Below are 72,089 nucleotides of genomic sequence, written 5' to 3' on the forward strand. Positions count from 1 at the left end.
ACCAGTTACACCAGCAAATTTCTAAGTTTCAAAATCACTCTGTAGCCTATCTGAAACTCACCCGAGCCCTCGGGGCTCCAAACCAAATAGGCACACAAGTCTAAAAATATCATAAGGACTTGCTCACGTGATCAAATCGCTAAAATAACACCTAGAACCCCGAATTTAGCACCAAATCGAATGAAATTCTCAAGAACACTTTAAAATTACTATTTTCTCAACCGAAGGTCCGAATCACGTCAAATCAACTCTGTTTCTCACCAAATTTCGCAAACAGGTCTTAAATATTATAATGAACCGATACATGGGCTCCAGAATAAAAATACGGACCCAGTACTAACAATGCCAAACATCAATCAATTCTTAAAAATAATTAATTTTCAGACTTTTAATTTTTATCAAAAATTCATAACTTGAGCTAGGGACCTCCGAATTCGGTTTTGGGCATATGCCCAGGTCCCATAAATCGATACGGACCTACCGGGACTGTCAAAGTACTGATCCAGGCCCGTTTACCAAAAATATTGACCGAAGTCAACTAAAATCAATTTTTAAGGCAAAAATTCTTATTTTCATTAGTTTTCAACATAAAAGTTTTCCGGAAACCTGCCGGACTGCACACGCAAATTGAGGAGGGTAAAAATAAGATTTTTAAGGCTTAAGAGCACAGATTCGAGTTCTAAAGCATATTTGACCTTTTGGGTCATCACACGATTACACTTGATATTATTTTATGGCTTGAGAGGTTATAATTTATTTAATGGCCAAAATTATGGAAGTTATTAAGTGTCAATTGGAGACTTTTACGTTGATTATCAGTTAAAGAATTATTTATTTACTACTTGCTATTGTGTTATTATTATTATTCACGTATTCCATGCATATTTAGAGTTTCTGTATTTTAAATTCGTTGGCCAATAGTAAATGTCGATGTCGACCCCTCGTCACTACTTCTTCGAGTTTAGACTGGATACTTACTGGGTACATGTTGTTTATGTACTCACGCTACACTTCTGCACTAATTGTGCAGGATCTGAGGCAGATGCATCTGGCGTTTATTCAGGCGCACACCTCCATTACCCCGAGGCATAGTGGTGAGCTGCTCTCTGAGGCCATTCTGCAGAACCCGCAGTCTCTCTTTTGTATTTACTTTCTGTCTATCTTATTTCAGATAGTAGCATAAGTGTTTGTATATTCTACTAGTTGCTCGTACACTTGTGACTTGAGTATTTATTTCACCGTATTTACTCCTTCATTAGCTTACGCTTTACTTTACTATAATTTTTTACTTCTCTCCTATTTAATAAATAAGAATCAACCACTTTGAAATTACTAAAAAGGAATAAATACATGACTAGTTCATGGTTGGCTTGACTAGCGACGATGTTGGACAAAAATAGTGTGTATGCAGATCTTCACAAGCTGTTTCCGATAAACTCTCAAAGATTTCAATCAGTGCGTAGGGCCAACAGATCTGGTGCTTCTCTGTATTATATTAACTTCTCCTTTTTAAGGCAGCAACTACCTTATCTTGAGTGTAAAAGGCAGATCTGTGGGCCATTTTATGCTGACGTTGAACACACCACGTACGCATGACAAATGATTTGAAATTTTTGAGTAATGTTTCGTAATTGGACAAACTTTTGCCTTTGGACGACAATACTTTGAAGAATCTAAAGGAACAAGAAGTATTTAAAGATGAACTATATGCACAAAAAAATAATTATATTTTCTGATGCATTTTCATACGCTTCTTACGGCATATATAATTAATTACTTAGTTAATTTAAAAGTATTTTTATTGTTTTGTCATGTGTTTGGATCTGTTTTTCCGAATTATGTGTTATCCAACAAGCTAGTTGGTCAAACTTCTCGAAAAATGAGTTCCTCAAAATTTAAAATTAATATGAAATAAACCAAGATTATGTTCAAAACGAGGATAGAGATACATAAGCGTCCCAGGAAATAGTTATTAATTCATGATTTAATAGATCTTATAATTATTTATTTTTGCTTATGGGGGCTAGGGGGATATGAATCCCCTGTTCTCTTATGTCACTACAGATATAAACATGCGAACATGCATAACCAATATGAGTTGTGATAGGGTAGTAAATATTCCTTTAACCTTAAATTAAAGGTCGAATTTTGTGTGTGAAATCGTCTTTGTTAGAGAGTACTTTATCCCCAAATATAATACCGTTTGGTGCAAATTCAACTTTTAATCGAGCGTCAATACAATAACAAACATCGTGAGGAAACAATATATATATAGAGAGAGAGTTATGCTCCGATACGAATATTGATTGAGTTGAGGTTGCAGTCTAATTATTAGTACAATTTTATTGTGTTTGTTAACATTTTACTGAGGATATTACAACAAACTTGTTTTCTTTGGGAGAGACAACCCCGTCATTTTCAAATTCTCCTTTTCATCATTTGAGAATCTTAGATGATAGATGATAGATGATAGATAGATGCATCATATTTTATTCAATAATGTGTTATCGTCTTCAGTTTCCTCTTTCTGTTCTTTGTTCCTTTCTCGTCTCAATGGATTAAAAAAACAATCAAGAAACGAACAATATAAAAAGCCGAAGTTACACAATTGATAGGATATGCACAGTCAGAGCTCTCTATGACAGCATCCATATATAATAGTTATTCACTATAAAAGTTGAGTTTCTCTCGTAACCTATTATTGTATTATATTATAATATATGTCCTTTATAACAACAATGTATTATGTTTCTCTCGTAAACAAAGAGTGAAGGCCTGTAATGAGAGGCAGAGTTAGAATTTAAAGTTTATAGGTTTGAGAATCTAGTATATTTAAGTTACTGGGTTGTATATTAATAATCTGTACATATTCAATAGATTTCTTAAGACAAATATAAAGTTTATATTAAAGTTACTAGGTTTGGCCAAACACATAACTTGTATTCTAGCTCTGCCCCAGCCTGCAATTGGACATGCTGTTGTTGATAAGTAGCATTGAGAAGCCTAACAATATGCCACTTGGATATATTATAGTGTTACGAGAACATAATGCACTTCAGAGGGAGGATCAATGTAATATCACTACAATATTACCACTTTGTAGTGTCAAGAGACTACTACAATTTTGAAAGAAATAACACTCTTTATTTTAAACATCTCAGTACAATATTACTCACACTCACTATTTATCTCACAGACTACAATTTGTGGATTACTCTCTCTAACTTTTATTGCTTTTCTCTGTTTTTCGCGAGATACTCCCTTTTATTGGGAAAGTTGTCGCCCCAAACATTCAATGAAATTTGGCCTTTGCAATTGCTGACAACTTGTTTCAAGGAAGTCAGGCACCCACAATTGCTTTTACTGATTCGACACATAAATATATTTTTGTTTAGAATCAGTAAAACCATTGGCATAACTTATTCATCACAAAAACAACAAAAGATAATCAATTTATATGTCTATTAATATTACATAACATCATCGTACGTAACCAGCAAAATAATTTAACTTGTAATTGTCCTGAAGCATGGCCCTTTGTCACGACCCCAAATTCCCTCTGAACAATTTAATAAGATAAAATGACTATGGAAATGAATCAAATAGTATGTCACATTTAATGACCCTAAACAATTTTAAATAATATCTCGTGGAATCAAAACAGAATTTCCTTTCAACATTATGAAAATCACAACAATTAATCGAGGCAACTATGGCCATAAATCAATATCAACAAGGGCACTACCGAGGTACCGCCTCGTAGTCCCAAATCATAAATAAATTCACAATATCTCATTTTCTTATATCACCGCGGGAGCCTTCACAATTTATTTAAAGAAAATATTTTTCCCGAAATAGCATCCCGCGTTTTAGCCACCCTTATCACACCGCATGACTTCTAGTAGTCACCCCTACTAGCCACATGTATCAAGCCACCCTTATCTCACCGCATGCGTTTCAATACCCGCACCTTATACCACCGCATGCGTATCAATATCACAATATATCACAATTTGTACCTCAAGTGCCCAATATTTCAATTTTCCAAAAATAAATCAACAACGATATTTTTCAATAATAAAGAGCTCACGGCTCATGCCAAAATAATCCAACAATAATATTTTTTCGCAATAAAGAGCTCACGGCTCCATCACAATGAGTACCAAAATATCTTACGAAAATATTCAGGAATAAATAATTCAGAAAAATAATATTTCAAAATCTTTAATATGTTACTTCAATATCAAATTTAAAAATGTCAAATACTTCATATTAATAATATTTAATTTAAAGAAAATCAACCTTCAAATAATGCACAGTATTAAAGAAACCAAGTTTCAATTAAACAAGTACAACAATAGCAGAAAAAGGTCAAACAAATTTAAAGTATATATCTCAGATCAATGATGAAGAATATAACAAGATAAAATAATTTAATAAATGCGCAATAATGATCTACACAATTTAAAAATATAATCTTTCACATTTAGCCCGCGTACACACTCGTCACCTCGTGTACATGACTTTCAACACATTTCAATAATCATATTAATATCAATTCTAGGGGAAATTTCTCCCACACAAGGTTAGACAAGTCACTTACATGGATTTGCTCCAATTTAACCAAGTAGTATGTTTTTTCCTCGATTTTTCGATTCCGATTGACTCGTATCTAGTCATAATTAATTCGATACAGTCAACAAAAATTATAGAATCAATTCCATAAGAAAATACTATATTTTTTCAATAAAAATTGAAATTAATTGAAAAATGGGCCCACATCTCTGAATCTGGCGAAAGTTATGAAATATGAACGCCAATTCAACTACGAGTCCAACCATACTATTTTTACAAAAATCCGACATTAACTTGACCTCCAAATCTCAAATTCTCATTTTGAAATCCCTAGGCCCAAATCCTTTAATTTCACTTCAAAAACATGTAATATATTCAAAATATTCAATGATAATCCAATATAATTGACTAACAAGATCTCATGTGACTTACCTCAAGTTTCCCCATGAATTCTCTTTGAAAAATCGCCCAAAACAGTTTTGAAAATGTCCAAATGACAAAAATATCGGAACCCCTCTGTTTTTGTAATCTGGTCAGTGCTTTCGCACCTGCGGACAAAATTCTCGCACCTGCGGTGAAATACCGCATCTGCGGAAATTGCTCAGCCCATTTGCCTTCACTTCTGCGAGCTTTGGACCGCATCTGCGCCTTCGCAGGTCCGAAAAATTCCATCGCACCTACGGACTTGCCCGCACCTGCGCCCTTCCTCTCGCTTCTGCGCAAAATGAGCCGCATCTGCGGTTCCAACTGGGCAGCCCTTCGTCTGCTTCTGCGAGCCTCAGCTCGCTTGTGCGAGTCCGCACCTGCGGTCAGTCCCTCCGCATGTGCGATGACACTAGAAGCTGCAAATTTCAGAATTTGCCTAAGTCCAAAAATTGATCCGTTAACAATCTGAAACTCACCCAAGGCCCCCGGGACCTCAACCAAATGTACCAACAAGTCCTAAAATATCATACAAACTTAAGCGAGCCATCAAATCACATCGAACAATACTAAAACACGAATCACACATAGATTCAAGCCTAATAAACTTTGAAATTTTAAATTTCTATAAATGACTCTGGAACCTATCAAATCACGTCTGATATACCTCAAATTTTGCGCACAAGTCATAAATGACATGACAGAGGCACTCAAATTTTCAAAATCGGATTTCGACCCCGATATCAAAAAGTCAACCCCTCGGATAACTTTCAAAAAATTCAAATTTTCGGTATTTCAAGCCTAATTCCACTACGGACTTCCAAATAAAATTCTTATCATGCTCCTAAGTCCAAAATTACCATACGGAGCTGTTGGAATCATCAAAATTCTATTATGGGGTCGTTTGCACATAATTCGACATCTGGTCACTATTTGAACTTAAACTTTTAATTTTTCATCAAAATTTTATATCTCGGGCTAGGGACCTCGGAATTTGATTCCGGGCATATGTCCAAGTCCCAATTCATGATACAGACCTACCGGAACTGTCAAAACACTGATCCGAGTCCGTTTGCTCAAAATGCTGACCAAAGTCAACTCCGTTGAGTTTTAAAGTTATAATTCATATTTTAGTCTATTTTTCACATAAAAATTTTCCAGAAAAATTTTACGGACTGCGCACGCAAGTCGAGGAATGATAAATAGTACTTTTCGAGGTCTTAGAACACAGAATTAATTATTAAATTTAAAGATGACATTTTGGGTCATCATATTATCCACCTCTAAAACAAACGTTCGTCCTCGAACGGAGTTAGAAAAAGTACCTGAGCTGATGAATAAGTGTGGATAACGGCTGCGTATATCAAGCTCGGTCTCCCACGCCACCTCCTTGACCGGATGACCCCTCCACTGAACCTTCACGGAAGGAATGTTCTTTGACCTCAGCTTTCGAACCTGCCTATCTAAAATAGCCACTGGTTCCTCAACATAAGATAGATCCTTGTCCAACTGAACCGAACTGAAGTCTAACACATGAGACGGATCGTCGTGATATTTCCGAAGCATAGAAACATGGAATATCGGATGAACTACAGAGAGACTAGGTGGTAGCGCAAGTCTATAAGCCACCTCTCCAACTCTTTCAAGAATCTCAAAAGGCCCAATATACCTAGGGCTCAACTTTCCCTTCTTCCCGAACCTCATCACACCCTTCATAGGCGAAACCCGAAGCAATACCCTCTCACCAACCATGAATGCAACATCACGAACCTTCCGATCCGCATAACTCTTCTGTCTAGATTGGGCTGTACGAAGTCGATCCTGAATCAACTTAATCTTTTCCAAGGCATCCTAAACTAAGTCTGTACCCAATAGTCTAGCCTCACCCGGTTCGAACCAACCCACTGGAGACCGGCACCGCCTACCATACAAAGCCTCATTCGGAGCCATCTGAATGCTTGACTGGTAACTGTTATTGTAAGTAAACTCCGCAAGTGGTAAGAACTGATCCCAAGCACCCCCAAAATCTATCACACACGCATGAAGCATATCCTTCAGTATCTGAATAGTGCGTTCGGACTGCCCGTCCATCTGAGGGAGAAATGCTATACTCAACTCTACCCGAGTACCCAACTCATGCTGTACTGCCCTCCAAAATCGTGAGGTAAATTGTGTACCCCGGTCAGAGATGATAGATATCGGTACACCGTGAAGTCTGACAATCTCGCGAATATAAACCTGAGCCAGCTGCTCTGAAGAGTAAGTAGTAATCACAGGAATGAAATGAGCTGATTTGGTCAGCCTATCGACAATCACCCAAACTGCATCAAACTTTCGTTGAGTCCGTGGGAGCCCGACAACGAAATCCATAGTGATCCGCTCCCATTTCCATTCTGGAATCTCTAATTCTGAAGTAATCCACCCGGTCGCTGATGCTCATTTTTCACTTGTTGACAATTTAGACACCGAGATACATACCCCACTATGTCTTTCTTCATCCGCCTCCACCAATAGTGCTGTCTCAAGTCCTGATACATCTTTGCAGCACCCAGATGAATGGAGTACCGTGAACTGTGAGCCTCCTGGAGAATCAACTCACGCAAGCCGTCCACATTAGGCACACATAGCCTACCCTGCATCCGTAATACATCGTCATCCCCAATAGTGACTTCCTTGGCATTACCGTGCTGAACTGTATCCTTAAGGACAAGCAGATGGGGGTCATCATACTGAAGTTCCCTAATACGATCATAAAGAGAAGACTGAGAAACCACGCAAGCCAAAACTCGACTCGGCTCGGAAACATCCAGTCTAATAAACTGGTTGGCCAAGGCTCGAACATCCAAGGCTAAGGCCTCTCTGCTACCGGTAAATATGCTAAGCTGCCCAAACTCTCCGCCTTACGACTCAAGGCATCGGCCACCACATTGGCCTTCCCAAGATGATATAGAATAGTGATATCATAATCCTTAAGCAACTCCAACCATCTCCGTTGCCGCAAATTAAGATCCTTTTATTTAAACAGATGTTGTAGACTCCGGTGATCGGTTTAGATCTCATAATTGACACCATACAAATAATGCCGCCAAATTTTTAAGGCATGAACAATAGCTGCTAACTCTAGGTCATGTACATGATAATTCTTTTCATGCACCTTTAACTGTCTGGACGCGTAGGCAATCACCCTACCGTCTTGCATCAACACTGCGCCGAGACCAATACGTGACGCGTCATAATACACAGTATAAGATCCTGTACATGTAGGTAATACCAATACTGGGGCTGTAGTCAAAGCTGTCTTGAGCTTTTGAAAGCTCTCCTCACATTCCTCGGTCCACTTGAACGAAGCACCCTTCTGGATCAATTTGGTCATAGATGCAGCAATAGAAGAGAAACCCTTTACAAATCGGCGATATTACCCTGCCAAACCAAGGAAACTCCATATTTCTGTAACTGAGGACGGTCTGGACCAACTCTTCACTACTTCAATCTTCTTTGGATCTACCTTGATCCATTCTCATGATACTATATGACCCAAAAATCCCACTGAATCAAGCAAGAATTCACACTTTGAAAATTTTGCATATAACTTCCTTTCTCTCAAAATATGAAGCGCAGTCCTCAGGTGTTGTTCATGATCTTCCTAACTCCGAGAATACACCAGAATTTCGTCAATAAACACAATGACGAAGGAATCAAGATAGGGCTAAAATAAACTATTTATTAAGTGCATAAATGTTATTGGGGAGTCGGTAAGCCCAAAAGACATTAAAAGGAACTCGTAATGACCGTACCGAGTCCTAAAAGCAGTCTTTGGGATATCTGGCTCCCGAATCTTTAATTGATGATAGCCTGAATGTAAGTCGATCTTAGAGAATACTCTGGCACCTTGAAGCTGATCAAATAGGTCATCAATACGTGGCAATGGATACTTGTTCTTCACTGCAACCTTGTTCAGCTGGCGGTAATCAATACACATCCGCATAGAACCATCTTTCTTCTTTACAAATAAGGCAGGAGAACCCCAAGGCGATACACTGGGCCGAATAAATCCCTTATCCAGCAATTCATGTAACTATTCTTTTAATTCTTTCAACTCTGCTGGGGCCATACGGTATGGTGGAATAGAAATGGGCTGAGTGCCCAGTAACAAATTAATGCCAAAGTCAACATCCATGTCAGGTGGCATACCCGGAAGTTCGGATGGAAATACATCAGGAAAATCCCTTACTACAGGAACTGACTCTACAGTAGGAGTATCAATACTAACATCTCTCACATAGGCTAGATACGCATCACACCCCTTCTCAACCATTCGTTAAGCTTTAATAAATGAAACAATCCTGATAGGAACATGATCTGAGGTACCTCTCTACTCTAGCCGCGGTAGACCTGGCATAGCCAATGTCACCATCTTGGCGTAACAATCAAGAATAGCGTGATAGGGTGACAACCAATCCATGCCCAAAAAAATATCGAAATCCACCATACTGAGCAATAATAAATCAGCTCTGGTCTCAAAACCACTGATAATAATTAAACACGACCGATACACACGATCCACAATAATATATTCACCCACAGGTGTAGATACATAAACAGAAGAACTCAAGGAATCACATGATACGCCCAAATACGGGGCAAAATAAGATGACACATAAGAATAAGTGGAGCCTAGATCAAATAAGACTGACGCATCTCTATGACAGACCGGAATAATACCTGTGATAATAGAATCGGATGCAACAGTATCTGTCCTAGCAGGAAGGGCATAATATCTGGCCTGGACTCCCCCTCTAGGGCGACCTCTACCTGCCCGACCTCCACCTTTAGCTGAATGTGCATGTGGAGTGGTAACTGGTGCAGTAATCATGGCTTGAGAAGCCTAAGGACCCCATGGAATAGATGGGGCCTGAGAAATCCGTGGAGGTGCACCCCTCCTAAGTATGGGGCAATCCCTCATGATATGACGAGTGCCACCACACTCAAAACAAGCCCTCGGAGGACGTGGCTGCTAGGACTGGCTCGGGCCTGATCGACTAGACTGCCCACTGAAAGCACCCCGTACAGGAGGTACAGAAGACACCGGTGGTGCATAATATGGAACCTATGGTCTGGGAGTAGTCGGAATACCACTGGAAACTGGCAGTGCTGAATGAATAGGATAGCTCACATAACCTCTACCATGACGGGCTGCAACTGGGGCACGAGAATTATTATATGTGCCAGAATCTCGAGGTCTCTTAGCTTCCCTCTCTTCCCTCTCCCGAGTCCGCATACCTTCCAATCTCCTAGAAATTGACACCATTTGTTGGCATGTGATGTCCATCTCCAGCTCTCGGGCCATACTGTATTTGATACTAGGGTGAAGACCATCGATAAATCTGCGAACCCACTCTCGAACAGTAGCAACTAAGGCTGGTACATGCTTAGCTAAATCACTGAATCGGACTGCATACTCTGACACGGTCATAGAACCCTGGCGCAACTGTTCAAACTCTGCGCGCCATGCATCTTTAAGGCTATGAGGAACATACTCCCTTAAGAAAATATCTAAAAATTGAGTCCAAGTAAGTGAAGCTACCTCAGCCAGACTATCCAACTCATATGTCTGCCACCGCTGGTAAGCTGCTCCTCTAAACTGGAATGTCGTGAAAGATACCCCACTGGAATCCATAATACCCACAGTACAAAGGATACAGTGACATTCCTTCAGAAAACCTCGGGCATCCTGTGAAGTTAAACCTCTGAAAGTGGGAGGGTGGTACTTCTTATACCTCTCGAGCCTGAGCTGCTCCGCCTCTGAAACTGTTGTCCTAATCTCATGTCGAACCGGGACAACTGGCAGCACTGGTATAACCTCTGGGGCATGGTCAACTTGGGCCCGTGGTTCTGGAGTATGGGCGGCGGGAGTCTGTGCTCCTCCCCCAGCCTGAGATGTGGCAGGAGTAAGTGGAATTAACCCTTCCTGAGCTAGAGTGCCAAACATGCTCAAAAACAGGGCAAGAGTTTCCTGAAGTGCAAGAGTAGCAATAGGCGTCTCAGGTGCCTGCTCTCCAACTGGAGCTACTGGTGGCTCTAGTGCAACAACTCGTGCAGGTGCTCTAGCTGTACCACATGGTCTTCCTCCGCCTCTGCCCCGACCCCGGCCTCTTGCGGCTCCAACAGGGGGTGCGGGTGTCTGATCATCAGATCCAGTTGTGCGTGTCCTCACTATCTATGAGAGAATAGAAAGACAATTGTTTAGAACTTTGAAATCAACAAAGGCGCACGATAAGGAATCAAGAAATGAATTTTTCGTAACAGTTCCATAGCCTCTCGAAGATAAGTACAGACGTCTCCATACCGATTCGCAAGACTCTACTAAACCTGCTTGTGACTCATAACACCTATGAACCTAGTGCTCTAATACCAACTTGTCACGACCCCAAATTCCCTCTGTAGGAGGTCGTGATGGCACCTAGCCTCTAAGACTAGGTAAGCCTATCAATGCGGGATAATCATAAATATCTGAAATAAATAAACTACAATTTCAAATAATTACAACTCCCAAAACCCGGTAGAAATAAGTTACAAGCTTCTAAAAATTTATTCTCAATGTTTCTATGTATCAAGGTCTAAAGAAAAATAAGGAAGCAACATAAAATAATAGAAGGGGACTTCGGAGTCTGCGGACGCTGGCAGATATACCTCGAAGTCTCCGTGCGCAGGTAACTCACTGACGTCTAGACTGGTAAGATATACCTGGTTCTGCACAAAAAGATGTGCAGAAGCGTAGTATGAGTACACCACAGCGGTATCCAGTAAATGCCAAGCCTAACCTCAGTAGAGTAGTGCTGAAGTCAGGTCAGGCCCTACTGGAGAATAGATAATGACATGAAAAAATGTTTATACAATTTAATAAGTTAAAATGACTATGGAAATGAATCAAATAGTATGTCACATTTAATGACGCTAAAAAAATTCAAATAATATCTCGTAGAATCAAAACAGAATTTCCTTTCAACTTTATGAAAATCACAACAATTAATCGAGGCAACTATGGCCATAAATCAATATCAACAAGGGCACTACCGAGGTACCGCCTCGTAGTCCCAAATCATAAATCAATTCACAATATCTCATTTCTTTATATCACCGCGGGAGCCTTCACAATTTATTTAAAGAAAATATTTTTTCCGAAATAGCATCCCGCGTTTTAGCCACCCTTATCACACCGCATGACTTCTAGTAGTTACCCCTACTAGCCACGCGTATCAAGTCACCCTTATCTCACCGCATGCGTTTCAATACCCGTACCTTATACCACCGCATGCGTATCAATATCACAATATATCATAATTTGCACCTCAAGTGCCCAATATTTCAATTTTCCAAAAATAAATCAACAACGATATTTTTCAATAATAAAGAGCTCACGGCTCCATCACAATGAGTACCAAAAAATCTTACGAAAATATTCAGGAATAAATAATTCAGGAAAATAATATTTCAAAATCTTTAATACATTACTTCAATATCAAATTTAAAAATGTCAAATACTTCATATTAATAATGTTTAATTTAAAGAAAATCAACCTTCAAATAATGCACAGTATAAAAGAAATCAAGTTTCAATTAAACAGGTAAAACAATTAGCAAGAAAAGGTCAAACAAATTTAAAGTATATATCTCACATCAACGATGAAGAATATATAACAAGATAAAATAATTTAATAAATGCGCAACAATGATCTACACAATTTAAAAATATAATCTTTCACATTTAGCCAGTGTACACACTCGTCACCTCATGTACACGACTTTCAACATATTTCAATAATCACTTTAATATCAATTATAGGGGAAATTTTCCCCACACAAGGTTAGACAAGTCACTTACCTCGACTTGCTCCAATTTAACCAAGTAGTATGCTTTTTCCTCGATTTTTTGATTCTGATTGACTCGTATATAGTCATAATTAATTCGATAGAGTCAACAAAAATTATAGAATCAATTCCATAAGAAAATACTATATTTTTTCAATAAAATCCGAAATTAACTCAAAAATGGCCCGTGGGGCCCACATCTCAGAAATCGGCGAAAGTTACGAAATATGAACGCCCATTCAACTACGAGTCCAACCATACCATTTTTACAAAAATCCGACATCAACTTGACCTCCAAATCTCAAATTCTCATTTTGAAATCCTTAGGCTTAAATCCTCTAATTTCACCTCAAAAACATGTAATCTATTCGAAATATTCAATGATAATCTAATATAATTCACTAACAATGATCACATGTGACTTACCTCAAATTTTCCCATGAATTCTCTCTGAAGAATCGCCCAAAACCGTGTTGAAAATGTCCAAATGACAAAAATATCGGAACCCCTCTGTTTTTGTAATCTGATCAGCCCTTCGTCCGCTTCTGCGAGCCACAGCTCGCTTGTGCGAGTCCGCACCTGCGGTCAGTCCCTCCACAGGTGCGAAAAATTCCATCGCACCTGCGGACCTGCCCGCACCTATGCCCTTCCTCTCGCTTCTGCGCAAGCGCTTCTGCGCAACATGAGCCGCATTTGCGGCTCCAACTGGGCAGCCCTCCGTCCGCTTCTGCGAGCCACAGCTCGCTTCTGCGAGTCCGCACCTGCAGTCAGTCCCTCCGCAGGTGCGATGACACAAGAAGCTGTAAATTTCAGAATTTGCCTAAGTCCAAATATTGATCCGTTAACCATCCGAAACTCACCCGAGGCCCCCGGGACCTCAACCAAATGTACCAACAAGTCCTAAAACATCATACAAACTTAATCGAGCCTTCAAGTCACATCCAACAATACTAAAACACGAATCACACATAGATTCAAGCCTAATGAACTTTGAAATTTTAAATTTCTATAAATGACTGCAGAACCTATCAAATCACGTTCGATTTACTTCGAATTTTGCGCACAAGTCATAAATGACATGACGGAGGTTTTCAAATTTTCAGAATCGGATTTCGACCCCGATATCAAAAAGTCAACCCCTCGGTCAAACTTTCCAAAAATTCAACTTTCAGCATTTCAAGCCTAATTCCACTACGGACTTTCAAATAAAATTTCGATCACGCTCCTCAGTCCAAAATCATCATACGAAGCTGTTGGAATCATCAAAATTCTATTCCGGGGTCGTTTGCACATAATTCGACATACGATCACTGTTTGAACTTAAACTTTTAATTTTTTATCAAAATTCCATATCTCGGGCTAGGGACCACGGAATTTGATTCCGGACATACGCTCAAGTCCCAATTCATGATACGGACCTACCGGAACTGTCAAAATACTGATCCGAGTCCGTTTGCTCAAAATGTTGACCAACGTCAACTTAGTTAAATTTTAAAGCTCTAATTCATATTTTAATCCATTTTTTACATTAAAATTTTCCAAAAAATTTTACGGACTGCGCACGCAAGTCGAGAAATGATAAATAGTACTTTTTAAGGTCTTAGAATACAGAATAAATTATTAAACTTAAATATGATATTTTGGCTCATCACACCCTTTTAGATTTAAGTTTGGCCCTGTAACTAACAACAGCTTCACCTCTCTTTTGGACACTTGGCTTATTTTCTGAGCTATTAAGGTAGATTACAAGATCGAGAAATTTTATACTTTAAAAGGAATAATTGAATTTTTTTTGAAATTACAGATTTATTCCACTATTGTTGTGTACTTCATATTTGTTATGAATTATAATGTTATTTATTTGGACCTCTAGTAAGTATTGATGTCGACCCCTCGTCACTACTTCTGCGGGGTTATGCTAGATATTTACTGAGTTCGCGTTGATTTACGTACTCATGCAGCACTTCTGCACTAAATATGCAGGAATTGACAAGTCCATTTAGTGATCATCTTGGCATGTAGGCGCACCTGTTAAGGAAACTTTATGTGAGTTGTATTCCAGGCTACATATCGCAGTCCACTGAGTCTCCATTGTATCTTTTTTTGTCCTGTCTTATTATATTCGGGATAGATAATGTATTATTGTTGTACTCCTTAGAAGAATGCTCATGCACTTGTGACACCTGATTTTGGGAGTTCCTTCAGGTTATTCATTTACTCTATAAATACTCTACAAATATTGAGACCGTTGGTTTTGGGATTTATAAATATTGAGTTATTCATACCTCACAATCACTCATGTCTTCAGGTTTTGGGAGTTCGTGTAGATAATTTCATTTACTATATAAATACTATTTTATACTATTTAATTAAGGAATATTATGGTTTCAAAATAGTAAAATAAGTAACTAAATTGGTAATTCACCGTTGGCTTGCCTAACGGTGGTGTTAGGCGCCATCACGACCTATAGTGAATTTTTGGGTTTGACAGTCACTAACACAATTGAGACCAGAAACTACTACAAACTCCCTGATTGAAAAGCATAATGTTGTACTATCCACATATATTAAAATTGAATCAATAGGACTTTCTTCCAGTTGTAGAACCATGAAGCACCTGCACAATTGATGTTGATCCTCACAGTGCTTCATATTGAGGAAACTTCCAAAACAAGTAGTACCAAATAATTTGTATTGATCTGGAGTAAGCTTTTCTTTGAGGTCGGAGATTATGTCTGATATGCGGTGATAAAATAGGCGGGTGTTTAACAAAGAGTTTTATTTCCTGCATACAAAAAAAATTAAAAAGATAAAATATATGTTTGAAAATATAGTACAATTATGTTGAATACATAACTTATTGATGAAATACAACATAATGCACTGATAATTACCACAAAAACTGTGAGTTATGGCAATGACTGTTGTTTTAAATACATCAGAATACAATTGGCTTGAGAATACATATGAATACAGTTAGGGTGAATACATAACTAAATACAGAACAACTAGCGTATTTAAAAACATTGTTGAATGAACTAAAATACATATAAATACAGAACTACAACAGTCAAAAATTACTATAAAAAGTAAATATCAGTGTAGGCAATATCAAATACATATAAATATATCTACATACAAGAAGAGACAACCATTGTACAAGCTAATAATTAATGTATGCGAACTAAAATACATATAAATAATGCATCTACAATTACCTTGTCGTTCTGTGTTTCCGAGCTAGTTCCTTTATCGACCTATTTTCCCTTGCTCCACGAAGCATCATCCATGAGTTTTCTTCTCTTTTCCACATCAGGAAGTGTTGATTTTTTCGAAGATTTCTCAACTTGACCTTGTTTCATAGGGTTATTGTGTATTTTTGTTCTCCTTTCGGCTTCAGTGGTTGCTGATGAACCTAAAAATACAGGTTCCGCTTGAGTGAATTGTAAATCGAAAGATGGCCCATCAAAATTTAGTGCTTTAGTGGGTATACCTCTGGTAACCCTCTTATGAGTTTTTGAATCAGCCATTGAAGAGGAAATTTCAAGTTTTCTAGTGAAAACTAAACAATGGTGAATATTTTAAAAAAATATTAAAGAGAAAAAGAAGAAGTTTTAACCGGCCAAAAGCTAAAAACTTTAACACTTACCACAACTTTTTGGAGCAAAAAATATTGTAAATTGAGGAAGACAATGGCGCTGATAAAGGAGAATCGTGGTTCAACAACGGGGAGGACAATGGTGCTGTGAGAGAGAGATCGTTGAGAGAGAAATAAGATATTGTACGGTAATTTTGTGAGAGAATAAACTGAAAGAATGTGAGAGAAAAATATTAGACACCGTATTTAATGGCTTAACGGTTGAAGGTGATCATAAATACATATTTTGCTATAAAAACTAAAAAATAGCTATAAAAAATAATATTTTAAAAGGATTTTTATGTATAATAAATATGGTATAAAGCTTTGATATATGTGGTAAAATTTCCTTTTAAATACTCCTACCTAATAAAATTTTAAGTAAAACAAAGAAAACGACAAAGCCTCGAAAATAATTGAGGAAAATAATCAATGACTTTTCTCATTCTCTATCAGCTTATATCATCGGAGACCATTGACGCAAACAAGGGAAATAACCATTGACTTGAAGTCAACTGATTTCTCATTATCTTCTCTCATTGGCCAACACATCAGATATTTTCGATTATCTGTATTACTATATAATATTTGATCTGATCGCTCTTATAAATTTGCAGGCATCATTCAGGCGAAACAAGAGAACCAACAAAGAAGAAACAGCCAAATCAAAAAAGGTCATTTTTTGCAATTTTCTCGTTATATGCTAAACATATAAAAAAGTATATTCTTTGCTACTTCAAGTTGAATGACATGACACATAGATATAGTGTTTGGTGTTTTTTAGAGGCCAAAAGTATTTTTTTATTAATTTAAAAAAGCACTTACTTCACATAATGAAAGTGTTTGGTCAAGTTTATGGCAAATAAATAAGTGTTTTTAAGTAGTAACAAATTCTTCTCTCATTATTGGCCAACAATATTTTGTGTTGAAAGGCCAAAACAAGTCACATATCATATATTTTCAATTATCTGTATTATATAATATGAGTATTTGATTTGATTCCTCTTATAAATTTGCAGGCCAGCTCCCATCATTTTAGGAGAAGCAAGAGAACCAACGAAAGAAGGAACACCCAAACCAAAAAAGGTCATTTTCTTTTTTGCAATTTTCTCGTTATATGCTAAACATATAAATAAAGTATAATATTTGCTACTTCAAGTTGATTGACATGACACATAGATTCTTTGGTCAAGTTTTCTAAAGACCAAAAGTACTTTTTTATTTATTTTAAAAAGCACTTAGTTTAGAGAATAAAAGTGTTTGGCGAAGTTTACGGCGAATAAAGTGTTTAAGTAGTAACAAATTGTTTTTAGTTTTTAAGCAGAAGCGAAAATAGTTTCTCCAAAATAAGTGTATTTTTGATTGATTTTTAGAACAAGATTACCCATATGAAAAATTCATCATTACTAAATTAATTAGTAGTAGTAACTTCCTTTTTCATATTTTCGAGCTGCCATTTTCCTTTTCATATAATTTGGCGATTAAAAGTACTTTTTAGTACTTCTAAAATGATTTATCCAAGCTACTACTACTCTCAAATCACCTTTTTTGACAAGCAATTTTGAATAAAAATACTTCTCAAAATAAGTAGATTGGCAGCTTAGCCAAATAAACCATTGATGGATATATTTCGTTTAATAATTTTATTATGGATATGAGACTCTTGTTCTATCAAGACTCAAAATCTCACATGTCGTGATGACGCCTATCTCAATAATAGGCAAGCCGACAATCTCAATTAATCACCATATCTATTAAATTTGAAAGCTGTCACGACCCAAAATCCAACTAGTCGTGATGGCACCTAACCCAACCCGTTAGCTAAGCCGATTACTAACTATCCAATTTGAATAATAATTATTAAAGAAATTTAAGTGAATAAAGGTCTTAATCGTGTACAATCCCCAAAAACTGGTAGTACAAATCATGACCCTCTAAGAATAGAGTATACAAAGCGGAAATGAAATAAATACATAGTCTATTTGAATAATGCATAAACAGAGCTTTTATAAATCTAAGGCTACCCTGAACAAAAGGCAGCTACAACAGAAACACAGGTACATCTCCAAGTCCCGCAACCATCGAGCACAGCAACAACAACAACCAACATCTGCATGCAATGTGCAGAAGTGTAGTATCAGTACAACCAACCTCATGTACTGAGTAAGTAACAAACCTATCCGTAGGTTGAAAGTAGTGACGAGCTTCTACTAAGGTCGGGTCCAAAACCAATAGTCCACAACAGTCCATAATAGCATAAAGCAAATAAAACCAGAAGTAACTCGGAGATAAAATGCTCAGCCAAATCATGATTTCAAAAAAATAATAGTTCTTCCTTTCAAATACATCAATGAAAACCCAAATCGTTTGTCGGAGTTGCCAAAAATATGAATAGTTTGAAAATAATAAATTTCTCCCAAAATCTTGTCAATAATAAATAAGATGTTTCATTTTCCTTTCGGATAACTCGTGTAAAAACAAATGCATCACTATGCCCATCTGTCAAAAATGTGTGATAAATCATGAATGATGTGATGTTGTACAACATGAGGAAATTACATCTCTATGCATGTATGTCATGTGTGCATGCCAATGCGATGCAACTCAATGATAAAATCATAAACAGCCCCTCGGGCAGAACATCACTCATATACAGTCCATCGGGCAAACCTCACAGTAACTCGTGCCACTCGGGCATACATCACAATCACTCTTGTCACTCGGGCATACCTCACAATTACTCTTGCCACTCGGGCATACCTCACAATCACTCATGCCTCCCAATCACTCAGCAGTCGGCACTCGACACTCGCACTCAGTAGGTACCTGCGCTCACTGGGGGTGTGTACAGACTCCGGAGGGGCTCCTTCAGCCCAAGCGCTAATAATCTGCACGGACAACTCACATGCTGCACGGACAACTCACGTGCTATAATAATAAAGTATGTTGCAGGCGGGCAGCCCCGATCCACCCTCATCCTCACAAATCAGGCAATCGGCCTCACTTAGTCATAAGTATGCTGCAGGAGGGCAGCCCCAATCCACACTCATCCTCACAAATCAGGCCCTCGGCCTCACTCAGTCATAAATATCTCAAGCCACTCGAGCATTTCAGTAAAACAAGGCATTCAGCCCAAAACATTTATATGCATCAAAATAGAGTCGTAAAACTGAGTTATGATATGCAATGAAATGAATATGACTGAGTATGAACTTTTAATTTAACACAATAATTCACAGCAATATGACCTTTGTGGGTCCCAATAATACTGGCACATAGTCTCAACGAGATTTTTAATATGCTTTTCAGCTCAATTTCTTTAACACATAAAACCGCATGGAGAAATGTCAAGGTTATTTAAATATAAAATTCCACGGAAATAATTTTGTCACAATTCCTATAGTGCACGCCCACACGCCCGTCACCTAGCATATGCGTCACCTCCCAACAATTCACAAAATACATATATTCAGGGTTTATACCCTCAACTCCAAGATTAGAAGAGTTACTTACCTCGAACAAGCCGAATCCAATGTCGAGCAAGCTAAACAATGCTCCAGAAATCCCATTATGCGCGTATCAACTCCCGAACGGCTCGAATCTACCACAATTAAATTGATTCAATCCACATAATTTATAGGAATTAATTCCATATCAAAATGCTAACATTTTCACAAAATCCGAAATTATGCCCCAAAAATTACAAGTAGGGCCCACGTCTCGAAATCCGACGAAGGTTACAAAATATTAATGCTGATTCAACCACGAGTTCAACCATATAAATTTTACTCAAATCCGACATCAACTCGACCCTCAAATCTCCAAATTAAACCAAGAGAATTTTCACAAATTTTTCAACTTAATTCACCAATTACATGTTAAACACAACCATGAATTCGGGTAATTTAACCAATTTAACAAATGTCGCATTTTCTGAACTTAAACTTTCTATCCAGACATCTCTTTTTCGCGAAAGCGACAGGTCCCTCGCGTTCGCGAAGCACAAAATGTGCTTCCCAACATTTGCTCTTCGCGAACGCGAGACACTGCTCGCGAACGCGATGCTTTACGGATCCCTTCTTCTCGAACGCGAGCTCCCCTTCGCGAACACGAAGGTAAAAACCCGCGCCCACTATGTTTCCCTTCGCTAACGCGATACCCCATACGCAAACGCGATGTATAACCCATCTTCTCTCCGGAACGCGAGACCCCTTCGCGAACGGGAAGAGTAAATCCTGCCAGCCACAAATTTCTCTTCGCGAACGTGAGGGCCCACTCGCGAACGCGAAAGAGAAAATCCGAAAAATGCAGCAACAAATATTACCATTGTCACCAAAGCCAAAAATGATCCGTTAACCATCCAAAACTCACCCGAGTCCCTCGGGATCTCGACCAAATATACCAACAAGTCCTAAAACATCATACGGACTTAGTCGAACCCTCAAATCACCTCAAACAACGCTAAAACTATGAATTACACCCCATTTCAAGCCTAATGAACTTTGAAATTTCTAGTTTCTACAAACGACTCCGGAACCTATCAAATCGCGTCCGATTGACCTCAAATTTTGCATGCAAGTCACATTTCACATTACAGACCTATTCCAATTTTCAGAATCGGATTCCGACCTCGATATCAAAAAGTCAACCCCCCGGTCAAACTTTTCAAAAATTCCACTTTCGGCAATTCAAGCCAAATTCCACTACGGACTTTCAAATAATTTTCCGGACACGCTCCTAAGTCCAAAATTACCATACGGAGCTATTGGAATCATAAAAATTCGAATCCGAGGTTGTTTACACATAAGTCGACATCCGGTCACTATTCTAACTTAAGCTTTAAACCTTGAAACTAAGTGTTCCAATTCATTCTGAAACCCTCACAGGAACCAAACCAATTACCCCGACAAGTCACACAATAACTGTAAAGTACAATTTGAGCAGTAAAGGGGGAAGCAAGGTTGTAATACTCAACACGACCGGCCGGGCCGTTACATTCTCCCCCACTTAAACATACGTTCGTCCTCGTATGTGCCAAGACTTGTTTCCAAGCCATCAAATCACCGTTCCATTTTACCACACACGTACCCGGAGGTGAACCCACGACACCCTATCCCACATAGGCTTGACTACACAATACAATTGAAATCATTAATTTAACCTTAGCCCATAAACCTTGGAGTTTAATTTCCAACCTTTAGAATTTCTTTCAAGACACCAATCTTACATTTACACACCATGTAAGTACGAACAAGTTGCATCGAGCTATAACTATAACCGCGGATATAATCAACCAACATATTACACAACTCGCCTGCTCATAGCACCATTCCTGATCACAGTGACTACTCCAAAACCAACCGCATACTAGTATTAAACCTATATCGATCCAAACATCATCCCAAAACCTTCGTACACTGTTGATAATAAAAGAAACACACAAAATCTCGTAACCCCTTATCAGACCAGAAAGTCATGGAGATCTCTCGCCCTAACCGGAACCATAATCCTCTTGAATGTACCATAATCCAGCCTGATGGTACCCATTCTAGGTCCAATGACCTTATTTTACTAGACACAACTATTCCACAGACATGCCGCATCAATATAATTCCAGCCACCATTGCGCAATCTGCGTACCCAAATATGGGAGATGTCTCAAGGAAGAGATTCGTATTACAAGTTCAACAAGCACTACCACAGCCGCAATGTTACAACCAATTCCTCAAATTTCGTGAAGCCATAGGCGCATGTGCACAATTGTGGAGGAAGGAAATTAATGAATCAGATAAATTATCATAGAAATAAAATTCCCTCATACGGCACGGACAACTCATGTGCCAATAATATGAATCGCCCGGCATGATCACGGGCCTCCAGTCCCAGCATATCATACATGAGCAATTAAACAAATACACTTTTATATGATAATGAAATAATATTCTCATGCTCCTGGACTGGTATAAATAACACGCCATAGTGTAAGCATGTGCAAAGTTTGCTATCACACTTCAAATTGGCAATTTTACGCAGAATTAGTAACTACCCTGTTTATTTAGGGAATCATCTTCTTTGTAACCTCAAGTATAGCCCAGATAGTTCTCAACAAAGGTACGAATAAGGGAAACATTATAACTTTACTCTAAACAGTCGACTCTACACATATAATACCCTAAGCATTCTTCTGAATATGAATACTTGCTCTAATGCCCGCACATGGGCTCCAACCTCACATATATGCACACTTATAGTACGTAGCTATCACAAATAATTAACGCAACTAGTGCCTCCACTGAGTTAAAATAAAATACTTACCTCAAATAGGTCGAAACCCGAAATAATATACTTCTGAGAAATACCAGTCTCCAATTTCATCAAACACACGAATCACCATAACTTATCCCAACTCCAGCACTAGAATGACTAACACATCTTCCATTCACGATCTTCCCATAAGGAATACTTTCATAATCCTTCTGTGCCACTTAGCAATAATTTGAATATCAGCAGTCTATCAACCAGGTGAGTACTACAATACCAATGAATATCCGTAAGTCAAAACACAATGCGCCTTTTGAAATGCGCACCCTTTTCAGGGATTACCGAGCAGTTATAACATTCATCTAATTATCTGAAATTGACCATTATGTCCAAAATTTGTGTTCTTCCTTTCATGAATGAGCTGCCACCTTGTACATGTAAATATTAATCCCGTGCCACACACCACATCTATCATGTCATCATGTGACAAGCACAAGAATATTATTATCAACTTTCGGTATCCTACAATTACATACCCGGTCATTCAGTAACCTTCATCTTGCTTTCTTTCTAGAAGGAATTCATAATACACAACACGTTCCCTACACCGGTAGAATATATCCGGTTCAACCCATGGTAGAAACCATTAAGAACACTTTGAAACCATTTGCACCTAACCAAGCTATCAAAACTAAATCCCTATACTCTACCAAGCCACACAAGTTGCCAAATCCGAGAGTATTGCCACAAAACACCCGTAAAGCCTCACCTCATCATAAGAACTAAAAGAACCGAGAATATCATTACCATATTGATCCAGCATGTTACCCATTTGTCCTATTGCCTCCGAGTTTCTTCTGGATTATTCTCAAGTTGCCATTTCTCCTTGTTAGAACACCACTACTTTACCCAAAGCTAACTACAAGACATCCTAACATAAAACTACACTGCCCTAAGGCCCATAAGCCATTGTATTCTCCTTAAGCACCTCCATAAACATCACAACTGTAACACTCACTCTGAAAATACCTTATACGCCCCACTAGCAGAAAATAAACCCCCCACTCACATTACAAGGAACACACCTACGTAGATTACTTTCCAAGAGATAACCCACCTCCATAGACTCAATTGGCATCTTGTTATGTATTTTCGCAACCCCAATTTCTATGCAATCACTAAATCTTTCCAAGTCCAGACTTATTAACAAGACACGAGAATTTAGTATGTCCCAAAATTTAACAATGTAAAAGATCCTTAAAAATATTCACACTGAAGTCTGTACGCCACATCAATTCGAAAATCAAGCACCCAATGGCCTTTCCTTTACATTTCAAGGAAACACTTCTCGTCATATTCAAATCGTCTTAACACATCCTACAGTTACATCATACTCATCACAAAGCCATTTCACCGCTCATCGAGCCACAAATTCCACTGTAGGATCATTACCGGACATATGAGTCCAATTGTACAAATTACAACTGAAGCTATCGAGCCTAAGCTGCGGTCTAAACCTGGCCTCAAGCCCTCTAAACTGGCCCATCACCAAAACACAGAATACACATCTTGAACCTCGTTCATAAAATCACAAACTGGCGATGTACAGCTGATACCGAGCGCTCATGTGCGCATACAAATACGTGGAAGGAATTCAAAGAGTTATGTCTCAAGCTGAATCAATCTCGCACGATAAGGAAAGAAAGATGGGAATTATATATCCTAAATGCCCTGTAGCCTCTCGAAGATAAGTATGGACGTAATCATACCGATCCGCAAGACTCTACTAGACAGTTGCTCATGACTTGTAGAACCTATAAACCTAGTGCTCTGATACCACCTTGTCACGACCCAAAATCCAACTAGTCGTGATGGCACCTAACATAACCCGTTAGGTAAGCCGATTACTAACTATCCAATTTCAATAATAATTATGAAAGCAATTTAAGTGAATAAAGGTCTTAATCGTGTACAATCCCCAAGAACTGGTAGTACAAATCATGAGCTTCTAAGAATAGAGTATACAAAGCGGAAATGAAATAAATACATAGTCTGTTTGAATAATACATAAACCGAGTTTTTATAAATCTAAGGCTACCCTGAACAAAAGGCAGCTACAACAGGAATGCAGGTACATCTTCAAGTCCCGCAACCATCGAGCACAGCAACAACAGCAACCAATAACTGCATGCAATGTGAGGAAGTGTAGTATCAGTACAACCGACCCCATATACAGAGTAAGTACGCCGTAGGTTGAAAGTAGTGACGAGCTTCTACCAAGGTCGGGTCCAAAACCAATAGTCCACAACAGTCCATAATAGCATAAAGCAAATAAACCAGAACTAACTCGGAGATAAAATGCTCAACCAAATCATGATTTCAAAAAAATAATAGTTCTTCCATTCAAATACATCAGTGGAAACCCAAATCGTTTGTCGTAGTTGCTAAAAATATGAATAGTTTGAAAACAATAAATTTCTCCCAAAATCTTGTCAATAATAAATAAGATGTTTCATTTTTTCCTTCCGGATAACCCATGTAAAATCAAATGCATCACTATGCCCATCTGTCAAAAATGTGTGATAAATCATGAATGATGTGATGTTGTACAGCATGAGGAAAATACATTTCTATGCATGTATGTCATGTGTGCATGCCAATGCGATGCAACTCAGTGATAAAATCATAAACAGCCCCTCGGGCAGAACATCACTCATATACAGCCCCTCGGGCAAACCTCACAGTCACTCGTGCCACTCGGGCATACCTCACAATCACTCTTGCCACTCGGGCATACCTCACAATCACTCTTGCCACTCGGGTATACCTCACAATCACTCATGCCTCCCAGTCACTCAGCACTCGGCACTCGCACTCGATAGCTACCTGCGCTCACTGGGGTGTGTATAGACTCCGGAGTGGATCCTTCAGCCCAAGCGCTAATAATCTGCACGGATAACTCACGTGCTGCACGGACAACTCACGTGCTATAATAATAAAGTATGTTGCAGGCGGGCAGGCCCGATCCACCCTCATCCTCACAAATCAGGCCCTCGACCTCACTCAGTTATAAGTATGTTGTAGGCGGGCAGCCCCGATCCACACTCATCCTCACAAATCAGGCCCTCGGCCTCACTCAGTCATAAATATCTCAAGCCACTCGGGCATTTCAATAAAACTGGGCATTCCGCCCAAAACATATATATGCATCAAAATAGAGTCGTAAAACTGAGTTGTGACATGCAATTAAATGAATATGACTGAGTATGAACTTTCAATTTAACACAATAATTCACAGTAATATGACCTTTGTGGGTCCCAATAATACTGGCACATAGTCTCAACGAGATTTTTAATATGCTTTTCAGCTCAATTTCTTTAACACATAAAACCGCATGGAGAAATGCCAAGGTTATTTAAATATAAAATTCCACTGAAACAATTTTGTCACAATTCCTATAGTGCACGCCCACACGCCCGTCACCTAGCATGTGCGTCACCTCCCAACAATTCACAAAATACATATATTCAGGGTTCATACCCTCAACTCCAAGATTAGAAGAGTTACTTACCTCGAACAAGCCGAATCCAATGTCGAGCAAGCTAAATAATACTCCAGAAATCCCATTATGCGCGTATCAACTCCCGAACGACTCGAATCTACCACAATTAATTTGATTCAGTCCACATAATTCATAGGAATTAATTCCATATCAAAATGCTAATATTTTCACAAAATCCGAAATTACGCCCCAAAAATCACTTGTGGGGCCCACGTCTCGAAATCCGATGAAAGTTACAAAATATTAATGCCCATTCAACCATGAGTCCAACCATATAAATTTTACTCAAATCTGACCCTCAAATCTCCAAATTAAACCAAGAGGGTTTTCACAAATTTTCCAACTTAATTCACCAATTACATGTTAAACATAACCATGAATTCGGGTAATTTAACCAATATTGAGTTAAGAGCACTTACCCCATTGTTTTCCTTGAAAATCTCCCAAAAATCGCCTCTTCGAGAGCTCCAATCCATCAAAAATGGAAAATGGGACTAAGTCCCATTTTCTGAACTGAAACTTTCTATCCAGACCTCTCTTCTTCGCGAAAGCGACAGATCCCTCGCGTTCGCGAAGCACAAAATGTGCTTCCCAACATTTGCTCTTCGCGAATGCGAGACACTGCTCGCGAACGCGATTCTTTACAAAGCCCTTCTTCGCGAACGCGAAGGCAAAAACCCGCGCCCACTATGTTTCCCTTCGCGAATGCGATGCACAGCCCATCTTCTCTCCGCGAACGCGAGACCCCTTCGCGAACGCGAAGAGTAAATCCTGCCAGCCACAAATTCCTCTTCGTGAACGCGAGGGCCCACTCGTGAATGCGAAAGAGAAAATCCTAAATATCCAACAACAGATATTACCATTCTCACCAAGGTAAAAAATGATCCGTTAACCATCCAAAACTCACCCGAGCCCCTCGGGACCTCAACCAAATATACCAGCAAGTCCTAAAACATCTTATGGACTTAGTCGAACCCTCAAATCATCTCAAACAATGCTAAAACCATGAATTACACCCCAATTCAAGCCTAATGAACTTTGAAATTTCTAGTTTCTACAAACGACTCCGGAACTTATCAAATCACGTCCGATTGACCTCAAATGTGCACACAAGTCACATATCACATTAAGGACCTATTCCAATTTCAGAATCGGATTCCGACCTTGATATCAAAAAGTCAACCCCCTGGTCAAACTTCCCAAAAATTCTACTTTCGGCAATTCAAGCCAAATTCCACTACAGACTTCCAAATATTTTTCGGACACGCTCCTAAGTCCAAAATCACCATACGGATCTATTGGAATCATCAAAATTCGAATTCGAGGTCGTTTACACATAAGTCGACATCCGGTCACTATTCTAACTTAAGCTTTAAACCTTGAAACTAAGTGTTCCAATTCATTCCAAAACCCTCATCGGACCCAAACCAATTGCCCCGACAAGTCACACAACAACTGTAAAGTACAATTTGAGCAGTAAAGGGGGAAGCACGGTTGTAATACTCAAAACGACCTGTCGGGACGTTACAGTCTCCCCCACTTAAACATACGTTCGTCCTCGAATGTGCCAAGAGTTGTTTCCAAGCCATCAAATCACCGTTCCATTTTACCACACACGTACCCGGGGGTGAACCCATATCACCCTATCCCGCATAGGCTTGACTACACAATATAACTGAAATCATTAATTTAACCTTAGCCCATAAACCTTGGAGTTTAATTTCCAACCTTTAGAATTTCTTTCAAGACACCAATCTTACATTTACACACCGTATAAGTTCGAACAAGTTGCATCGAGCTATAAATATAACCGCGGATATAATCAACCAACATATTACACAACTCGCTTGCTCGTAGCACCATTCCTGATCGCAGTGACTACTCCAAAACCAACTGCATACTAGCATTAAACCTATATTGATCCAAACATCATCCCAAAACCTTCGTACACTGTTGATAATAAAAGAAACACGCGAAATCTCATAACCCTTTATCAGACCAGCAAGTCATCGAGATCTCTCGCCCCAACCGGAACCATAATCCTCTTGAATATACCATAATCAAGCCTGATAGTACCCATTCTAGGTCCAATGACCTTATTTTACTAGACATAACTATTCCACAGACACGCTGCATCAATATAACTCCAGCCACCATTGCGCAATCTGTGTACCCAAATATGGGAGATGTCTCAAGGAAGAGATTCGTATTACAAGTTCAACAAGCACTACCATAGCCGCAATGTTACAACTAATTCCTCAAATTTCGTGAAGCCATAGGCGCATGTGCACAATTGTGGAGGAAGGAAATTAATGAATCAGATAAATTATCATAGAAATAAAATTCCCACACACAGCACGGACAACTCATGTGCCAATAATATGAATCGCCCGCCATGATCACGGGCCTCCAGTCCCAGCATATCATACATGAGAAATTAAACAAATACACTTGTATATGATAATGAAATAAGATTCTCATGCTCCTGGACTGGTATAAATAACACGCCATAGTGTAAGCATGTGCGAAGTCTGCTATCACATTTCAAATTGGCAATTTTACGCAGAATTAGTAACTACCCCGTTTATTCAGGGAATCATCTTCTTTGTAACCTCAAGTACAACCCAGATAGTTCTCAGCAAAGATACGAATACGGGAAACGTTATAACTTTACGCTAAACAATCGACTCTAGGCATATAATAGCCTAAGCATTCTTTCGAATATGAATACTTGCTCTAATGCCCGCACATGGGCTCCAACCTCACATATATGCACACTTATAGCGCGTAGCTATCACAAATAATTAACGCAACTAGTGACTCCACTGAGTTAAAATAAAATACTCACCTCAAATAGGCCGCAACCCGAAATAATATACTTCTGAGAACTACCAGTCTCCAATTTCATCAAATACATGAATCACCGTAACTGATCCCAACTACAGCACTAGAATGACTAACATATCTTCCACTCACGATCTTCCCATAAGGAATACTTTCATAATCCTTCTGTGCCACATAGCAATAATTTAAATACCAGCAGTCTATTAACCAGGTGAGTACTGCAATACTAATGAACATCCGTAAGTCAAAACACAATGTGCCTTTTGAAATGCACACCCTTTTCAGGGATTACCGAGCAGTTATAACATTCATCTAATTATCTGAAATTGACCATTATGTCCAAAATTTGTGTTCTTCCTTTCATGAATGAGCTGCCACCTTGTACATGTAAATATTAATCCCGTGCCACACACCACATCTATCATGTCATCGTGGGACAAGCACGAGAATATTATTATCAACTTTGGGTATCCTACAATTACATACCCGGTCATTCAGTAACCTTCATCTTGCTTTCTTTCTAGGAGGAATTCATAATACACAACATGTTCCCTACACCGGTAGAATATATCCGGTTCAACCCATGGTAGAAACCATTAAGAACACTTTGAAACCATTTGCACCTAACCAAGGTATCAGAACTAAATCCTTATACTCCACCAAGCCACACAAGTTTCCAAATCCGAGAGTATTGCCATAAAACACCCGTAAAGCCTCACCTCATCATAAGAACTAAAAGAACCAAGCATACCATTACCATATTGATCCAGCATGTTACCTATTTGTCCTATTGCCTCCGAGTTTCTTCTGGATTATTCTCAAGTTGCCATTTTTCCTTGTCAGAACACCACTACTTTACCCAAAGCTAACTACAAGACATCCTAACATAAAACTACACTGCCCTAAGGCCCATAAGCCACTGTATTCTCCTTAAGCACCTCCATAAACACCACAACTGTAACACTCACTCTGAAAATACCTTATGCGAATCTAAAATTGTTCCTTTTTCCTTTCTTATACTAAAATGTAGAATTCATAGTCAAACAGAATTATCGCACATCCCGATACCATCCAATGTAAGTAACTGATTCTAGTGATATACAAATTCAAAATTTTTTCAATTTCCATATATACATTTTGAATCCATTAAAACGCTCTCGAGAGTCACCCACTCTGCTCAAATCTAATTTACTCTTCCCCAAACGGGCTGAAAGATATGTGCTATTTTAGCACGATCAACACTAAAGAAGTAACCCTGCCTTAACACGGCCAATCTAATTCATACTTCGTGCACACTACATCCTTCAAATTAACAACTTAATCATTCCATAATTCACAATACTCATACCCTATTACTGTCATAATATCGTAGTCGGTGCCACAAAATTCTTCTCAAGCTCATGCAATGCCAACCATAAAACTACCCCAAATCATCCGCTAAGATCGCAATCATTCTCTTGATACTCAGGTCGACTTTCTCATCCAAATTCGAATTCAAATTTCCACACATACGCCCCACTGGAAGAAAAGAAGCCCCCCACTCACATTACAAGGAACACACCTACGTATATTACTTTTCAGGAGATAACCCACCTCCCTAGCCTCAATTGGCATCTTGTTATGTATTTTCGCAACCCCAATTTCTACGCAATCACTAAATCTTTCCAAGTTCAAACTTATTAACAAGACACAAGAATTTAGTCTGTCCCAAAATTTAACAATGTAAAAGATCCTTAAAAATATTCATACTGAAGACTGTACGCCACATCAATTCAAAAATCAAGCACCCAATGGCCTTTACTTTACATTTCAAGGAAACACTTCTCGTCATATTCAAATCGTCTTAAACATACTGTAGTTACATCATACTCATCACAAAGCCATTTCACCGCTCATCGAGCCACAAATTCCACTATAGGGTCATTACCGGATATATGAGTCCAATTGTACAAATTACAACTGAAGCTACCGAGCCTAAGCTGCCGTCTAAACCTGGCCTCAAGTCCTCTAGACTGGCCCATCAGCAAAACATAGAATACACATTTTGAACCTCGTTCATAAAATCACAAGCCGATGATGCACAGCTGATACCGAGCGCTCATGTGCACATACGAATACGTGGATGGAATTCAAAGAGTTATGTCTCAAGCTGAATCAATCTTGCATGATAAGGAAAGAAAGATGGGAAGTATATATCCTAAATGCCCTGTAGCCTCTCGAAAATAAGTATGGACATCATCATACCGATCCGCAAGACTCTACTAGACACTTGCTCATGACTTGTAGAACCTATGAACCTAGTGCTCTGATACCACCTTGTCACGACCCAAAATCTAACTAGTTGTGATGGCACCTAACCCAACCTGTTAGGTAAGCCGATTACTAACTATCCAATTTCAATAATAATTATTAAAGCAATTTAAGTGAATAAAGGTCTTAATCGTGTACAATCCCCAAGAACTGGTAGTACAAATCATGAGCTTCTAAGAATAAAGTATACAAAGCGGAAATGAAATAAATACATAGTCTGTTTGAATAATACATAAACAAAGCTTTTATAAATGTAAGGCTACCCTAGACAAAAGACAGCTACAACAGGAACGCAGGTACATCTTCAAGTCCCGCAACCATCGAGCACAGCAACAACAACAGCCAACATCTGCACGCAATGTGCAAAAGTGTAGTATCAGTACAACTAACCTCATGTACTGAGAAAATAACAAACCTAGCCATAGGTTGAAAGTAGTGACGCGCTTCTACCAAGGTCGGGTCCAAAACCAATAGTCCACAACAGTCCATAATAGCATAAAGCAAATAAAACCAGAAGTAACTCAGAGATAAAATGCTCAGCCAAATCATGATTTCAAAAAAATATTAGTTCTTCCTTTCAAATACATCAGTGGAAACCCAAATCGTTTGCCGGAGTTGCCAAAAATATGAATAGTTTGAAAACAATAAATTTCTCCCAAAATCTTGTCAATAATAAATAAGATGTTTCATTTTTCTTTCGGATAACTCGTGTAAAAACAAATGCATCACTATGCCCATCTGTCAAAAATGTGTGATAAATCATGAATGATGTGATGTTGTACAACATGAGGAAATTACATCTCTATGCATGTATGTCATGTGTGCATGCCAATGCGATGCAACTCAATGATAAAATCATAAACAGCCCCTCGGACAGAACATCACTCATATACAGCCCCTCGTGCAAACCTCACAGTTACTCGCGCCATTCGGGCATACCTCACAATAACTCTTGCCACTCAGGCATACCTCACAATAACTCATGCCTCGTAGTCACTCAGCACTCGACACTCGGCACTCGCACTCGGTAGCTACCTACGCTCACTAGGGGTGTGTATAGACTCCGGAGGGGCTTCTTCAGCCCAAGCGCTAATAATCTGCACGGACAACTCACGTGCTGCACGGACAACTCACGTGCTATAATAATAAAGTATGTTACAGGTGGGCAGTCCCGATCCACACGCATCCTCACAAATCAGGCCCTTGGCCTCACTCGATAATAAGTATGCTGCAGGCGGGCAGCCCCGATCCACACTCATCCTTACAAATCAGGCCCTCGGCCTCACTCAGTTATAAATATCTCGAGCCACTCGGGCATTTCAATAAAACATGACATTCGGCACAAAACATTTATATGCATCAAAAAAGAGTCGTAAAACTGAGTTATGATATGCAATAAAAGGAATATGACTGAGTATGAACTTTCAATTTAACACAATAATTCACAGCAATATGACCTCTGTGTGTCCCAATAATATTGGCGCATAGCCCCAACGAGATTTTTAATATGCTTTTCATCTCAATTTCTTTAACATAAAACCGCATGGAAAAATGCCAAGGTTATTTAACTATAAAATTCCACAGAAATAATTTTGTCACAATTTCTATAGTGCACGCCCACACGCCCGTCACCTTGCATGTGCGTCACCTCCCAACAATTCACAAAATACATATATTCAGGGTTCATACCCTCAACTCCAAGAGTAGAAGAGTTACTTACCTCGAACAAGACGAATCCCATTATGCACGTATCAAGTCCCGAACGGCTCGAATCTACCACAATTAATTTGATTCAGTCCACATAATTCATAGGAATTAATTCCATATCAAAATTCTAAAATTTTCACAAAATCCGAAATTATGCCCCAAAAATACCCGTGGGGCCCACGTCCCAAAATCCGACAAAAGTTACAAACCATTCAACCACGAGTCTAACCATATAAGTTTTACTCAAATCCGACATCAACTCGACCCTCAAATCTCCAAATTAAATCAAGAGGGTTTTCAAAGTTGTTCCAACTTAATTCACCAATTACATGTTAAACACAACCATAAATTCGGATAATTTAACCAATATTGTGTTAAGAACACTTACCCCATTATTTTCCTTGAAAATCTCCAAAAAATCACCTCTTCCCGAGCTCTAATCCGTCAAAAATGGAAAATGGGACGAAGTCCCATTTTCTGAACTTAAACTTTCTGTCCAGACCTCTCTTCTTCGCGAAAGCGATAGGTCTCTTGTGTTCGCGAAGCACAAAATGTTCTTCCCAACATTTGCTCTTCATGAACGCGAGACACTGCTCGCGAACACGATGCTTTACGGAGCCCTTATTCACGAACGCGATCTCCCTTTCACAAACGCGAAGGCAAAAACCCGCGCCCACTATGTTTCCCTTCGCGAATGCGATACCCCATACGCGAACGCGATGTATAACCTAGCTTCTCTCCGCGAATGCGAGACCCCTTCGCGAATGCGAAGAGTAAATCCTGTCAGCCACAAATTCCTCTTCGCGAACGTGAGGGCCCACTCGCGAACGCGGAAGAGAAAATCCGAATAATGCAGCAACTGATATCAGCATTTTCACCAAGGCCAAAAATGATCCGTTAACCATCCAAAACTCACCCGAGCCCCTCGGGACCTCAACCAAATGTACCAACAAGTCCTAAAACATCATACGGACTTAGTTGAACCCTCAAATCACATCAAACAACACTAAAACCATGAATTACACCCCAATTCAAGCCTAATGAACTTTGAAATTTTTAGTTTCTACAAACGACTCCGGAACCTATCAAATCACATCCGATTGACCTCAAATTTTGCACTCAAGTCACATTTCACATTACGGACCTATTCCAATTTCCAGAATCGGATTCCGACCTCGATATCAAAAAGTCAACCCCCCGATCAAACTTCCTAAAAAATCCACTTTCGGCAATTCAAGCCAAATTCCACTATGGACTTCCAAATAATTTTCCGGACACACTCCTAAGTCCAAAATCACTATACGGAGCTATTGAAATCATCAAAATTCGAATCCGAGGTCGTTTACACATAAGTCGACATCCAGTCACTATTTTAACTTAAGCTTTAAACCTTGAAACTAAGTGTTCCAATTCATTCCAAAATCCTCACCGGACCCAAACCAATTGCCCCGGTAATTCACACAACAACTGTAAAGTACAATTTGAGTAGCAAAGGGGGAGGCAAGGTTGTAATACTCAAAATGACCGGTCGGGTCATTACAAAAACATAGTATTTAAATTCAACGGAAGAAGTCTTACAATTACATATATAAACACTCCCAAAATCCGGTGTCACTGAGTACATGAGCATCTAAATGAATATAAAGTCTGACTGATAGAAATCACTATCTCAAAATATAGAACAGTACAATAACTGAAAGGAAAGGGAGTCAAGGTCTGTGGATGCCAATCAGCTACCTTGATAGTCTCCAACAGATAAATCCTCAAATCTGGCAACCGTCGTATCCGAAAGTACCTGGATCTGCACATGAGGTACAAAGTGTAGTATAAGTACAACCAACTCAATAAGTAACAAGACTAACCACTGGGCTGAAAGTAGTGACGAGCTCAGCAGGTACAATTCAGTATAGAAATAACAATACATAAATGTAGGCATGCTTTCAAGTTCAACAGTCACTCTCAGTACAAATAAAATAGATCAATTCTGAACAATATGAGGAATATGACATATCTGTATCTACATGCCAATGTACATACTGTATGTGATGCACCTTAGTGAAAACTTTGTGTACTCGTGATCTAAAATACTCAATCACTCAGTACTGTATATGGCTAATCCAGCCCAGAGAAGATCCATCCCAAATATATATGTATATCCATCAACTGACAGCCAGTCACTCAATACTGTATAAGGCCAATCCAGCCAGGGGAAGATCCATCCCCAATATCAATGATTTGGACAAGATCCATGTCTAGGGAAAATCCATCCCTCAATATAAATGCTTCGGGCAAGATCCATACCCAGGAAAAATTCATCCCTCAATATAAGTGTTTCGGGAAAGATCCATGCCTAAGGAAGATCCATCCCTCAATATAAATGCATCAGGCAATATCCATGCCCAGGGAAGATCCACCCCTCAATATATATATCTATGGAAAGATCTATGCCTAGGGAAGATCCATCCCAGATATATAAATCAACTACGCTCACTGTGGGGATGCAGACTCTGGAGGGGCTCCTTCATCCCAAGCGCTATAATAGCCAGATTCAGGCATAAATAAATAAACATATTGTGGCGTGCAACCCGATCCCATAATTATAACTCACAAATCAGGCCCTTGGCCTCACTCGGTCATAAACCTCTCCAGTCTCTCGGGATCACAATGATATGAAAATCAGCCCGACATGATGATATGATGTATCAATGAATGACAACAGAGACAGAGATATGATATGCAAATAATAGATGTGACTGAGTACAAATTACATTTTTAAACAGTTTAATTCAACAACATCATGACCTCTGTGGGTCCCAAAATATCGGCATGCAGCCTAAACCTGATCTCTAATATGAATCTCAGCTTAATTTCTATAACACGTGGAGGATATGTGGATAATGATATTTATTTAATTATGCAACTCCAAGGAATCAATTAAGTCATGATTCCTATGATGCACGCCCACACGCCCGTCACCTAGTATGTGAGTCATCTCCAAACAAATCATACAACGCGTAATTCATGGATTGATACCCTCATAACCAAGTTTAGAAGTGTTACTTACCTCGAACAAGTCAAATCCAATACCGAGCAAGCTGTACAATACTCCGAAAATTCCATTTCGCGCGTATCAACCTCCGAACGGCTCAAATCCAGATAATTTTCTTGAAAATCCCTCGATAATAAGATCGCCACAAATCAAGCTTTCTTAATTCAGCTCTTTAGTGATATTAAAAACTCCCACTACTCTTACAACGTCAATCTACATCAACATAATTCAATTAGACCAATATTAGTAAACAAATTTCTAGTTTTTAGGCCATTTAGGCATTTTATCAAACACCTAATAGGCATGGATCTCTACATATCTTAACCTTAGGATTAGTTCATCCAACTACTACCATTTACCAATAATGTATCCCACCATCATTCTTAAACAATTCATAACTTCCAACATCACAAACATAACCATCCATCCACACACAACCAACAAAATTCCATCAAATAATCACCTTTCAATCTCTACAATGGTTATATATTTAAATTGGGAACATGTGGCTTCCAATCACCATACCATAAGTTCTAATACTTAATTCATACTCATATTCCCTTAATATATCCATACATGTAAGACTAAGGATGTAGGATTAACTTTTGGAAGAAACCTTACAAAACCTTCCTTTGAGTTCTTCAAGAAATTCTTGAAGATCTAAGTATTTTATGTGTAGATTTCATCAATACTAGTATAGAAATGATGGAATTTCACACCAAAATAATGGGGATTGATTACATTGAAGAAGAGAGGAGTTGGTGGTCTTGAGAGAGTGGAGAAGAGCTCCAGAATTCGTCCAAATGAAAATGAGGAAAAAGAGCCCCGATTTGGCTTAAAAAGAGCTGGAACTGACCTGCGCCCAGTCTGGCAAAGTAACCCTCACTTCGCTGTCCACTGCATGTAAGAGAAGACAGGATCCGCGCCCGGTCTGGCGAAGTGACCCTCACTTCGATGTCCACAAAAAATAATTGGGCGATCTAACTTTGGTAATCTGCTCATAACTTTTAGTAGGAATGTCCAAATGACAAACGACTTGATGCGTTAGAAACTAGACTCAAAGGGCTACACTCTAGGTGCAAAATTCATGGAAAGTATCTTCACATTATGAGAGTTATACCCGTTCAAAAGTAGGTGTTGTGCAAATTAAGATACATTTTCCACTTAATATTTCCAACTTTCACCAATTAGTGCTGAAACCTTCTATACTTATCCAAATACAAATACGGGCATAAGCCCAAGTCTAAATCACCATACGGAGCTATTGGAATCATCAAAACTCCATTTGAGGGTCGTTTACATATAAGTCAACATCCGGTCACTATTTTAACTTAAGCTTTAAACCTTGGAACTAAGTGTTCCAATTCATTCCAAAACCTCACCGGACCCGAACCAATTACCCCGACAAGTCACACAACAACTGTAAAGCACATATTGAGCAGTAAACGGGGTGGTAATACTTAAAACGACCGGTCGGGTCGTTACATATTCATCGTTATTTATCGTTCGATTTGAGACTTCCTAATTTTATTTTATTTCATAGAACAATTTAGGGCCCTTTTGGGCATAAGAAATTTTTCACTTTTTCCGAATTATTTTTTACTTTTTTCAGAATTAGTTAGTGTTTGGCCATAAAAATTTACATTTCACTTAAAGTTGAATTTAACTTCAAATCACTGTCTTTCACCTCCAAAAAGTTATTTTTCAAAATTTTAACTTCAAATCACTCACAAAATTTCAAAAATAACTCCAAATTGTATTCATGTCCAAACACAACTCTAATTTTCAAATATTATTTTAAAAAATAATTTCCCTTTTCCAAAATTTACAATTATTATGTCCAAACGCCCACATAGTTCTTTCAATCCAAAAATTAAAATTCCTAACATGTTATGGCAAGACATGTAGGACGAAAGTTGATGTGTTTTTTTTCTTTTGGGCTTTTCAAATCGATTTCTGCAATGAATTTGATTTAACAATAATAGCCATCTATGACTAGATATTAAAAGTAAAAATTGCATGGGGAGCCCTATTTAGTCGCCCCTTTTTAACTTATACCCGTTTTGTTTTTCTGTTTGCATCCGTACCCATGGTTTTTTGTTAAAAGCATTTTAATAAGACGATTTTGTCATTCTTTAATAAAAGACTATTGACGAAACAGTAGACTGCAGGAATAAACTTCAGCATGTTTTGCTATAAAGTTTTAGCAAAGGAACTAAATAGCTTCAGTATGCATTAGAAAAAACTCATTAGAAAATTACATACTGCAAGACAAAAACTTAAGCATGTTTAGTTTGAAGTTTAAGCAAATGAATTAAAAAACTTCAGCTTGTTTAGACTGATGTTTTGAATAAAACTCATGACAAAACTGTAGACTGCAGGACAAAATTTCAGCATGATTTGGTGTGAAATTTTAGCAAATGAACTAAATAACTTCAGCATGCGTGAGCAAAAACTCATTAGAAAATTACATACTGCAAGACAAAAACTTAAGCATGTTTAGTCTGAAGTTTTAGCAAATGAACTAAATAACTTCAGCATGCATCAGCAAAAGCTCATTAAAAAATTACATACTGCAAGACAAAAACTTAAACATGTTTAGTCTGAAGTTTTAGCAAATGAACTAAAAAACTTAGTATATTTAGTCTGAAATTTTAGCAAATGAACTAAAAAACTTAAGCATGCATAAGCAAAAACTCATTAGAAAATTAAATACTGCAAGATAAAAACTTAAACATATTTATTCTGAAGTTTTAGCAAATGAACTAAAAAGCTTAAGCATATTTAGTCTGAAGTTTTAGCAAATGAACTAAAAACTTAAGCATGTTTAGTTTGAAGTTTTAGCAAATGAACTAAATAACTTCATCATGTTTAGATTGAAGTTTCGGATAAAACTCATGACAAAACTGTAGACTGCAGGATAAATAACCTCAACATGCATTAGCATGAAGTTTTAGCTACAATGTGAAACAACTTCATGTTATATTAGCATGAAGTTTTAGTTTCAACATGAAACAACTTCATGCTACATTAGCATGAAGTTTTAGCTTCAAGGTGAAACAATTTCATGCAAGTGTGAATCTGAAGATGAATCTGGACAAGTTTCTGGTTTATTGATAAAGCTGCTGAGAGGGGAGGAGGAGATCTTTTTTCACGAATGAGGTTGCAGATCACGCGATTAATGCGTGATACAGGATTTATATCTTTTGTCATGGGTGTAATTGTCATATTATTACAGATGTTTTGTCACGTGGGTACCAAATCAATAATTTTAAAAAATAGGGTACAGGTTAAAAGATGGTACAGATATAGGGTACGACTGCAAATCCCCCATATTAAAAGAATTTGATACCAGACCATTTAAACCCGATCTGTCAATTGCTGGAACTAGGGCTTTTGCATCTATACCCGATTTTGGGGTCACAATTGAAGTTATACCTACTTTTCAAAAACTTTTGCAAACTTACCCACTTTACGATTAACTTCAGACTTATCGGGTTTGAAGTTAAAAAATAATTAGTCTGAATTACAATGCACTTAAGGCCAACTAAGTCTAAAGTGCAAAAATTGTACTTAAGATGCACTTAAGGCCAATTAAGTCTAATGTACAAAAAATCACTTAAGATGCATTTAAGGCCAAATAGGTCTGAAGTGCAATAAATATTTTCATGCACTTAAGGTCAGAGAGGTCTGAAGTGAATGCACTTCAGTTGCATTTAAGGCCAATATGTCTGAAGTGCAACCAATAGTTTCATGCACTTAAAGCCAAAAAGTCTGAAGTGAAAAATTTGCACTTCAGATTCACTTAAGGCCAAATAGGTCTGAAGTACAACCAATAGTTTCATACACTTAAGACCAATAAGTCTTAAGTGAAATAATTACACTTCAGATGCACTTAAGGCCAAATAGGTCTGAAGTGCAACTAACGTTTTCATGCACTTAGGTCGAATAGGCTTGAAGTGCAAATTTCCTAGAAACAAAAATTTGTTCTTCGAATTTTAACTATCCAATATACAATTTAACACCTAAATCTACTCCAAATGAAAAAAATAAACCGTCACAACAACTTATCACTGTATAACATCATAAACTACCTTAAAATATGTTCACAAAATACCATATAAATTCACTGAAGAAGAAGAAGGAGGAGGAGGAGGAGGAGGAGGAGGAGAAAAAGGCATGAAGTTGTTTAAACTTTGGGTACTACTTAAAAAATAATTAAAAAGTGGGTACAGGTTAAATGGGGCGACCAAATAGGACACCCCTTGTAAGTTTTACGTAGGATTTACGGGTCAATAAAGTTAAGTAAGAGGGATGGCACAATCTATTGAGATTACCCCAATAAATCACTGAACTCCACTGCTTCATCAAACTACAGAACATGGGATGTCTCTCTCTCTTTCCCTCCCTCACTCACTCTATCTCTCTCTCTCCCCCTCAACACGTAGACGTAATACCTTTTCATTTTACTTTATATTTGTGAAGGAAACCTTGAAGCAATAATAAAGTTCTTGTGTATGACCTATATGTCATGAGTTTGAGTTGTGGAAGCAGCCATTAAGACTAGTATTAGGGTAGACTGTCTATACCACACTCCTTAGGGTGCGGCCATTTTCCGCACTTGCATGAGCGTGAAATGCTTTGTGGACTGTACTGCCTTTTTTGTCTTTGTCTGTATTTTCGTACAAAAAGAAACAAAGGTAGGAAGTGTTTAGGAATTTGATTTTTTATTTTTTTTGGTTTATAGATATAGCAAACGGACATAATACGTTTGGTTTGATAAATGAAAAAAACTAACCAAACCGGCCTATGTACACCCTCCTCTATCCAATTGTTATCATGAAGTTTTGCTTATACTTCACTTTCAAGCAGTTTCATAGCCTGTTTGGTCAAGCTGCAAATATCAATTTATTTTGAGAAGTATTTTTTTTTTTCAAAAGTACTTTTGGTGAGAAATAGTTGGTGTTTGACTAATTAATTTGAAAAGCACTTATGAGTAGCAATTAGTGTTTGGCCAAACTTTTAAAAATTGCTTCTAAGTGTATTTTTCTCAAAAGTTCTTTTCAAAAAAGTTCTTTTGGAGAGAACCTACTTTTTTTAGTTTCTTCCCAAAAGTACTTTTTTTCTTTCCAAAAGTTTGGCCAAACACTTCAATTTTGAAAAAAAGTGCTTCTAGGATTAAAGAAGTTTGACCAAATAGGCTATCAGCCTCAAACTTTTGTAATTTAGCTTGAAACTCCTAATGCAAAATATTATGACTCGTTTTCATTAATTAGAGATAGAAGAAGGGAGGGATGTGGATCAATTAATCGAGAGACAAATCAAATTCTTGATGAAATATATTTAGATTTGTACCATTCATCTACCAAATCCTGTATCATAATTAGAGTAAGGTGGGGCTATGTAAATCAAATCCAGATGCTTATAAGCAAATTTTGGCCTCTATTGAGAATTATAGAGCTCAATGGAGAATTATAAATTGCATTACCTACAACGGTTTCTCAGGAGTGAAAACTTACATTTGTGAATTGGAGAAAATGAAAGATGAGGCACTAAAGTGTTATGATGATATAGAGGATATTTATAGTGACAACATTACTGGTCTAAGTCCACGCCATCATCATGAATTTGTTGGCCCAATAAAAGCGACATAATGAACAATAGTGATTGTTCCTTGTTTTTGACGTTTTAGAGCCATAAAACAAGAATTCGGGATGATTTTCAATTTTTTGTGTAGTAAATCTACTCCATTATATATCATGAATTCAAGCGACAAGCTATGAATGGCCTAAAATTTTGTGGCCAATAGAAGAATACATTATTACCCCCTATAGTTGCATAGATGGCCATGTACGTCGAGAATTGTTATTACTAGAAAACCAACTTCCTTTCTTTGTCCTCACTTAGCTTCACAATATGACTATGGATCCAATACTACCATTCATAAAATTGGAGACCTTTAATTCTTCCTCCTGAAGAGAAGCCGCAATCCTCTCTTGAGACTGAAACTGATACCAAAAACATCAAACATTTACTTCAACTAGTACACATGTCATGTCACCCTTTGGAGAAGAAAACTAGACTTACTCATGAGAATCCTAGTTTTGAAATAGAACATTTTAGGAAAAGCTTATGTTGGAATCCTTTACAAATGGTTAGGTTGAAAAATATGTCAAATGATAAGGACCACCAAACATGGGATGCTAACATGCCGAATGGAACAGAGCTTCACGAAGCTGGAGTTACAGTTTCAAAAGTTGGAAACAATTATAGAATATTGGAGGAAGATCACGACCTTGGAGATAACTCAAGTTTATTTGACATTAAATTTAAGAATGGAGCGATGACAATTCCTTGTTTTGAAGTCTTTGACTGTATGGAGATCATCCTGAGAAATTAAATCTTATAGCGTACGAGCAACAATCATCTGATGTACATCCTAGATAATTCAGTGATTATTCCATTTTCATGGATTATCTTATCAATTCGGACAAAATTGGGAAAGAGGTTGTGATTTCATATGACTTCTATTACAAAGAAGAATACATGATGTTAGTTCAACTGCAATTATGTGCGCTACAATCCCAAGATAACTAGAATTAACTATATAAATCGTCACTATCTATTATGACATGTCAATCCTTTGTGTTTCCATTTCTTAAAATGTATTGTATTTTCTTTTTTTAATTTTTGGCAAAAGAGTAGAAGTTTATACAACTGCAAATTGCAATTACTTTGGGTTGATACAATAACGTCTTAACTCATCTCCCTGCCTCTCTCTGTTGTAGGAATTGCAGTTTCAAGAAGAATGGCACATCATATTGAGATTACCCAAATGGATCATCAAATTCCACCACTTGTTCAAACTTCTGTAAGTAAGTCTCTCTCTCTCGGACATTAGCTAGCAATACTTCCTAGTTTTTTTTTCTTCTCTTTCAAATGAGGGGTTATAAGGTGGGAAATCAAACCCTACCAATAAGGTGAAAGTTCAGGTAGCCAACCAATTAAACTATTAAAATAACGTATTGATAAGTACTTTGTGGGTTTGATTGTTTGTTTGTTTGTTTGTTTGTTGTTTTCTTGTGTTTTTTTTTTTAACTTACCATATGTCATGTGTTATCCAAATTAGGATTGAAATGACATCTTACAATGTTTTATTTAAATTCATTCCCTAATTATATTTCCTTCATAAAAATGAAAAATAATAATTAACAAGGCATGTATGGGAGATGTAGTGACTACTGTTACTCTTCTTAGAGAATATAGACTTAATATTTTCTCTACTCACTACTTAATATTTAGTCAGAGGCAGACCCATGATTTAACGCGACGGGGCACCATTATTTTGCTTGACCAGCACCCCCTAAAGACTTTTAGTATTCAGGGTGTCAAGTTATTTATATAATCATTTTCAAGAAATACACATATACATATACAAGATTCATGTCGAAGTCTACGAGATTCGGTGACCCCTCAACACTATACATAGGTCCGTTTATGTATGTAGTTACTTAAAATTTTCATTTTGGAAATTGCCAGTCTTTAGAGTTTTTTTATTTGTTATCATTATGTAGTAACCATATATGTTGAGGAAAACAAAACGCGAGAAACAGAAACCATGATTCTTTTCAACTAATTACAGATAGAAGACGGGAGAAAGATGATCATTTAATCGAGATCAAGGAGCGATTAAAGTTACAAAGAGATAAATCTTTGAATCAAATCTTTGATGAAAGATTTGAGGATTTGGACAATTCATCTATCAAATCCACTACCATATTCAAAGTAAATGCGGGCATTCGCGAATCAAACCCAGATGCTTATACGCCAAAGATGATCTCCATAGGTCCTTACCATAAAAGAAATCAAGAACTTCACTCAATGGAAAAGTACAAACTAGTATACCTACGACGGTTTCTCCAACGAAAAGAGGGGCTTGATGTGGAAAGTTGCATAAGACAATTGGAGGAACTAAAGGATGAAGCACTAAAGTGTTATGACAATATAGACAGTGATATTGTTGGCAAATTTTCGGAAATGTTGTTACTTGATGGCTGTTTTGTGGTTGAGTTTATTCGAGAGAATTTTGAAATTAAGCTTAGAGGAGATTACCCCCTAATTATCAACGTGCTATGGATGAGGTATCAAGTATGTCGAGATTTATTGCTACTAGAAAACCAACTTCCTTTCTTTGTTCTCACCAAACTTCATGACATGACTAAGTGTCCTGAAGAACTAGAAGCCGACTTCATACGTATGGTGAAATCGACTATTTGTTATATCTCGCCAAATAAGATACCTATGCTCAAATCAGAAATTGATGGTGATGAAAGAAAAATTCGATCATTTACTTCATATGGTACACATGTTTTGTCGCCCATCAGAGATGACGAAAACTAGCCAAATCTCGAATTCTAGCATGAGAAAGGAATGTTGCAATATTAAAAGATTTCTTGGAATGAACTTGCGACTATTTAGGTCAAAAGAAATCTCTACCTCTAATTTTTGTCAGTCTTGGCAAGCTCCAAGTGCAACAGAGCTTTATGAAGCTGGAGCTAATTTCTTAAAACTAGGAAGTTTCGAAGAAGATCTTATGGATAGAACAACTATGTTCGATATCAAGTTTGAGAATGGAGCGATACAAATTCCTTGTTTCATAGTTGAAGATTCAACGGAGGCCTTTCTGAGAAATTTGATAGCTTATGAGCAACATTCGACTAACTTATATCCTAAATGTTTTTTGGATTATGTAGATATAATGGGTCAACTTATTAAGTCACGTAAAGATGTGAATTTGCTACGCCTAAATGGAATCATCCTTAACGGGCTAGCAGATGACGGAGAAGTGGCTAACATGTTCAATAAACTTGTAGAAGGGATCGTGGTTGCTGCTGACAGCACCTACTACGCTGAAGCAAGCAGAAAAATGAGTCAACATTGCAAAAAGCCGTGGAATCAAATTATGGCAAATTTGAGGCAAAATTATTTTAGTAGTCCTTGGGCAGGAGCTTCAACTGTGGCAGCCGCCATACTCCTCATACTCACAGCTATGCAGACTGTTCTAGCTTTCAGAGGTGGTATTAAGTAGTGATCGGCATTGTTGTAATATCATAAGATAGTTGATGACTATTGTGATGACCCGATAGGTCACTTTGAGTTTTAGCCTTTATTTTCGTGTTCCGAGACCTCGACTAGCTTGGTTTAGTGTTTCTCGATTTGCACGCACAATCTGTGTCTTATTCAGCAAAGTTTTTATGTGAAAAATTGAAAAAAATGTGAAATTTTGCCTTAAACTCATTTGAGTTAACTGCGATCAACATTTAGTGTAAACGGACCCGGGTCTGTGTTTTGATGATTCCGGTGGGTACGTATCGTGATTTGCACCTTGGGCGTATGCCCGAAATCGAATTCGGAAGTCCCTAACTTGAATTAACGTGATTTGTTTAAAACTTGCAATTTTAAGGTTTAAATAATTCCTAAGTTTGACCATAGGTTGACTTTGTTGCTACCGGGTTTGGATTTTGGTTCGAGAACTTGGAATAGGTTCATTTCACCATTTATGACTTGTCTCCAAATTTTAGTGCAAAACAGAGTTGATTTGACGTGATTCGGACGTCCGATTGTAAATTTGCATGTTCTTGAGTTTTTTTAAAATTTTCATTCATTTTGATGTGTGATTCATAGTTCTAGGTGTTATTTTTAGGGAGAACAGTACCTGAGATGGATTTGTCCGCAGGTGCGGCTAGTGGTCCGCTGGTGCGAAAGTCGCTGGACAGTGGTGCTTTTAAATTGAGACTCAGCTTTCATTTCTCTCATTTGTTTTCTCTTGGGTGGCCAAATTTGGGGAGCTATTTGAGGGGGTTTTCATCATGCAATATAAGCTTTGGATCGACGGGCAACGATTTGAGGTGTTAGAGTGGCGTAGGATCTAGTTATAGAACTTCAGAGTGAGGTAAGTCTCCTATCTAATCTTGTAAGGGGGAAACTACTCCCAAGGTGATATAATTGTTATGTGCTACTAGTTGTGGGTGCTACGTACGCACGATGTGATGAGAGTCCGTACGTAGCTAACGCATGTTTATATTTGGGTAGACTTAGGACATATCATGTGACATTTGAATTATTTGAACTCATTCTGCTGGCCTAATTAATTGAATTTATAATTGAAATTGATATATATATATATATATATAGTAGGTCGGGCCTTATCACCTTGAGTTGTTTGGCAAGTTATTTGAGAAACGATATTATATTCACTTTGTACTCATGTACTGTATAGTAAGCATGTGTTTCATAATTCGATGAGTTCCTTCCTTTCTTGTGGAGCGGGCTGAATGCCTCGGCAGTATAATAGATGCATCTATGGTTCATGTCGCTCGACCCTCAGCAGTGTACATATTATTCTGGATCTAGCCAAACGACCGCAGCATAATCGTTCATTATATCGCTGGCAGTCCGAATATTCATGAGATTATCTTTCCACTAATGCATGCCACTTTATACGGTATTCCTTATCCGTTTGATTCTGACACTTGATACATCTGAGTTGTAGAGGTAGAATACAAGACCGAGAAGTTCATACCTTTAAAAGAAATATTTGAAAGATTATGTAACTTACAAATTTACCCCATTATTGTTATGTGCTTCATATCTGCATATGATTTATTATATTGCTTTATTGGACTTCTAGTAAGTGTCAATGTCAACCCCCCATCACTACTTTACCGGGATTAGGCTAGATACTTATTGGGTACGAGTTGATTTACATACTCATGCTGCACTTCTACCTTAAATGTGCAGGATCCGACATGTTTATCTGGTGGTCATCTTGGCACGTACGCGCAGCTGCTAAGGAGAATTTATGGTGAGCTGCATCCCAGGCTACGCATCGCAGCCCACAAAGTCTTCATCGTACTATTTATTTTATACTGTCTTCTTTACATTGTTGTATTCCTTAGTAAATGCCCATGCTTTTGTGACACCGAATTCTGGGATATTCTAGTTGTTGCTTACGGATTTATATATCATTATTGCCTTTCATTTCTTTTATACACTACTGCTTACGTACGTTCCCGTGGATTTAAACGTGTAAATTTATTTCCTTCTTAAAATTTATGATTTTGAAAGTAATAAAATGAACAAATAATGTGATAGTTCACCATTGGCTTGCCTAACGACGACGTTGGGCACTATCACGGCCTATAGTGGGTTTTGGGTCGTAACATCAGATTGAGGTCCTACTGGAGATAATAAGAAGCAAGACAGAAAATATAATGATATACTGAAATAATAGGGAAGGGAAACAACAAAGAAATTACAGAAAGTAACAACACTGAAATCAAGAAAGCTAATAAAATCACGAAAGGAAAATAAGGATTTTACATGTTAAGTAAACAACAACCAAACAATACAGTAAATAGAGAAGATCAACAAGGGCACTCCCGAGGTACCGCCTCATAGTCCCAAATCATAAAAATAACTCACAGTCTTTCTTTATATCACCGCGAGGGCCTTTACATTTTTGTTTTGAAAATTATTTTTCTGAAATGGCACCCCACGTTTTAGCCCACCTTATCACTCCGCATGGCTTCTAGTAGTACCCCTACTAGCCACGTGTATCATGCCCACCTTTTCTCATCGTATGCGTTTTAACACTCACACCTTATACCACCGCATGCGCATTAATAATCACAATAGCGCGGTAGAAACCTCGTTCAAACAATAACAACAGCGCGACAGAAACCTCGTGCACACAACCAACAATCACCTCAACAGTAACACGGAAATCAATACATAACACTAAATAAAATGACACTTCACAACTTACACATTGCCTTAATAGAAACCACATCCTTTGCAACTCAACACCACACTCAACAACAAGGTATTTCAAGGATAACAATTTCAAGTAAAGGATTTTCACAGCTTAATAATGAATACAGAATTAATAAAGCAAGTAATTCACCTAAACATGTAGTACAAGTTGCAAATAAGAGATAAGACAAGTAGACATGAGAAATTAGGCTAAACATGGTGACTATAACATGCTAAAGTAACTCAATTAAGGCATGAAAAGGAAACTACGTAGCTAAAATCGGAATTTCAATATTTAGCCCGTGTACGCACTCGTCACCTTGCGTACACGGCCTTCACATATCACAAATTATCACAACAGTACCAAATTCTAAGGAAAATTTCCCCCACACAAGATTAGACAAGTCACTTACCTCGGACCACGCTAAATCAATCAATTAGAAGGCCTTTACCTGAATTTTCCAGCTCTGAACGGCTCAAATCTAGTCAAAACAATTTCATACTATAAATATAAATATAGAAAACTAATTTAAATGAATAAATTATGATTTTAGGAAAGAATTGAAAAAATCGCCCCAAAACGTCAACCCGGGCCCGCACCTCGGAACCCGACCAAATTATAAAATCCGAACACCCTTTTGATATCGATTCCAAAAATATAATAATTGTACGACTCTCCAGAACCGCGATGTAAACTACGTACCCTAGTCAGAGATGATGGATACCGGCACACCATGAAGCCTGACAAACTCGTGGATATAAACTCAAACCAACTACTCAGAAGAATAAGCAGTAACCACTGGAATGAAATGAGCCCACTTGGTCAACCTATCCACAATCACCCAAACTGCATCAAACTTTCTCTGAGTCCGTGGAAGCCCAACAACAAAATCCATAGTAATCCGCTCCCATTTTCACTCTTGAATCTCTAGCTTCTGAAGCAATCCACCTGGCCGTTGATGCTCATACTTCACTTGATGACAATTTAGGCACCGAGCTACATACTCCACTATGTCTTTCTTCTTTCTTCTCCGCTACTAATACTGACTCAGGTCCTGATACATCTTCGCGGCACCTGGATGAATGGAGTACCGCAAAATTTGAGCCTCCTGAATAATCAACTCACGCGAACCATCTACATTGGGCACATATAGCCTTCCTTGCATCTGTAATGCACCGTCATATCCAATAGTGACCTCCTTGGCATCACCATGCTAAATTGTTTCCTTAAAGACAAGCAGATGTGGGCCGTCATACTGACACTCACTGATATGATCATGAAGAGAAGAGCGAAAAACTACACAAGCCAAAACTCGACCCGGCTCAGAAACACCCAATTCAAAAGGCTTGTTGGCCAAGGCTTGAACATCCAATACTAATGGCCTCTCCGTTGTTGGTAGATATGCTAAACTGCCTAAACTCTCCGCCCTACGACTCAAGGCATCGGCCACCACATTGGACTTCTGGGGATTATATAGGATGGTGATATCATAGACCTTAAGCAACTCTAACCACTACCGCTGACGCAAATTAAGATCCTTCTATTTGAATAGATGTTGCAGACTCTGATGGTCGGTGTAGATCTCACAAGGGACACCGTACAAATAGTGCCGCCAAAATTTCTAAGGCATGGACAATAGCTGTTAACCCAAGGTCATGGACAAAATAATTCATTCTCATGTACCTTCAGATGTCTAGACGCGTAGGCAATCATCCTGCCGTCCTGCATCAACACCGCGCCTATACCAATGCGGCACTACAACCAAAATGGTCTTTAACGGCAATTATTTAGCGGCAATAAGACCATTGCCGCTAATTATTTCATGGAGGCCAAATATTACTGGCTAATGAATATTGACTGCTAATTAGTATGTTTTAGCGCCCAATCAAGAGAAAAGCCGCCAATATAGTTATGTTTTCTTTTCATATTCCCTCTAATTTCTAAATCCTTTCGCGCCTAAATTTTTATATCGTATTTACCCTAAAGACTGCAAAAAAGAGAAAAAGTTTCGTTCAAAGAAATTGCTGGCCACCAAAATTCGTTCAAAGAACAATTTCGTTCAAAGCGCCTTCTCCATTCTTCAATCCTCAGCAACCAAAATTGCTGGCCACCCTCTGAATCACCGGTAAGTTCATTTGTATTTTTTTATATTTCCATCTCTATATTTAGGTTTGGTTGGATAGGTCTATGGATTAATAAAAAATTACACTTAAATTGAAGCATTATATAGGTTAACTGGTTGGGTCTAAAATCTGAATCCTTTAATTTAAAAGAGTCTCAACTTAGTATCACGCTTTAGTGTTGGAAATATACAAGAATTTTAGTATTAAAGTATGTGCTACAGTATATCCTTTCATACACAGTTCACTCATTTTGGGAATAAGGGTTTCGAAGGTTTACATGGCATCACTAGATGAACACATATCTATGTGCCACCTCTATTAAATTTTATCGTTTAATTTGCAATATTCATTCTTCTAATTGAGTTATATTCCTTATTCTCTTGTTCAAAAATAATGTTGATGTACTTTTATTTTTGAGAAGTGGGTTGGGGTAATTTCTGATTGATATTTCTTTAATTTTTTGCTATAGATTTATGCATAAACAAGGAGATTTATATAGGAAATTTGTTAGCGTAATTTTGTCTTTTGAGAGGACGATTTATTTAACGTTTGGTTAGGTAAGTATTTTGCTCGGGAGATTACCTAATTAACTGTTAAGAAGATTGTTGGCATATAATTTTTAGCTTTATTAGTTGTATGCCAGTTTTGTACCTCAAGTATTCAAGCATAGAGGAAATTAAGTAGAAGAAGACATGTCCGATATTTGACTCCTCACTACATAGGTTTTATTTTTATTTGAAAGTTAGTAACATTTCTGCTAAATGAACATGCACATGTAAATGCAGTTGTTAGGCAAAAATACTAAAATACAAGACAAAAAAGATCAAAATACAGTAAATGAATCAGTATTTCCATATTATATTCCTTTTATTTCCTATTTTTTGGTTCTTGAATTAAGTCCTAATGAATCACAACACCCTTTTTGGATGAATATTATAGAATTATATACAGTTGTTTATCTGCTGATCTATTTGCTAATTTATTTTGGGGTTAGTCCTTAGTTTGCTAAAAGGAATTATCACAATTTCAGTTTTCAAACTCTCCTACTCTAGATAGTTTTCCTTTATTTTTTCCACAATTATTTTAGGTTGAGCAAAACATCACTTAACCAAGAGACTGGAGCAAACTGTAGCAATTTTCTACAATTCTATGTGGTTCAAAATATTGTGTATGTTGTTGTTGTCTATGTGGTTCAAGCAGATTCTGTTGTTATTGGTCTCGTAGGCACTTGAGGCTTCTAGCACGAGTAATGTTTTTGATTATTTTGTCACTGCTCCTTTTCATATTATAGGCTGATACGACCAATGTATCTTTATTAATTGATTGTGTGAAAGATTTGACTGAGTGGCAGTAGTTTTTGCCACCTCCAGCTGCAATTTTTATCTTCTGTCCACTAACTATGTCTTTCAGTATGTCCTTGAAGGAATGATTAACAATTAGTTTGACTTTCCTTGGACCTGGGATAATTGATGAAATTATCTAATGCAATCTGGGAAAATTTAGTTCAGTTTCAGGTAGCTACAAGTTCAAAATATGTGTTCCATTTGAACTAGAAAACTGGTGATTTAGTCATATTGATTACCTAAGAATGGAATTTGACTTTCACACCTACTTGCAGCTTCTCAATTTCCTTATTTTGGATAAGGAACTATGCGAACTAGAGGTGGAAACATAATTATTGTTGAACAACATGATGATGCAGATGCGCGACCTTATATTGATGAAAAGAAGAAACTGGTGGAGTTTGTGAAGGTATGGAGTTAATATTATTCTTATGATGTATTCTAGAGTAATAATATATTTTTTAATTATATGTGATATTATCTTTCAAACGTTTTCTTTTATTTCTCACAAGAAGTTCTCTATACCATCTCGTGGAGAAGCATGTCATAAAGTCAATAGGAAAGAAATGGAAAGATTACAAATGGGACTTAAAAAATATATATACGATAAAATATAAGACCAAAGATGCATTGCTGAGAAATAAACCAAGTCGTATACCACGAGATCAATGGATCGGTCTGGTCTCTTATTGGCTTTCTGATAAAGCTAAGGTATCAATTTTATACTCTTAAAAGCACACACTTAGTTTTTATAGTGTTCTGATGGATTTTGTTAGTTTTTATGTATAAATTATAAGATATTATTTTTATGTTGTACTGACAGAAGCGCACACAAGCAAATAGAAATAATAGAGCAAATCAAAAGATGCCTCACACAGGAGGGTCCTAAAGTATTGCCGCCTTGATGGATGAGAAGGTATTCTTGTCTATATTTGAAAATCTAATCTAAACTCTCTTTGTTGTGCGCATTTGACATCATTTTATTATTTTAGGCTTAAAATGGGATAGAGCCTACACGAGCAAAGTTTTTATATTAACTCATAAAAAATGTAAGGATGGTAGACCACTAGATGTAGAGAGTCTGTGAGGACAATTGTAAAATTTCTTCTTTTTCATTTTCTGATTTTGTTTTGTCTTTCCGGAATTGGGATTATGAGAACTTTATTTGGCTTATGATACCATCATTTGAAAGGTATACTTAGAAGTAACAATCTACTTTGTGCTGTAAATGATGGTAGGCAGGAGGTATACTTAGAAGTTAGGATAGTCTTGTTTAATTGTATTCGGCTCTGTTATGTTTAACTAGATCTCTGAACCATATGTTCTTTATTTTACTGAATTCTTGTTCTTTAAGTTACACAGTTGCAATGGTTGTTATGGTGTTGCAGTTACATGTCTTCTTTCCCCACAGCTACTAAAAACGACTCATTATTTTAGGTACAGACCATATAATCATAGTTTCGTGAGCCTAAATTAGTAATAGATAATCGGAACCCACGACTAGGAAAGACAATTGCTATTCTTGAGTTCCATATAGAAGAAAACAAACCTGTGTAAAACTTATGTTAGGGAATACTTACACCTGTTGGAGCATTCACTTGTTCAACGGTGCAAAGATTTGTGCATGTTCCCAAGCATTCAAGTACGTTATAAGATTTCTTATGCATTTAATCCTTCAAGTTCTATGGGTTTATTATTCGTAAAGTTAGTAAAGTTATTTAAGGTTTCAGATTTCTCTTCCAATTTTCCTATACTACTTTTGTTTCTTCTTTTTGCCACTGCTAGCTTACTGATTGACCAACAACCAACCTTTTGAAGTATTAATGAATAGCAACAAATATCTTTGATAAGTTATGTTGTTAGTTTCTAGACAGATAATAGAAGGCTGATTGTTGCAGCTTTGAAATTAATTAAGGGATGTTTGTTGTCTACTATAATAATAGAAGGATATACCTTTGGTTTGGGTCATACTTTTAAGGATGTTTTTAGCCGAAAACTCTCCCCTTCCATGTCCAACTGAATAAAATGATCTTTTTACTATGCTACACCTAGTTTTTGAGGGATTAACATCAGTAACTTGCCTTTGCTGATGTTGTATAATCTCTTGAACTGCTAAGTAAAGTTGTCCTTCGCTGAATCCATGGAAATGATTTTCTTATAAGCTAATTTGCAGATTCATCATCTTCTTCCTCATGTTAATGCACTCATTTTCCATACTTGTATCATGGAACTGTACAAATTATATCAAAAAGATGAGATTAACAACACTCACATTGTTCACTTCAAAAGTATATAACCAACAGAACATGTATATCTATGGCAGACAAGTATTGTTTATATGAAATGGTAGCATATTGAATACTTGTCAGATGTTAGCTCTTTATTGTTTTCCACAATGTTACATCTAAGTTGTATTCTAATACTACATGTTTCATTTGCCACATTAGCTAACTCTTTTATCTTCCTTTTGTCATCCTTTGTTCTTTCTTAGACAAAATGTTTTTGTTGTATTCCATTACTATAACTTGATGTAGGAAGCTTCAACTTAAGAACGATTTGGCTTATTAGAAACTACACTTCAATATCTTCAACCATGATGAATTTGGTACCCTAGTTCGCATGCAGCCTCATTTTTCACATTGTTTTAAGAATTTACAATATATTTAGATGTGTAGACTCATGATGTTTTATACATTACATTCCATGTTTTGACACATTTATTTTATTTTTTTCAGGTCGTTTGTTTTCGCATGTGGAAGATTTCAATATGATGAAGAGTTACCGAAACTATTTGAATATATTGTTTGATAGGATTAGTTATATCAGTTCAATCAATATAAGTTTAATTTAAAAGTTGTGACCTTAATATTTTGGATTGGTACTTCCTTTGGATTGTTTAGATTCAATGAGATATATTTTGTTTTATGAATTAATAGTAATATGTTTTCTAGCATTTGCCTACCGTTATTTCCACCAAGAGGTATTCTTTTTAGCTACATTTAGTTGAATTTACATGCCATTAAAATAGCCTCTAAAAGGTCAAAATAAGATTTTTACAGGAAGGATACAATAGTCATTCTAATTGCCACAAAAATTTGTCATTAAAACTACTGACTTTTAGCAACAATATAATTGAATTTATCTGCTATAAAAATTGACACTAAAAGAGCATAGTTAGTTTGTTATGGATTTAATTTACCGGCCAAAATTATTGTCGGTAAAACTAACGATCTTTAGCGGCAATACATTACACCCTTTACCAGCTTTTGTGAGAATGGCCGCCAAAGGCTTTGCCGACCCCTGCATTACCGGCTAAATACCATTGGCCGGTAAAGGATATAACGACTATTGTTATTGCCGCTAAAGGCATTTTTTAGTGTCGTTAAAGTCCCTTTTTGTAGTAGTGGCGATCACAATACACAGTATAAGACCCTGAACCTGTAGGCAATACCAACACGGCGGTTGTAGTCAAAGCAGTCTTGAGCTTTTGGAAGCTCTCCTCACACTCCTAGGTCCACCTAAATGGAGCACCCTTCTAGGTCAATCTGGTCATAGGTACTACAATAGATAAGAAGCCCTCCACAAATTGACTGTAATACCCCGCCAAACCAAGAAACCCCTGGATCTTCGTAGCTGAAGAAGGTCTGGGCCAACTCTGCACTGCTTCAATCTTCTTCGGATATACTTTGATACTCTCACTCGATACTATATGACCCAAATATGCCACGGAATCTAGCGAGAATTCACACTTCAAAAATTTTGCATATAACTTCTTTTCTCTCAAGGTCAGAAGCACAGTCCTCATGTGCTTCTCATGATCCTCCCAGCTCTGGGAGTACACCATAATTTTGTCAATAAACACAATAATGGATGAGTCAAGATAGTGCCAGAATACACTGTTCATCAAGTGCATCAATGTTGCTGGGGCGTTGGTCAGCCCAAATGACATTACAAGGATCTCATAATGACCATACCAAGTCCTAAAGGCAGTTTTCAGGATATTTGGCTCCCGAATCTTCAATTGATGATAGCCCGAATGTAAGTCAATCTTGGAGAACAATGTGGCACCATGTAGCTGATCAAATAGGTCATTAATACGTGGCAATTGATACATATTCTTCATTGTAACGATGTTCAACTGGCGATAATCAATACACATGCGCATGAAACCATCCCTCTTCTTTACAAACAAGACTGGAGTATTCCAAGGCGACACACTGGGCCGAATAAAGCCCTTATCAAGCAACTCCTGCAACTGCTCCTTTAACTCCTTCAACTCTGGTGGGGCCATATGATATGGAGGGATAGAGATGGGATGAGTGCTCGGTAATAAATCAATACCAAAGTCGATATCCCTGTCAGGTGGCATGCCCGAAAGATCATCCGGGAATACATCTGGATAATCCCCCACTATTGGAACTGACTCGACGGTAGGAGTATCAACACTAACATCTCTCACATATGCTAGATATGCATTACACCCCTTCTCAACCATCCACTAAGTATTTAGAAATGAAATAACCCTACTAGAAACATAATCTAAAGTACCTCTCCACTCTAACTGCACGGTCTTGGCGTGATAATCAAGAATAACATGATAGGGCGACAACTAGTCCGTGCCAAAAATAATATCAAAGTCTACTATACTGAGCAACATAGATCGGCTCTGGTCTCAAAACCACCAAGAATAACTAAACATGACCGATACATACGGTTAACAACAATAAAATCTCCCACAGGTATAGATACATATACATGAGAACTCAAAGAATCACGGGATACACCCAAATACAGAGCAAAATAAGATGACACATATGAATAAGTGGAGCCTGGATCAAATAAGATTGATGCATCTCTATGACCGACTGGAACAATAAATGTGATGACAGAGTCTGATGTAACTGCCTCCGTCCTAGCAGGAAGAGCATAATATCTGGCTTGGCCTCCCCCTCTAGGGCGACCTCTACCCGCTCGACCTCCACCTCGAGGTGGCTATGCAGGTAGAGTGGTAGCTGGTGCGGTAACCATGGCCTAAGGACCCGGTGGAACACGCAGAGCCTGAGTAGTCTGTGGAGGTGCACCCTCCTGAGTTTGGGCAATCCCTCGCCATATGACGAGTTTCACCGCACTCAAAACAAGCTCTCGGAGGACGTGGCTGTTGTGGCTGGCTCGGGCCTGATCGGCTAGACTGACCGCTGAAAGCACCCCGTGCGGGAGGTGCACCGGACAATGGCGGTGCGTAATAGGGAGCCTGAGGCTTGGGAGTGGCTGGAATACCGCTGGAAGCTGGAAGTGCTGAATGAATAGGGTGACTCACATAGCCCCTCCAATGACGAGCTGCAACTGGGGCACAGGTACCACTATACGTGCCAGAATCTCGAGACATTTTGGTGTCCCTCTCCTCTCTCTCCCGAGTCAACATACCCTCCAGTCTCCTAGCGATCCCTACTACCTGCTTGTATGCGATGTCCATCTCCAACTCTCAGGCCATTCTAAATCTAATACTGGGGTTGATCCCCTCAATATATTGACGGACTCGCTCTCTGACAGTAGCAACCTGGTGCATGCCTATCCAAATCACTGAACTGGACCGTATACTCTGACACACTCATAGACCCTGACGCAACTGCTCAAACTCTGAGCGCCATGCATCTCTAAGACTCTAGGGAACATACTCCCTTAAGAACATATATGAGAACAAAGTCCAAGTGAGTGAAGCTATCTCGGCCGGACTACAAAACATCAATGGTAAAGTTATTTCTGCTTGACTTTATTCCAGCAACAACTAAAGAAATTACAGTAAGCTTCTTGGCACCATGATTCTGCAGAAAATACAGTCCATCTCTCTCCCTAGGCAGGAGCAAGTGGGATTAACCCTCCCTGAGCTAAAGTGACGAACATGCTCAGAAGATGGGTGAGAGTCTCCTAGAGAGCTGGTGCAGTAACAGGCGTCTCAAGTGCCTGCCCTCCAACTGGAGCTACTGATGGATCCTCTGTAGCAGCTCGTGCGGGTGCTCTGGCTGCACCATGTAGACGTCCTCGGCCTCTACCCCGGCCTCGGCCTCTCGCAGCTCTAGCGGGACGCGGGTGTCTGGTCATCTGATTCAATTGTACGTGTCTCTCACTATCTATGAGAGAATAGAAAGACATAAATTTAGAATCCGACGTCAAAGCTATTACATGATAAGGAATCAAAGAAGTGAAGCTTTTCCTAACAGTTCCATAGCCTCCCGAAGATGAGTACAGACGTCTCCATACCGATCTGCGAGACTCTACTAAACCTGTTTGTGACTCATAACACCTATGAACTTAGGGCTATGATACCAACTTCTCACGACCCCAATTTTCCTCTGTAGGATGTCGTGACAGCACCTAGTCTCCAAGACTAGGTAAGCCTAACAAACATGCGGAATAACTAAAATGATTATTTAAATCTCAAAACATCAACAACTATATAAAATAAAATCTGCAACTCAACATGTACATTTCCCAAAACCCGGTGAAATATAAGTCACAAGCTCTATATACAATGCTGAATAATCTTATACATCATTGTTTATAAAAAAACATCAAGAAATAAGGAAGAACGGGGTAGATGGGGACTCCGAGGCCTGCAGACGCGGGCAGGTGTACCTTGAAATCTTCAAAGGTAAGCAACTCAACGCGCTAATACCGAGGTTGATAGGATGTACCTGAATCTGTACAAAACATGTGCAGAAATGTAGTATGAGTACACTACAACGGTACACAGTAAGTGCCAAGCCTAACCTCTATAGGGTAGTGACGAGGTCAGGTCGAGGCCCTACTCGAGATAATAAGAAGCAAGACAAAAAATATAATGGTATACTAAAATAATAGGGAAGGGAAACAATAAAGAAATTACAAAAAGCAACAACACGTAAATCAAGAAATCTAATAAAATCACGAAAGGAAAACAAGGATTTTACATGTTAAGGAAACAACAACCAAACAATACCGCGAATAAAGAAGATCAACATGGGCACTCCCGAGGTACTGCCTCGTAGTCCCAAATCATAAAAATAACTCACAATCTTTTCTTATATCACCGTGGGAGCTTTCACATTTTTTATTTGTAAATTATTTTTCCGAAATAGCACCCCGCGTTTTAGACAACCTTATCACACCGAATGACTTCTAGTAGTTCCCATACTAGCTACGCATATCAATCTCACCTTATCTCACCGCATGCATTTCAACACCCAGACCGTATACCTGCGCATGCGTATCAATAATCACAACAACACGGAAGAAACCTCATACAAACAATAACAACAGTACGACATGAACCTCGTGCACACAACCAAACAATCACCTCAACAGTAACACAAAAACCAAAACATAACAATAAATAAAATGACACTTCACAACTTACACCTTGTCTCAATAGAAACCACGGCCTTTGCAACTCAACACCAAACTCAACACTAAGATATTTCAAGGATAGCAATTTCAAGTAAAGGATTTCCACATCTTAATAATGAATATGGAATTAAGAAAGCAAGTAAGTCAACTAAACATGTAGTACAAGTTACAAATAAGAGATAAGACAAGTTGACATGTGAAATTAGGTTAAGCATGGTGACTATAACATGCTAAAGTAATTTAATTGAGTCATGAAAAATAAACTACGTAGCTAAAATCGAAATTTCAACATTTAGCCCGTGTACGCACTCTTCACTTTGCGTACACGGCCTTCACATATAACAAATTATCACAACAGTACCAAATCCTAAGGGGAATTTCCCCAATACAAGGTTAGATAAGTCACTTACCTCAGACCATGCTAAATCAATCAATTAGAAGTCCTTTTCCTTGATTTTTCAACTTCGAACAGCTCGAATCTAGCCAAAATAATTTCATACTATAAATATAACTATAGAAAACTAATTTAAATGAATAAATTATGATCTTTGCAAAGAATTGAAAAAATTGCACCAACAAGTCAACCCGGGAATGCGCCTCAGAACCCAACCAAAATTATAAAATACGAACACCAATTCGATATCGAGTCCAACCATACAATAATTACACAAATCCGATACCAAAATCTCACTCAAATTCCCAAAATTCTGCCTAAGAAGTTTCCTCTATTTTCTCCAATTTTTCAACTCAAATCCCTAATTAGATGATGAAATCAAAGATAGACTAGTGGAATTTAATCAAAAAATAAGTTAAGAACTCTTACCCCAACAATCCCTCTGAAAATACCTCGAAAATATGCCTTAAACCGAGCTCTCAAAGTTCAAATTGAGTAATATGAAATAAACCCTCGATTTTGAAACTTAAGTCTATTGCCCATCTATTTACACTACGCGATCGCGAAAATACATTTGCCATCGTGAAGAACAAAATTATCAACTACTCAAAATGTTTATACGCGAATGCGATACACTCTATGTGATCGCGAAGCATGCTTTATCGAAGCTACGCGATCACGGCTACAGTGAACAAGAACGTGGGACCAGCGGCCCCCAAACTCCCCTACACGAAAGCGACCCTCACCACACGTTTGCGATGCACTGGAAACCAACTTTCCGCGATCGCGTCTTCCTCTATGTGAATGCGTAGAGTAAAACTATCACTCCACCAAAAATCCCTTCGCGGTCACGTGCTAAACTCGCGATCGCATTGAAGGAAACCAGATCTGAGAAAAACCAGTAACTTCAGTTATTTCTCAATAATCCGAAATGCGTCGAACATGGTCTGAATCACCCCTGAGCCCCCTACGACCTCAACCAAGCATACCAACAAGTCCTAAAATATCCTACGAACATGCTCGAAGCATTAGATCACATCAAACAACACTAAAATCACGAATCGCGCATCGATTCAGTCTAAAAACTTATGAATTTTATGAATTTTCGAATTCCGAAACCAACATCGTTTCATACCAAAATAACTTTGATTAACCCCAAATTTTGCACACAAATCCTAAATGACATTACGGACTTATTTACACTTTCGCAATCGGATCCAACCCCGATATCAAAAAATCCACTCTCGCTCAAACTTTTCAAAATTGTCCAACTTTCCAACTTTAGCCAATTAACGCTGAAACGACCTACAGACCTCCAAATCAACGCCCGAACACGCTCCTAAGACTAGAATTACCATACGGAGCTATTGGAATCGTCGAAACTCTATTTCGGAGTCGTCTTCATACAAGTCCAACTGCAGTAAGCTCTTACGACTTAAACTTCCACTTTAGAGACTATGTGTCACATTTTACTCCGAAATAAAAATCAAACATCCCGGCAAGTCACGTAACCACAGTATAACACAGAGAATGCAATAAATAGGGAATCGGGGCTAATATACTCAAAACGACCGGTGGGGTCATTACAGGTTTAAAGTTGGTGCTTTACAACTGTTAGCCATATACAATATTTAATTTGTTCCAATAGCGCATTTCTTCCTAATTTTTATTAATACATTGTGCCCATTTTATCCCAGTTTGTATTTATATATTTCTTTTTTCTTTAGGTGCAATTGATATTTGTTCCAAGTATGTATCTCTTCTTTTTCGGGCCAGATATGTAAAAAAAAAAAAAATGCCAATTGAAATTAATTATTTTTAGCGAGATAAAATTTTTAGCTAAAATATTAGAGTTTCAATGTGTATATCTTTTTATTTCTTCTTTGAAGGCAATCGATATTTATTTTCACTGTGAATTTTTCTTTTTTGACGCAGATATATTAAAAATTAGACTAGAGCTCCATTATTTAAAAGCATTTTAACCAAAAACAAATTGAATTCCAATTGTAAAGTTTCTTTAATTTTTCTAATTACTTAGATGCAACGACTGTATATTCCAACAATTCACTTTTTTCGGGCGAAATCTATAGAATAGTTTTTGCTAGAGTTCCATTACTCTTAACCAAAATAGGAGTAATGAAATACATTTAAACGCGTATTTATTTTTTTCATCTTTAGATGCAATGAGGATTTGTTTTAACTGTTTATATCTTCCTTTTTAGCCAAATTTGTTAAAAACAATCAATGAAACTCCATTATATTTAGCCAAATAAAAACATTTAGCATACATAATTGAGTTACAAATAGTTTTTGTTAACAAACTGGGATGAATAAATGATCCTAAAAATTTAATGAATTCAAACAATAAAAATATTTAATTATTAATTCATGTCACATTGACAAAAACTATTCAAATGGCAGCAACTGTACCACACCTCCTTTGGTTGAGGTCATCCAAGGAGTGAAGACTATCAAACTACCGATTTTAAGGGAGTAATTATGAAAAACGTTATGAGAGATTTGTACAAGAAGCACAGTCCAATACACCATAGCCATGTTTTTAAGTTTACAACTATATAGCCATTATTCTTTTACAACAGTATTTATACATCCGATAAACAATATTATAAATTTATTATCATGTTATATACAAAAACATGATTTTGTCTCCTACAAACTTTAACTAATGAAAAACATCACCAAATAGCCTTAAATTAATATCCCTACGAACCCCAATCAACAAAGGTTTTAACAAATTACAAAATTTATTTATAAGTCTTCAAGCTTTTAAAAATTCCAACAATGGAGTTTTTACTTTTCACTTTAATTCTCCGAATAATATTTAAATATATGATGATAAATATGAATACCACTCTCAAATTAGTTTCTAATACAGATCTTTTTAATACCCTATTATTACCTGAAAAGAAGTTTCAAATTATATATATATATATAGGTTAAACTATGTAAGATAAAAGAGTATTGGATAAAATTGATTGGGGAAGTAACAACCTGTATTTTCCGTAATTGTTGCAAAAATTAGTTTTGGCATCATGTACTGAATAAACGATACTGAATTCAGAATGATCCGGAGGTATTGTGTCTAAACAAATGTGTACCTATTTTCGTGATTTTCAACTTCCCAGAAAAGTGAAGTCTACTAAAAATGAACCCAAAATCAAATATTAAAGCAAAATCTAGAAACATATATTTAAACCCAAAGATATAGAGTAAAATAAAGGGAAGGAGAAAAATTAAGTGTCTATAATACCATATTGCCACACACGATACTGCTGCAGTGCCAGTGTGCCTTAGTTTTATTGATTATGTATATTTTATTATTTTTTTGGATTATTTAATTACATTCACCAGAGTCAAATAGCTATGTGAATTTTTAAAAGATATTCAAAATACATGAGCTATTAATACTTGTCTTCCTCTTATACCAAATTCATACCCATAGAAAAAACAAGAATACACCATAAAAATGATGCGTCTGAATATTGATTTTTAACTCAAAGGAAGAAGATATATAGGTAAAATTGGGGATAGAGCATGGCCCGATTTCCCAGTGAAGAAAAAGGAAGAAGAGCACGCACGATACTGAAATCGAGGTCGGGAACATTTCATATCGAGACCCACAGAAGAACGATATGTTCATCACCGGGCGTGATAAAGCGACACAGAATGAGTTCTAAAACTTCGGGAAATACGGTAATCGGTTACGCATAACGGATGATATTCGTACCTGACCAGACATCACGGCGCAAATCTCGCTCGATGTCGGTTACGAATCGGTAATTAATGAGAAAGGAAGATTTTTACTTTTTTTAGACTTGTACTAGGGATGAAACTCTCCTACTATATAAAGAGGAGGATTTTTTTCTTTCGAGAGACATAGTAATACGTGGATCAAGGCAATACAAATTTATTTTCCACTTTCTAGCTACTGCCAAAGTCTCTTACTTAACTGGTTTCTTCTTCAATAATGGTTGGGTGCGAACCAAAGGTCTGATCGAAGGCAAACTACTGTTCAACCTAGGTTCAGGCTAGTACGTAATATTATACAACTGGTTTGATCATTCATTTTGTCTTTAAATCGTTTATCTAATATTCATTATTATTTGTGTTAAATCAATCCATATATCCTTAAAGCCACGTATAAATTCAATCTATTACATTTGTGAAATTGACTAACAATAAGGTCGAGTATGAGGCCATGACCACAAACCTAGAATAGGCTAAGAGCCTTGGGGGCGAGGTGATCGAAGCTAAGTGCGACTCCCTCCTCGTGGTAAATCAAGTTAACGGGACGTTCGAAGTAAAAAAAGAATGGATGCAAAGGTACTTGGACAAACTGCAGGTAACCCTGCATCAATTCAGAGAATGAACCCTGAAGAAGGTACACCGAGATCAGAACAACGAGGCCGATGCACTAGCTAACTTGGGGTCGTTGGTCGATGTCGATGAATTCGATTTGGGAACAGTAGTGCAGCTAATGAAGTCGGTGATAGAAAAATGCCATGCCGAAGTAAACTCAATGAGTTTAACTTGGGATTAGAGGAACAAATATATAGACTACTTGAAGACCGGAAAATTACCTTCGGATCCTAAAGAATCGAGGGGCCTACACACCAAGGCAGCTAGATTTAGCTTGGTCGAAGGGAAATTGTTCAGGAGAACCTTCGACGGCCCGCTGGCCTGATGCTTGGGACCCGGAGATACCGAATACGCCCATGAGAGAAGCTTGCGAAGGCACTTGCAGGAACCATTCGGGGGCTGAATCTTTGGTTCAAAAACTAATTAGGGTCGGCTATTACTGAACCGAGATGTAGAAATATGCGAAAGACTTCGTACGAAAATGCGATGACCGCCAAAGACACACCCTGATGATTTATCAACAGGGAGAAATGCTCGACTCGGTCTTTTCCCCATCGCCATTTATGAAGTGGGAAATGGATATCGTCGGTCCCCTACCACGAGCACCCGGTTAAGCTCAATTCATACTATTCATGGCCGATTATTCTTCCAAATAGGTCAAGGATCAAGCATTCGAAAAGGTTCGGGAGAAAGAATTTGTTGACTTCATCTGGGACCATATAATATGTTGATTCAGGATACTGGCTGAGATCATTTGCGACAATGAAAAACAATTCATCGGCAGTAAAGTGGATAAATGTTTCAAAGATCGCAAAATCAAGAAGATACTATCAACGCCTTATCACCCTATTGGGAACGGGCATGCAAAATCAACAAACAAGACATAACTTCAAAACGTGAAAAAGAGGTTGAACAGTGCGAATAGAAAATGGAAGGAGATCCTGCCCGAAGTCCTATGGGCATACCGTATGACTTCAAAGTCTAGCACCGGGGCCACCTCGTTTTCCTTGGTCTAAGGAGCCGAAGCCTTAATACCAGTCGAGGTGGGAGAACCGAGCCTTAGGTTCCAATGCGACTGAAGAGCCAAATGGTGAGGTAATGATCACGAGCCTGGAACTACTGGATGAAAAGCGGGAGGCCTCCATAGTCCGGTTGGCCGCCCAGAAATAGCAGATCGAAAGGTATTACAATCGAAGAGCCAGCCTCTGACACTTTCAAGTCAGGGACTTGGTGTTGAGGAAAGTAACATTACACACCAGAAACTCGGACGAAGGGAAGTTCGGCCCAAACTAGGAAGGACCGTACCGAATTATTAGAATAACCGGCAAAGGCTCAATAAAATCAAAGCGGGAAAAGGTGTACAACTACCATACAACTTGAACGTGACACACTTAAAGTGGTACTTCTGCTAAGGTACGAACTCAATTACTTTTAAATCATGTTATAAATTAGACTAACGCATGCAGGTAATTGGCTAAGGACGGATGTGGCTATTAGATTTAAAAGCACGTGTTGCACTCTTTTTCCCATGAACCGGTTTTTTCCTGAAGTGGATTTTTCGGCAAGGTTTTTAACGAAGCAACAGTAAAACATGCTACCTTAGATTTAAAGATAGGTTTCAAATCAAACTCAATGATCGTTTGCTTCGGGTCAACAGTTTCCGAGCCCTCAGAAGTTTGACCTCGTATAACTGGGGCCGATTACCCTCGGATTAAGTTCGTTAGGAAGGAAACTTTATGTGCTAAAAGCTAAGGCTTAGTGGTTAGGATTCATTGTAAGGGCCAAATGGTCGTATGAATCGTGCCCACATAGTACACTCTATCCATGGCACAAGCTCTTATGCACTTTCAATCATGTACCTTGCATACTAAGTAATGAAAGAAATTTCCACTTCCCTTACACTTTGTTACTGCACATTTTTGTTTCTTCAATCGCAGATCCTAAAGCCTATGGGCTACCCCTACTAGGGGACTATCGAGCCTATGGGCTACCCCTACTCGGATGACCCGGGCTACCGAATCCCGAAGGCACCAAATCTATTAGGCGGTGCCCAAGTATAAAAGGTTACGACCACCCTAAAAATGGCTCGAAGACGTCCCAATCCAGTAAACAGAAAGTAAGGCCCTTACGAAAATTCGAAACCTACTAAAAGGTTACCCTCGGAAACAACATCATCTAAAAACACTTAAGCATCTTGAAAACCTTTGTTCTCACCGAATATTCGAAGCCACAAGCAAACAAAGTTGCATCAAAGTCAGGCTTCGAAAAATGAATGCCCCAAAACTACACCTGATTCTATGCTAAGACATCAAAAACAATACACAAATATAAATTGCAAGAACATGCTGGAAAAGTAAAGACATGATATTGCTAGAAAGGGAAATATTTTTATATATATTTCAAAATATATTTACAAAAGAATGATAGAAATGCCTCAAAGTAAACAAAACAATACATAACAAAAAATAAAAAAATAATTGGAAAAATACTAAGGCATTTACGACTGGTCTTCACCGGGGCCCGACTCGTCGCCAAAACCATCGGAGTCCTCAGAACCCTTAGAGCTCTCGGAACCCTTGGAGCCTTCAGGAACCTCAGGCTCATAGAGCTCTTTTACTTCGGCCTCTTGCCTCCCATCTTCTTTAATCTCAGCAAATAGGTAAAAATCTCGAGTGTGGATCTCTTTGAGGGTCTCTCTACGGGATGGACGCTTTATGTATTCAGTCTTCATCTTTAAGCAGGTCCCGGCTGCCTCCACATTGTCCTTGTACTGGGACACAATTTCTTCGGCATCAATAGAGGTTGTATCCAGTTTAGACCTCAATGCCGCATATTCTCTCCCGAGAGCATCCCGTTCTGTGACGGCCGAGCTTATTTGTTCCTGGAGATCATCATTCAGCCGAGAAAATTTATCGGCTTTGTCCTTCGCCACCTGAAGTTGGTTCTCGACCGATGTCAGCTCCGTCTTCGCAACTTCCTTCTTCGAGGCCAGCAACTCCATCATTTACTTCCACACGTAGGTCGTGGCCTTGACCTCGTCCATCTCAGCCCGCAGCTGGTCGATCAGGTCTATATTCTGTTGGACCTGCAAAGTGGTGTTGTTAGTCACCACGACTAGCTGCTCGATTTTAGCTTAAAAAATCTTTACCTTCTTAACCAGGTTGACATGTTCCCTCTTTAGGGTCGAGGGCTCCTTCTGATCGTTTTCTAGGTCGACCTAGAGAATCGGGAGGTATTTAAGGGCCTCGTTATGTTGCTCACTAAGAGCCCTGTACATGTTCTTCTTTTGTACCTGCTCTTTGAGATCGATCTAGAGCTGGCTAATCTCCAAACGGTATCGGAGGAAGCTTTCATGGTAAAGTACTGAAGCCTGTAAAACAATGAAATTAGTATGGGACATCAAAAACCTAACTGGGATTCACAATGGGGTACAAATGGGTTAACGCCTTACTCGGTTCAGCGCATGTTACACCTCGTTGAAGAGACTTGACGTGCCCACCTCATTCATCTTTTCCTGTCACAAGCTATCGGAGGTAGCTGGCTACACCAACCAGAGTAGATAAAGCCCGGGCATCCTTCGGAATTGTGAGAACGATCGTTCTTCTAAGCTTGGGTTCTACACTCGGAGCAAGAAATTACTTCACTAGTTTAGGGCTCAAACTCGTCCCATCATCTCTCGATGGCACGTCCTTCTTCAGGACATATAGGTGACCAAGCACAGAAAAATCCTCCAGTGCGGCCATGTACATGACGTCGAAAACTATATTGAGGGCATCATCTGGACCCTGCAATCCCTCACTTGACTTTTCTTTTCCTGCTTGGGCCTATTCGAGCATGGACTCGGTATATGAGGGTGTCTTCACGATGTCAATGACACTGGTTGCCTCATTTGGAAAAGGAACGACTTCCTGAGAGGTCGCAACATCCATCTCCCCCTTAGGTTCCCGAGTTAAAAGGGGATCAACCTCATGATCCTCTTTCTCAATTGTCGCTTGCTCCCCCTTAGTAAGTGTCGACCCATGAGCAACATAGATGTCATCTTCTTCGGGCTCGTCCCTAAGCCGGTAGAGGATGTCCTGATCCAGTACCCTGGACCTGGTACTCTTCTTTGGCTTCCAGACTCGGGTGGTTGTTCTCTTCTTCCTCTTCACCTCTGGGTCCGAGGAACTCGAGGACTTTTTTTTTTCTTCTTCTTTCCCTCCTTCGCGATGGCACCAGGCTTCCCCAAAATGGAGGGCTCGGCAAGCAAGGATGGATCCCCGTCTTCATCCAGCAACCTGAGTTTGGGGGTCTTAGGCAGACCTGCAAGAAAAGAGAAAGGGTTAGCACTGTGTAAGTTAAGAGTGTGGGGATAACATACACGGAAGAACCTCATAATGAGAATGGGCCTCCTATTTGCCCTTCGAAAGTTTGCGCCATGCGCTCTCGGAGTATGGAATCTGCTTACAGATCCCCTTGATCCACTCCTTGAACCATGGGATTGCATCAAGAACTTGGGCAACAACTTCACGATCAGAAACAATGAGCGAAAGAATAAAAAAAAGAAATAACCAAGAAAGACAGTACTTACAGGATGCAGTCCATTCCTTGGGGAACTGCAGAAACTCGGGGGTAATCAGGTTTTTGGTTTTCACCCTAACGAACCACCCATGCCAGCCTTGGTCTCAGTCCTCATCAATGATCGAGAAGGGAGCCTTGCTTGCTCGGCAAACAAGCTTGATCAGTCCTCCTCAGAAGATTCGAAGACTGTACAGGTGGAGTAGATGGTCGAGTATGAACCGAGGAGATTTGGTGTTGTTCACAAAAATAGCAGAAGAGGATCACTATCCTCCCAAAGGATGGGTGGATTTTCCCAAGGCACACCTAGTACCTTTTGCAAAAAACAAGTACTATGGGGTCCACTAGGGCAAGCATGAAGGGGTAAGTGTACACACTCAGATACCCCTTTATGCGGGTGGTAATATCGTCATCAGGCCTAGGAACGACCATGTCTTTACCCTCCCATTTATAGTCCGCTCGGACTATGGGCAAGGTTTATTCGGTGACGAAGCATATATATCTTCATGCCCCTTCGCCTCGGTCTTGGTGGCTAGAGGCCTTCTTGACCTTGAAGCAGTCCCTAATAGAGCAGCCCCTGGGTACGAAGCTCTTTATGGGGGGCTCCTGAGCCACCTTGGGAATGGACACCTCGGCATCTGCGGCCGGGTGGGAAGATGAAGGGGCGGCCTGTAGAGGCACCGACTTGGAAGTTTTTGCCATTAAAATTTGGAAAATATAGGTCTGAAAAAAATATGAAGATTTGAAGATGGTATGAAGTTTCAAAAAAGATGTATGAAGATGAAGATGAAGATATGAAGGCTCAATGAACAATGTATGAAAGTCTAGAGAAGTTAAAAGCCATTAGAATGTTCGAAGGTAAAGTATGGAATCGAAAACTGGAAGAAGTGAAGGGGGTTACAGCTTTTATAGGGGAAAAGGCAATCAATGCGCGATGTTTCACATTCGAAGACAGCCAGCCGATGACTGACATGTGTACGAAGTGAGAATGACATGATTGATGGGACATTTCGATTTACCCGTCATCTTAGTTATAACATACGATAGAAGAAACAGGTGTTCATCTATCGTTTCCCGTCGTTTAGATAAACCTACTCTCCCAAACATAAGGGGACTATATGTATACGGGTAAAATTGGGGATAAAGCATACCCCCGATTTCCCTGTGAAGAAAACAGAAGAAGGGCATGGACGCACGAGACTGAAATCGTGTTTGGAAACCTTTCGTATCGAGTTTGTCATGCCCCAACCTTAGGATGCGCGACAGGCGCTCAACCGAGTGAAACCGGTTGAGCAAGCCTAATAGATACTTTCAACCCAACTCACCCATGATCAAGAAAAGACATAATTTCATTAATTAGACAGTAGAAAGTTCATACATACAAGACTAAATTGTTTAATTAGTTACTTCACTATTACATCTCAAAATACACATATTCTTATAGTTTGAGTGGAACACGTGATCAAAACACAACATAACTTGTTTAACATTCCCAACACCCATATACAACCCACATAGTGTCTACGAAACCTCTAAAAGATACAAAAGAGTCTATGATAGTGTCGGCGACAAGGCCCCAGCTATACCTTGAGACGTGATAATAATAAGAACAAGAGATACAATACGTGACCCTGGGATGAAGTGGGGCTCACCAAGTCTGTTGGGAAAAGGATGTGCCACGATTGCTGATCAATATTGCCTGCTATCTAGCCACCTGCATCCATTTAAAGATGCAACATACCCGACAAAAGGGACGTTAGTACCGTCGAATAGAACTAGTATGTAAAGCTAAACACCATCTCAATAAAATGAATAATAATATAAGGGGAACAATCAAGAATTCAATAAGAACTTCAAATAATATTAAAACATCAAGTTAAGGATCACATAAGTTTTCAAGTCAATTTTCATATTATTAGGTTGGGTGATCTTTAGTGCCGATATTCCACAATTCACAATACCACCGTACTCTTACACGGAGTCCGATCACGACCCGATCGGCTGGGTCGTCTCACTTAAGACATCAACCATAGCCACAATTTCAATTATCATTTTCAGCATACTCACCACCATGTGTGCGGCATGGCGTCCAATCACGGCCCGATCGGCTAGGCCGTCTTACCCAAGACTTTACCTTTTTCAGTCAATCATCTCACATCATACTTCTTTTACATCCTTTCAATTCATTGGCACTAGTGGCCACATTTATAAAGTCATTCTTGGCACTTGGCTGTATTTCATAGTTCCAGTTCCCTTTTCCACATTCAAATATCATTATCATTATCATTATCAACAACAATAAGGCTTCCCATTCAAGACATTAAATTCACATATGAGCAATTTGGGAATCTTAGGCACATAGAGGCTTTTTATACAATTTGGCATAACAACCTTTATTCGATCTTGACATGAAGTCTTAACATTTCTAACACATATTCCACATTTTGAACAAATCCTCAAATGGCAAGATGACATGATGAAGCATTTATAATAAATATTGAGGATACATCCTTCAACACAACCACATTAGGAAAATCCAATGCAATAATGATCAAGGACTTACACCAATTACATGAACACCGTGGGATTCGATTCTAAGAAGAAGGGGGTTTAGCCAACATACCTCAATTGAGCTTCCTTTAAACTCTAAAACATTTCGGAATTCTTATCACTTCGATCTATTTTAGAAATATAACAAGTTGGACCAAAATTAGAAAGATAATCATGATTCTAGATCATTTGAGCATATTATCAAACACTAGGTGTGCATCAATGTTTTAAGGCCTTTTTGTAGAAGATTCCATTATTCCCCAATCCATTCTCTACCATTTTTAGCTAACAATATTCCCACATACTTCAAGAATACATGCATGCAAGACAACAACCCCCACACCCAATAATTGTCTCTCTAATTATCCTATTTTTGTAAATTTTCGAAATTGAGAGCTAGGACATAGATTATTACCTTTAGGATGAAGACTTCCTTTGATAATCCTCAATGATTGGTAATGAACTGATGGATAATAGGTTGAAGGTTACTTCCTCACACTAAATACTCTTTCTCTCAGTCTAAAAATATCAGAAATGTGCTCAAAAAATGCTCAGAAATATTGAAAGTTAAAGGAATGCACGAGTTAGAGGAGGAACAATTCATAATCAGTTTCATCGCACGATCCAGAATATAAAAGAATGGTATTATTCTTAAATGTCCAAGTATCCTGCAACTTATAGATGTGGTCGACAACACACCGATAAGAAGGACTCTACTAGACACGGCTCCGAGACATCCTAGGACACATTAAAACCTTAGGCTCTGATACCAAGTTTGTCATACCCTAACCTCGGGAAGCGCGACTGGCGCTCAACCGAGTGAACTCGGTTGAGCAAGCCTTATAGATACTTTCTACCCAACTCACCCATGATCAAGTGAAGACATGATTTCATTAATTAGACAGTAGGAAGTTCATACATACAATATTAAATTCTTTCATTAGTTACTTCACTATTACGTCTCAAAATACACATATTCTTATAGTTTGAGTGGAACACGTGATCAAAACACAACATAACTTGTTTAATATTCCCAACACCCATATACAACCCACATAGTGTCTACGGATCCTCTAAAATATACAAAAGAGTCTATGATAGTGCCAGCGACAAGGCCCTAGCTATACTTTAAGACGTGATAATAATATGAACAAGAGATACAATACGTGACCCTAGGATGAAGTGGGGCTCACCAAGTCTTCTGGGAAGAGGATGTGGCACTATCTGTGATCAACACTGTTTGCTATGTAATCACCTGCATCCATTTAAAGATGCAGTGCCCCCGACAAAAGGGATGTTAGTACCG

At 38.3% G+C, this 72,089-nt stretch overlaps 1 long non-coding RNA gene and 1 pseudogene across 1 annotated transcript; both read left to right on the plus strand.

Moving 5' to 3' along the window:
- The first annotated feature begins 17,001 nt into the window (after positions 1–17,001).
- LOC107771332 (UPF0481 protein At3g47200-like) lies at positions 17,002–47,260 on the plus strand (annotated as a pseudogene).
- Positions 47,261–49,878: 2,618 nt separating this feature from the next.
- On the plus strand, positions 49,879–54,469 carry LOC107771331 (uncharacterized). The gene is made up of 5 exons (XR_001644809.2): positions 49,879–50,178; positions 51,587–51,690; positions 51,795–51,928; positions 52,343–52,435; positions 54,255–54,469. It is a non-coding gene; the product is annotated as an uncharacterized LOC107771331 (long non-coding RNA).
- The last annotated feature ends 17,620 nt before the right edge of the window (positions 54,470–72,089 follow it).

Source organism: Nicotiana tabacum, chromosome 23 (assembly GCF_000715075.1).
Source record: "Nicotiana tabacum cultivar K326 chromosome 23, ASM71507v2, whole genome shotgun sequence".
NCBI classification, from domain to species: domain Eukaryota; kingdom Viridiplantae; phylum Streptophyta; class Magnoliopsida; order Solanales; family Solanaceae; genus Nicotiana; species Nicotiana tabacum.